Genomic DNA, 72,089 nt, shown 5'->3' on the forward strand with positions numbered 1-72,089 from the left:
GCGGGGTATTCAAAATATTCACAAACATTCGAGAATGACACCCGCGGTTTGGTCCAGTTTTTGCAATGTCATTCTGAGATGACACCCGCGGTTAAAGGGTTAAGGAGACGGCCTGTAGCCACTCTGAGGGTTCCATGGAGACGGCCTGTAGCAGCTCCCGCCTTAGTCAGGAGATGGCCTGTAGCCGTCCACCTCTCTTTAAGGAGACGGCCTGTAGCCACTCTGAGGGTAATCAGGAGACGGCCTGTAGCCGCTCCTGCCTTCGTCAGGAGACAGCCTGTAGCCACTCCAAAGGTATTCTTCCTGAGACGGCCTGTAGCTGCTCAAACCCCCTCCTGAAGGAGATGGCCTGTAGCCGCTCCAAAGGTGTTCTCCCTGAGACGGCCTGTAGCCGCTCACCCCTCCTGAAGGAGACAGCCTGTAACCAGTCTGAGGGTAACGAGGAGATGGCCTGTAGCAGCTCCCACCTTCGTCAGGAGACGGCCTGTAGCCGCTCCAAAGGTGTTCCCCCTGAGACTGCCTGTAGCCGCTCAGCACCCCTCCTGATGGAGATGGCCCGTAGCCGCTCCCACCTTCGTCAGGAGGTGGCAGCCACCCACTCTCCCAGGCCATGGCCAGTAGCCGGGCCTTGGCGACGGCCTGTAGCCGCGCCCCCAGGAAGCCACGGCCAGTAGCTGGGCCCCACAGCTGGAGACGGCCTCTAGCCACTCTGCCACCTGGAACTGACACCTGTTCCCCGACCCCTGACACAGAGGGAGTCTCGGGCGTAGAGGAGTATTGGAGAGGCCCTGTAGTCTCCCCCGGCCTCTGCTCCCTACAACTGGCTCTGGAGGAGACCCACCTGATGGACCCTGACGCAGACCGGTGCAGCAGCCCCTTCCTGTCAGCGCCTCCAAGCCCCGGGGGCCGCAGCCCTTGGGAACCCCAGACCGCCCCCAGAACTCCTGGGCGGGAACTCCCCACACCTTGATGGCAGAGGTCCTCATCCTCCGTCAGGAGCCTGAATGACCGTTTCAGGCAATTGTTTGGCCCCAGCCCTGAGGTCCGCACTCATGTCCCCAGCCCTGAGAGTGTGGGACCCTTCGCCAACCACAGCCCCGGATGAGAACGGATGCCCCTGCACGTGATCCCCTGGCCTTTAAGTACAGGGGCCCCTCGTGGTGCTCAGCCCCATCAGTAGTGGAGATGTGCCGCCCCTCCACCCGTGCACCTGACTGCCACGGCGTCAGATTGAACTGGAGTGACAATAATTATGTAATATCAGTGATCAAGCAGTGCAAAGGCAGAATAGTGAATTGACCCTCAAGTAGTAATAATACCAAAGTGGTGGAGAGAAGAATAGATACAGTGAACAGTGTATGTGACCCAGGGGACGGAATAATGAGCCACCCCTCTGACCAGATTCAGTAATAATATCAAAGTGGTGAAGTGAGTGACAGTAACAGTTTAAAAGCAAAATACGAGTCGAGGGTAATAAGGTAAATACACTACCATCAGAAAATATCTCGCAATACTAAGATCGCAATCGGACCCCAGTGCCTTAAACAACACTCCCCAGTGAGAAATAACCTTAACAGCTACACATGCATAGAAACCTGGACTTCCCTGATTAGGGACACTCTGCCACAAGTGCTATTCACTGTGACCCAAAACAGTATCCTGCATGATACTGCTAACCATATTTAGACATAAGAGTTTGTAATCGCCAGTATACTCGTGCCCGTAACATCTGCTTATTTCCCCATTCAACTAAGCAATACATGTGTAAGGTTGTTGCCTGGAGTTTTTGTGTCCTGCCTCTCTCTTATTTGTTTAAGCCCCGGTCTCGAAAGAGAGCCCCGCTATACGCTAGGCGTTTACGGAACGGGAAGCTGAACCTAAAACACCTAGTATTACACTGGTGGACAGCAGTGGTTCTTGATCCGGGCATACGAGAGAGGTAATCGGGAAATACCGGAAAAATGGCAACCAAACAACACGTGCAATTGCCTAAGTTCGACCCCAAACAGTACGATGTTCACACATATCTGGTGATTATTAAACCTATGCTAGATATCGTTTTGAAAATGACCAACAAAAAACTGCAGTTACACTCCCACTGCTGGGCAAAGCGGTAGCTAATATAGCACCTAAAATCGTTCCGGAGCTCACCTGGCAGATTTTCACGAGACTCATGATGCAAGCCATCACCCCATCACTAGGGAAAGTGGTGGCACTATCCCAGCCGGATAGTTTAACCTTTGATGGGAACTTAGACCTTAATCCGGGCAAGACGCCTGGTCACCGCTGTCTACCCGGTGGCAGATGATAAAACCTGGGAACAACAAACCTTTAATATTCTCCTGAGAGTGCTCCCCAGTGTAGTAAAAGAGCACTTTACGATCCATGACCCGACTGGAGACATGGATAAGGATGTCCAACAGATATGGCGCCTCCTGACCGCTCGCCTTGCACCCCAGCAGATCAACATGGTAAGGAAGTTTCCCACCAAAATTCCGGCTCCCCCAGTCAAGCCACGTCCGCCTATGCCCCATACCAGCCCCACCCCAGCACCTAGGCCACCTAGGGCACACCCCACACACCGGCGCCCCACCCACAGGGAGAACCCCAACCTCATCTTAGTGAATCCCTGGGAATTATTGGCGTGCAGTTCCAGGTGCCCACTGCACAATATCCGAGATCAGTTAAAGGCTGCACAGTGGAAAGCTACCACCCCAGGCCAAGGCAAAGTCTTCTTTCTAGAGGATGAACCTGCACCTGTGAAGGAGACTGACCCCGGGGACAGGAGCTGGAGCAAGAAGAAGGAGGCCCCAGACAGCTGGATTTTTAGGTCTGCCCCCACACCCTTCCACGGTGGCAGGGGCCATTTCCCCCAAATATATCCCCCCAGTTTACCACAAGATGAAGCGAACGGGGAGAAAGCCAGATTTCTGGTCAATACGGGAGCGGCCAGATCCTGCCTTTATAACCATTTCTTCTCCCATCACAAATCAGTCTTTGGCCTGCTCAGCCCCACAGCTACTCATCTTGTGGATGCAGGGGATGGCCCCCTACCCATCCGTGGGGAGACACGGGCCCTAAGAGTTGACACCCACCAACTGGTGTCGACCAAATATTCGACTCTTCCTGCTGAAATTACGACGGATACCTGGGGTTGGACCTGTTGCAGAAGTTAGGAGCCACCATAGATTGCCGCAACAGACAGCCCCAGTTCCGTACACTACCCGACCCTCTCGCCTGGGCCATCTGCAACTGCATGCCACGGCCCTGGGCAGAAGACTCTGTCCCTCCTTCCTTCCTCCCCCTCCTCCCCCCTCTTCTCCCCCCCACCCCCCCTCTTTTCCTGCCACCATTTCTGCTGCCATTACCATTCCCCCCCACCATGAAGCTTGGGTGCTCCTCAACCGGCCCTCCGGCCCCTCTGTCCTATTTTCCCCACTCCTGCCACCTGGAACCCTCTTGGCCTGCCTTCTGCCCCCAACTTTCCCTCCACCGCATCACACGGCAGTCCGGATTGCCAACCTCACCTGCTCGCCCCTGTCCCTCCCCAAAGGACTCATAATCGGAGAGATGGAGGAAACCGAGCCCTGCACCTCTTCTCCCTCCCACTCCCCCTCCCCCCTGCCCTCTATCCCCGACCATCTCTGCCCATTAGTCAGACACCTTCTGCTGCCTACTCCTGGATTTCCAGGATCTGTTCGCAGCAGGACCAGCTGACATCAGACACACCACCTACCTGGCTGACGAAATTCATACGACAGACCCGCCTATTCAACAGCCATCTCGATGGAAGAACCCCAAACAGCAGGAAGAGGAAGACCGCCAGGTACAGATGATCGAAGCTGGAGTTGTCTCCCCCTCCACCAGCCCCTGGTCCTCCCCAGTCATCCTCGTAAAAAAAAAGGATGGCACAATGCGGTTCTGCATCGACCACCACTGGCTTAACGACATAACTGCCAAAGATGCCACTCCACTCCCACGCATAGATGATTCACTGGATTCCCTGTATGGAGCCTCCTGGTTCTCTACCCTGGACCTCCAGTCAGGGTATTGGCAGGTCCCCGTGCAACAGGAAGATCGAGGGAAAACTGCTTTCTCGACCAGCAACGGGAAACATTACGAGTTTAATGTCCTGCCGTTCAGCCACTGCAATGCCCCCGCCACCTTCTCCAGATTAATGGAATCTGTCCTCAGTGGTCTCACATGGGAGATCTGCCTCACATACTTGGACGATGTCATTGTTTTCAGCCAGACCTGGGCCGACCACCTGCAGCGCCTCCTCTGGGTTTTTACCAGGATCCAAGAGGCTGGCCTCAAACTCTGGCCCACCAAGTGCATTTTAGCTGCCAGAATCGTTTCGTTCCTGGGGCACGTCATCTCCCAGGCATGCATATCTCCCGACCCTGACAAATTCCGCGCCATTGCGGACATATCCCAACCACAGGACGTTCACGGGATCAGAGCCTTCCTCGGCTTGACATCCTATTACCGTCGCTTCGTGAAAAAGTTTGCCCACATCGCCAAACCACTCCACGACCTCACCCGTAAGGGGGAACCGTTCCTCTGGATGGACAAGAGACGAGCTGCCTTCCAACAGCTTAAAGACAAACTTGTTTCCGCCCCCATCGTGGCCTTTCCCGACTATGCCCTTCCGTTCTGCCTCTATACCGTCGTTTCCCTCCTTGCCATCGGTGCTGTGTTAGCACAAGTCCAAGAGGTCCACAAACACATCATGGCCTGTGCCAGCTGTACCCTAAATCAGGTGGAGAAAGATTATGCCACCATCAAGCAGGAGTGCTTGGGCATTATCTGGGTGCTTGAGCACTTCTGGGCATATTTATCCAGGACCCAAGTCACCATCATTATGGACCACCAGTCCCTCCAGTGGTTACGACAGTCTGACACCCACAACGCCCAGCTCATCCGATGGTGCAAAACCCTGGAGGAATTCAATTACAAAATTTCATACCGCCCTGGCAAACTCCATACCAACACAGATGCCCTCTCTATGCTCCCCATCCACACCGCCCAACCAGAGCCAGACCTCCTCCAACAGTGGCATTGCAAGGAACGGCCCCCTTGGACCCCCCGGCACCTTTTCAAAAAACTGTATTGCCAGGGCGACCACCTCCTAACCCCATCAGGTCATATCCTCCTAGCCCCCGACACCTCCCTCAACGCCCTGCAACACTTGCACACCCACAACGGCATTCACCTGGGTACAAAAAAATTGCTGCAAGTTTTCAATGACACCTACTGGGCGCCAACCCTTCCACCCTTACCAAGGAAATTATCCAAACCTGCCGCGCCTGCGCCCTTGGTAAAGACATCACCTGCACCGCAGGACCATTGGGCCATATCACTGCCCACATACCCTGGCAGCTGTTAGCAATTGATGTGGTAGGACTGTTACCTCCAAAATCAGGCTATAGATGCGTTATCACTTTCATCGACACATATTCCAAATTCATTGTGTCCTGCCCCATGAAGGAACACCATACTGTTGCAGTACATAAGAACATAAGAAGAGAGGATAACTGCAGTAGGCCGGTTGGCCCATGCTAGGCAGCTCCTAGAAGAGTAACTGAACTACTAGAATGAGATAAGGATAGCAAAGAAGAAGGCTCTCCCCCGCCCTCCAAACCCTCCAGCTGAAGCCGGCAGGAAAAAGTCAGAAAGAACACCACGCCGTATAGAAAAACTGGCGTGGACATTTTACAGGAAAGTGTGAAAGGAGAATAGAGACTATCATAGTGTAACCTGAAAAGAAAATTTATTTTTGAATTAGTATTGGTTATAATATTTTCTATATTCTATATCCACCCCTTATTTGTCATATGCTTATCTAGCCTATGCTTGAAACTCTCAATGGAAGAGGCAGCAACTACTTTACTAGGTAGCTTATTCCATTCGTCTACTACTCTATTACCAAACCAATTTCTACCGATTTCCTTTCTGAAACGGAATTTTTCTAGTTTGAAACCATTATTTCTAGTTCTATCCTGTATGCTCACTTTAAGTACCTTGCTAATATCTCCCTTATTTATACCATTCATCCACTTAAACACCTCAATTAAGTCTCCCCTTACTCTACGCCTCTCTAGCGAATGCAGACTTAGTCTTTTCAGTCTGTCTTCATATGACAGGTTCCGGACGTCATGTATCATTTTAGTCATTCTTCTCTGTACATTTTCTAACGAATTAATATCCATTCTATAGTAAGGACACCAAAATTGTACTGCGTAGTCTAAATGTGGCCTTACTAATGCTAGATAAAGTTTCAGTATTACTTTAGATGATCTATTGCTCACGCTTCTCGAAATAAATCCTAGGACCCTATTTGCTTTATTTCTCGCATTAATACACTGTTGCCTTGGTTTAAGGTCGTTACTAATCATAACTCCTAGATCTCTCTCGCATTCCGATTTGCTAATTTCTTTGTTATCTAAGCTGTATTTAGTATCTCCAATGGTCTTGCCTACGTTAAGTACTTTACATTTTTCAACGTTAAATTCCATTTGCCAAGTTTTAGACCATTTGGACAATGTATCGAGGTCTTTTTGTAAGTAATGGCAATCGTCAGTCGAGTTAATGATACGCCCTATTTTTGTATCGTCGGCAAATTTGCTGATTCTGCTATAGACTCCTAAGTCTAGATCATTTATATATATGATAAATAATAAGGGACCGAGTACTGAACCCTGTGGTACACCGCTAGTTACTAATCCCCAGTCCGACTTAGTTCCATTTATTAATACTCTCTGCTTTCGTCCTTTCAGCCAGGATTTTATCCATTTTAAGATATCGCCGTCTATACCGTGTGCTCGAACCTTTCTAACTAACCTTTCGTGTGGGACTCTATCAAAAGCTTTACTAAAGTCCAGATAAATAACATCGTAAGCTTTATCGCTATCTACTGCCTCATAGACCTCCGAGTAGAATGACAACAAATTTGTGAGGCAGGATCGTCCTTGCCTGAATCCGTGCTGACTTTCGTTTATAAGATTAAATCTTTCTAAGTGTTCTCTAATCTTATTTGCCAAAATTGACTCTAACATTTTTCCTACTATTGACGTTAGACTTATCGGACGATAATTCGACGCAGCTGATTTATCACCCTTTTTAAATATGGGCACTACGTTTGCAGTTTTCCACGCCTCTGGAACTTCTCCTGAACTTAAAGAGTCATTAAATAACGTTAAAAGTGGCTGACATAATTCTTCTTTGGTTTCCTTTATAATTTTTGCATATATATCGTCCGGACCTGGCGATTTTTGAGGTTTTAACTTGTTAATTTCTTTCAATACGTCCTCCTTACTAATGGTTATTTTACTAAGAATATTTTCCGTATTCTCATGGTAAATATTTGCTGCTTGAGGGACCAGGCTTAGATTTTCCTTGGTGAATACTGATATGAAATAATTATTTAGGATGGAGCACATTTCTTTATCTTCACTGGTAATGTCACCTGATTCTGTTCTGAGTGGTCCTATCCTATCTTTATTTTTCGTTCGGTACATTTGATAAAAACCCTTGGGGTTTTCTTTTGATTCACTGGCAACCTTAATTTCATAACTTCTCTTTGCTTTTCTTATCTCCCTCTTTACTTCTCTATTTAAAATTGTGTACCGGTTACGTAAGTGTTCCTCTCCACGTTTTATTTTTCTATATATTCCTTTCCTTTGGCCTATGAGAGATTTTAATCTGTTGTTTAACCATCATGGTTCTGAATTGTTAGTTCTAAACGGTTTTGAAGGAATATATCTATCTTGGCCTCCGTGTATTATATTTATTAACTCGTTATACTTCTCACTGGTCGAACGTCTGTTTGGTACTGGAGCTGAGTTAATTTCCGTCACCTGGACTACATTCCTATCTACCACCTCCCCCCTCACAGACACCTGACGGACGTCCCCACGTGCTTCCTGAGCCTGACCTATGACCTGGGGATCCCCACTAACCTGACATTCCCTCAAATAGCTAATCTCCCTGTGGAATACCGTTCGAAAATAAGCTCTTAAGCCATCGAAATCTCCTAGACGAAAATTAGGAACGGTGGAGGTATTTTCAGTGGAACAGACATCCCAAATAAATTTGAACTTAATTTCTTCATGATCGCTATTACCAAGTCGTCCACCAACCTCTATATCGCTAATGATATTTACTTTATTAGCTAAAACCAAATCTAGTATATTATTACCTCTGGTGGGCTCCCTGATATACTGATAAAGGAAATTATCCTGTACTACCTCTAGAAATTCCTCTGACTCTGCATCTCCTGTCTGATTTCTCCAATCTATCCTTGGCAGATTAAGGTCCCCAACAATTATTACTAAGCTGGACTGTGATGCTTTCCTAATTTCCTCCCAGAGGTATTTACTATCAGCTCTACTTAATTTTGGAGATCTGTAAATTGCTCCTAAGACTAATTTCTCCCTATTGTTACTAATTTCAACCCAGACACTTTCTGTGTCCCTATTTACTTTAATGTCTGCTTTATTGTAACAGTTTAATGACTCCTTTACATAAATAGCTACCCCTCCCCCCTTTCTTCCCTGTCGGTTTGACACAAAAATATTATAGCCTTTTATCTGATATTCTGCTAAAAATTCTCGAGTGTCCGTATTCATCCAAGTTTCACTAATAACGGCAATGTCTATTTTCTCTGTACAAATTAAAGCCCTCAGTTCATCCATTTTATTACGTAAACTCCGGCTGTTTGTGTAGTACACTTTCAGATTATTACGAGTAGTTATGCCTTTACCTTGGCATTTACTGTTATTTATTTTATTACTAACTGGGAAACTCTTTACTTTACTAATATAACAATTTTTTGTACTATCGCTTATCGCCCTTCTATCATCGCTTGTTCTATCATCTATCATCGCCTGCTCAATTTGAGGTGCCTGAGTGGATGTATCTACACTATTGGTTGAACTTTTGTTCTTAATTTTGCAAGTATCGATGCATCTATCCAAACATGGTAATAATGATTTCTGACTGTAGTTGCTGCATCTTCCTGTACACCTACTTCTCCAATCTCGAAAAAATCCCTCCAACTCCCTATCTATCATTCCAGCTAAAACAGTAACTCCTTGCCTGCTAAGATGAGTCCCATCCCAACTATACAAGGCACTTCGTCCATAAAACCGGTCCCAGCTGTCTATGAAAGGTATTGCATTATCTTTGCAATACCTTTCAAGGCAATTAAACCCTATTGCCCCTGCTCAACCATTCCCTTCCAACCCGCCACCTTGGTAAAACACCAAGCACTACAGGGGTTCCTCCCCTCTCCTAACCTTTTCTAACATCAACTTGTACCTTTTCCACAGTACCTCACTCTTACGGCTACTAATATCATTGCCTCCTACACTGAGGCACACAGTGGGTTTGTCACCACTTTCCTTTACGATATTTGAAATTTTATCTACCACATTAGCCACCCTGGCCCCTGGAAGACACACATGTTTAGCGAGTGGAGTATACATGGCCCTGTTCAGATATCTCACCTGGGAGTCTCCAACAACAACAACATTTTTCTTACCTTTCTTGTTCTGTTTATACTTACCTGTACTGGAAGTTCTCTCACCGTCCTTCTCCTCTACTTCCCTCTCTGCCTTCCCTTCACATTCGTCCCGTAGTGTGTCGAATGTATTAGTTGTCTTAATTTCCGTTTGCTTTTTAAGAGTGAACTTCGTTGCACCCTTGTTAACAAGTGTCCAACCTTCAGCCTTTTCTCTTTCTCCTCCAACATCTCCTCCAACAATTCCCTCATTTGTGCCTTCTCCTGCCTGAGAATTTGTACCTCCCGCTTCAGTTCGAGAAGTTCCTCCTTTAATTCAAGGTAGTCCTTTTCAGTACCTGCAGTGGGGACACAGCTCTCTGCCGAGGAAGCCATTACGCACTAGTTCACACAAGGTAGCACACACTATCACGGGTCACTACGGGTCACCACAACACACACACTCACGGATCACTAGCACAGCACTATCGCTGATCACTACAACACACTAACACAACCACTATCACAGATCACTAAAGCACACTAGCACAACACTACCACAGGTCTCTAGCACGTCTGAGCTGACTGGCCTCCTCCGGCATGTATTCCCCTACTTTGGCATTCCCCAAGCGATCCACTCAGACAACGCACCAAAATTCACTTGTAAGATCTGAGAGAAGCTGGCCCATATCTTCGGGTACAACATCTCCCACTCCTCCCCCAACTGTCCACAAGGAAATGCAGTATGCGAGCGCAGCCATCGTACACTGATGAATCAGCTCCGCACCCATATAGAAGCCACTAAGAACAATGACAGGCCCGCCCATGTAAGAATCGTAAAATGGAGCATCAACTCCTGCTCCTGAGAGGACGGAGTTTCGCCATATGAGCAAGTGTTTGGGGAAACACCCCTCCTTCTGCCCCTTTGGCAGCATCTACAACCCCCCACCTCCGCTCCCATGACAGACCCACTACACCACCTCAAAGGCTGCTTGACCCACCTCCAACACAACCTGGACCTCACCCCCAACACTGCCTCCAACCCCAACAAGCCAGGTGGCACAGTCATGATAGCCCAGCTCCCTATCCACCACAAGCTCGAAACCCTCTTCACGGGACCCCACACCATCACCCGCATCCCTAACCCCTATCAGGTCACCGTCTACTACCATGGCACTCCTTGCACCCTCCGAAACTGGCATGTGCGTCCCTTCTGCACTCCTGCCCCCACCGCCCCAACCCTGCACCCCATCCCACCCTCTACTCCCGCACCACCCCCTCCTACTACCTATGACTGCTACATCTCCTCCTCCCCTTCCCCCTCTCCCTCCCCCTCCCCAGCCACTTCCGCCTCACCGGCCGTCACACTGCATCACACCTCACCTGACAACCCACCGACACCACAAACACCCCACCACTCCCCCACCTCTTCCCTACCTGCCACCCCCTCCCCCGCACCCAGCACCACGCGTTCTGCCCCCACCCCCACACCCCCACCCCAGCCATCACCCACCACCGCCTCCACACCCTCCAGCCCACCGCCCACACACACCCCCACCACAAGCTCCCCACACCCTCCAGCCCACCACCCCCACACACCCCTACCACAAGCTCCCCACGCCCTGCCCCAACCACCCCACGCCCGCCTGTACGTGTCCCACGCACCTCATGCCCACGCCAACCCCGCACACCCACATCACCACCCACACCTACCCTCAAAACAACCACCATACGCTCTGGATGCCTCTCACGCCCACCCGCCTGATACACCCACTCTCCTACCCTACCCGCCTCACCGTAGAATCACAGTCTTACCCCTACCCTAAACCATCTCACACTCATGATACATCAAGCACAAATCCCAGCCACCTACCCTTCCCAGAGATGCTATGCCACATTACCCCAGCATAAAACCCGACACTCACCATCCATCTCAAGCATTCAACACCACACCACACCACAGGAAACATCTACCACCATGAAAATACGGCAACCTGTATGGGCACCGTCACTCGGCCGTAACCAGTGAGTCCGAGGACCACACCACTTTCTCCAACTTCTCTGCTCCTCCACCACCACATCCTCCCTCTTCCTCACCTGTGATAAGGAACAAGACGAGAACACCGCCACCACAGCCTGGCACGCCCTCCTCCGACACCTGCAGCCAGTCTACGTCACCTATGATACAAAAGTCTACCACCTCCAGTCATGGGGACGTGACTTTTTCCCAGCAGTTGGTGGTAAAATGCAGTATAGTGCCCCCGAGAATACCCAGACACCCCCACAAGGAGCCCACGGAGGAGCAACGACAGCACGCAGGGACTCGGAGTGACAACAGCACAAGTCAGCCCAGGCCGTGCGCTCCTATGACACGGAGCTTGCCCACCGCCACCATAGCAGGAATTTCAGACTACCTTGTGGGCGAGCCTTCACCAATCAGCTAAGGGGTGGAGCTGCCTATCCAGCTTCTGCCAGCACCTTAGAGACGGCCTGTAGCCGCTCACCCCTCTTTAAGGAGATAGCCTGTAGCCGCTCTGAGGGTTCCAAGGAGACGGCCTGTAGCTGCTCCTGCCTTAATCAGGAGACGGCCTGTAGCCGCTCTGAGGGTAATCAGGAGACAGCCTGTAGCTGCTCCCGTCTTCGTCAGGAGACAGCCTGTAGCTGCTCCCGTCTTCGTCAGGAGACAGCCTGTAGCTGCTCCCGTCTTCGTCAGGAGACAGCCCGTAGCTGCTGCGAAGGTGTTCTTCCTGAGATGGCCTGTAGCCACTCAAACCCCTTTCTGAAGGAGATGGCCTGTAGCTGCTCCCGCCTTCGTCAGATGGCCTGTAGCCGCTCCAAAGGTGTTCCCCCTGATACGGCCTATAGCCGCTCATCCTTCCTGAAGGAGACGGCCTGTAGCTGCTCTGAGGGTAACGAGGAGATGGCCTGTAGCCGCTCACACCTTTGTCAGGAGATGGTCTGTATCCACTCCAAAGGTGTTCCCCCTGAGACGGCCTGTAGCCGCTTAACACCCCTCCTGAAGGAGACGGCCTGTAGCTGCTCTGAGGGTAATGAGGAGATGGCCTGTAGCCGCTCCCACCTTCATCACAAGACGGCCTGTATCCACTCCAAAGGTGTTCCGCTTGAGATGGCCTATAGCTGTTTAACACCCCTCTTGAAGGAGATGGCCTGTAACTGCTCCCACCTTCGTCAGACAGCCTGTAACCACTCCGAAGGTGTTCCCCCTGAGATGGCGTGTAGCCGCTCACCCCTCCTGAAGGATACGGCCTGTAGCCGCTCTGAGGGTAACGAGGAGATGGCCTGTAGCTGCTCCCGCCTTCGTCAGGAGACAGCCTGTAGCCGCTCCGAAGGTGTTCCCCCTGAGACGGCGTTTAGCTGCTCAACACCCCTCCTTAAGGAGATGGCCCGTAGCCATTCCCACCTTCGTCAGGAGACGGCCTGTAGCCGCTCCGAAGGTGCCCTTGGGTCTGCTGGCAGCCACCCACTCTCCCAGGCCACGGCCAGTAGCTGGGCCTTGGCGACAGCCTGTAGCCACGCCCCCAGGAAACTATGGCCAGTAGCTAGGCTCTACGGCAGGAGACAGCCTGTAGCCGCTCCGCCGCCTGGAACTGATGGCTGTTCCCCGACCCCTGACACAGAGGGAGTCTTGGGCGTAGAGGAGTGTTGGAGAGGCCCTGTAGTCTCCCCCGGCCTCTGCTCCCTACAACTGGCTCTGGAGACCCACCTGACGGACCCTGACGCAGATTGGTGCCGCAGCCCCTTCCTGTCAGCGCCGCTAAGCCCCGGGGACTGCAGCCCTCGGGAACCCCAGACCGCCCCCAGAACTCCCGGGCGGGAACTCCCCTCACCTCAATGGTAGAGGTCCCCATCCCCCATCAATAGCCTGAACGACCGTTTCAGGCAATTGTTCAGCCCCAGCCCTGAGGGCCGCACTCCTGTCTGCAGCCTTGAGAGCATGGAACCCTTCGCCACCCACAGCCCCGGATGAGAACAGACACCCCTGTGAGTGATCCTGTGGCCTCTAAGTACAGAGGACCCCAGTGGTGCCCAGCTCCATCAGTAGCGGAGCTGTGCCACCCCTCCACCCGCGCACCTGACCGGCACGATGCCAGATTCAACCGGAGTGACAATAATTGTGTAATGTCAGTGATCAAGCAGTGCAAAGGCAGAATAGTGAATTGACCCTCGAGTGGATGTCAGTGATAATACCAAAGTGGTGGAGATACAGTGAACAGTGTATGTGACCCAGCGGATGGAATAGTGAGCCACCCCTCTGACCAGATTCAATAATAATATCAAAGTGGTGGAGTGAGTGACAGTAACAGTTTAAAAGCAAAATACGAGTCGAGGGTAATGAGGTAAATACGCTACCATCAGATAATATCTCGTAATGCTAAGAACACAATCGGACCCCAGTGCCTTAAACAACACTCCCCAGTGAGAAATAACCTCAGGAGGAGAGTACAAGGGGGTGACACCCACCCCATGGGGAGATGACAGGGAGGTTGTTTTCCCAGACACGCCATCCAGGCAAAAGCGACATATCTCCCCCGTGACCTGACGCCCTTCTTCCCCGCAGCCAGACCACCCGGCAGTGTACAGTCAAAGTACACCGCACATCAGAGGTGGGAACACTTGCCAGAATCGGGATGGGACTTGCAGTGGCAAGATCCCAAACAAACCCTTGGACGCCGAGTCCACTGGATCGGCCTCCAATAAAACAGAGGACTCAGGAGGAGCCTCGAGGTTTGTTACACCCCAAGGGAGCAGCGACACAGTAGAACCCACCGGGTATACTGTGGGTGGAGTGACCACCGGTTCTTCACCCTCTGCCACCCACCTTCAGGAGCCGGCACGTTGGCACGTCCACCAGACGACCTTTACCAGTACTCCCCAAGAGGGAGGCGGGCCCCGGGGTACACTCCACAGGAGGTACCACTCGGGACTGACCACTGGTCGTCCCCCAGGGCTGCCCCAACCCTGACAGAGGGAGGACAGACTCCACCAGAGTTGCAGCTTAGGCTGGGAGTGCCCACCGGGTCTCTTCCTCTCGACGTCCCCAGGACAGGTGTCCCAGGCCCTACAGCAGGAGTGCAGTCTCCACTGGAGCTGTGGCTATTGCCAGGAGAGCCCATCGGGTGCCTTCTAGCCACCAGAGTCTGTGGTGCCAGGAGGAGTCCCTCAGACTCCTCCTCCACCCCTGTCCTCTGTGGGAGCACAGGCAATGCCCAACGGGGCTGCCTGGCAGAGGGAGCATCCCCTGGACCCCCCACACACCCTGGACCGGAGTTTCAGCAGCGCCTACCAAGCCCGCCAAGTAGGAGAGCCAGCCCTCAGCTGCCCTCCCTCGCGAGTCTCAGAACTCCTACAGAGGGTAGCTCCTCATGCTCTGCCTGCTCCTCCTGTGGCAGAGTGAGGCACCCCTCTCCCCCCCCCTTCTCTCCGAGAGGGTAGGGTCTTCTCCCCTGCATGTACCCCGTCAAGGACCAAACTGGGCGAGACATCCACGAGGCCAGGTGTCCTGTCCCTGCGCCCCGTCCTCCCCAGGTGTTGCTGAACTCTGCTGGAGCGAGAGGCTGCAGTCCAGCCCCGACGGCCTCCTCTCATAGAAGAAACCGCAGCCCCAGGAGCCAGCAGGCTTCCCCTGATGCCTGCTGCAGCTGCCAGACCTCCCCTGGTGGAGGTGGCCGCAGTTCTTCCCTGACGGCCACCCTTGCCGGACGTGACAGTGGCCCAGCCAGGGTGCCATCCTCCCCGCAGCCAGCCCTAAGCCCAGGCCTCCCCAGGTCCGCCCCCAGGACCTCGACGATGCCTAGGGGCCAGCGCCAAGTGGAAAGCCTCTTGGCTAGCTTTGGCCCTAGCCCAGAGAGCCCCACCTCTTGCCAGGCCTCTACAGCAAGGTAGTTGCCCACCACACCAGATCCTCCAGGACTCGTGGCGACCCCACAGGTGACCTATCCCTGTACTACACTCCGGACAGCCCACCCCCGATGCTCGGCCACCACCTGAGGCTCCCGGCATAGGGCCTCCAGCTGCCCGTGACCCATGCCCTCCTTTCCGCCAGTGCCTTGAGTAAGAGACTCTAAGGTTGTGTGTTCCCCCCTCCCAGTGTTTGTGAGTACCACCCCAGTGGACCAGCCCACTTTTCCCTCTACCTCAGTGTACCCTCCTGTTTTGCTCCCCCACTGCTGTCCCCCCCCCTCCATGTGCAATTGTGAACTCTTGTATCCATAACCTTACATGCTGAGTGTGTGGCACCAGACCACGGGTTTGCCCCAAGTGTGACTCCCCCCCCCCCAGTGTTACATACGGACTGATAACACCAGTGACCCCTTCCCCCCCTTGTGTTGCCCTGCCGCCCCAAGCCCCCAGTGCTATATCCCCAGTCACCTGCCCCGTCGGAAATCCAATATTACCTCTTCCCCCTCACGCGCGGATAGATCCTATATTCTCTCGTCCTCTGTAACGCGCACGTAGCATAAGGAGAGCTACTGTAGGGTATCGTCCATGTCACGCGGATGCTTATAATTACCGTAGGAAACTGTCTATGTTATGTGACCATATATATATATATACCTGTATATATATATATATATATATATATATATATATATATATGGAGCCTCTGTGGTACAGCGGTAGAGTGTGCGTTTCGCACGCTGGTGAGGGTTCGCCTCCCGCCAGAGTTGTAAAAACTTTGGGAAGCGTTCACCAAGCCAATTGCTACCTTGGGGGACACAAGGGGTGCTGTGGTTGAACAAGTGTTGCATACTAGTATGCTTGCACCCAGTTGGCTTAAGGCGGGCCGATTACACTTGGTTCGCAGACTACACATACATCCAAAGCCACTACAACACTACAGTCACACTCACAAGCACTTCTCACCCTACATACAGTCGCGACCAGACAGCCTAAGCCACTGGGTAGAGATACATTGGCTGTATCGTCCCTGCTTCGGTAGGGATAGGCCGGTCCTGCAGTGGACCTCAGTGGCTGATGATGATGATATATATATAGATATATATATAAATATATATATATATATATATATATATATATATATATATCTAGATAGATAGATTTGAGTATACACTACCGTCTATGTCACGTGTCTGGGTATATTGAGATATACTTGACTGTCTTTGTCATATACTTGAGACCTAGTGCATTTGGTGTATCGTGTGAACCATACCTGTGACACTGGGGGAAGTTACTTTATGTTAGGAAAGGTAGAATACTGTGTAAAGGTCAAGCTAGCTGAACTAAGTGGAAGGATTTATTGTAAGAGCTAGCCTTTTGAGATTATTTGGTTATTGTATATTCCACAGTTTTGCTCATAGATTGTGTGTGTATAATTGTCTATTGTTATTATATAAGTGTGCCTTTTGACCAGTGGTATTTGGACTTTCCTCCTTTATCTGTGACTGACTCGGTCGAGAACAAAGAACCCAAGGTTGCACCGTACCTGTGCCCGAGAAGTCGGGACTCAGAATACGCTGCATAACAGAGGGGTATAAATAAGAGAGATATTAGCAAGGTACTTTAAGTGACCATACAGGGTAGAACTAGAAGTAATGGTTTCAAACTAGAAAAATTCCTCTTCGGTAAGGAAATAGGTAGAAATTGGTTTGGTAATTGAGTAGTAGACGAATGGAATAAGCAACCTAGTAAAGTAGTTGCTCCCTCGTCCATTGAGAGTTTGAAGCATAGGCTAGATAAGCATACGACAAATAAAGGGTGGGTATATAATTAAAAAAAAAAAAAAAAAAAAACTAATAACCAATACTAATTCATTCTTCTTCCTTTTCAGGTTACACTATGATAGTCTTTTTTTTCTTTTTTCACACTTTCCCATAAAATGTCCACGCCAGTTTTTCTGTACTGCTTGGTGTTCTTTCTGACTTTTTCCTGCCGGCTACGGCTGGAGGGTTTGGAGGGCGGGGAAGAGCCTTCTTCTTTGCTATCCTTATATCATTCTAGTAGTTCAGTTACTCTTCTAGGAGCTGCCTAGCATGGGCCAACCGGCCTACTGCAGGTGTCCTTGCTTCTTTTGTTCTTATGTTTAGAGACTTGTTTCGCGACACCTCAAGCCCCCCCCTCTCTCTCTCTCTCTCTCTCTCACCAGAAAGCATTTGATAGAATTCTGCATGAAAGACATTCTTGTGAAACTTACTTCACACACACACACAGCAGCTACCACGGAGAACAGACGTGGGTCGACAGTGCTCCATACCGAGTCAGCACGGCCAGTGGCATTACCTAAATTAGTATCTTTATATGAGTCAAGCTCTGTACCAGGTTAGACTATATGGTTTTTTATTATTAAAAAAAAAAATAAGAAGAAGTTTAAACAAGACTTGTTCAAACAGAAAAGAGAACCGAGTAGCGAAAGAATGGGCCCAGTCAGCTGATTGTTTAGACTACAACTGCCCCAGGGAATGTAAGTACTCTGTGCTTTTAGTATTGCAAAATGGCCATATACTTTAGTAAAGCAAACTTGGAAAAGAAAAGGGATAAAGGTAGAAAGCAAGATGATGATTTCTACCAAGAACTGGTTGAAATGGAGACTCACAATAGACTGCTTGAACGTGTAGGCTACACAAACTGGAGATGGCTTTCCAGAATGAAATTGATGAAATAAAGAAGCAGATGCACTTGCAAAAGGAAGAAATAGAAAAACTAGGAAGGGAGGTCAACAAGAAAGACACAACCATATGTAAACAGTGGAATTGAGTACACTTAGGAGGAAAATCAGTGAAATGGCAAGTACAGTAGTCAACCACGAGAGTATTATGGAAGAGTTAAAAAATGATACAGAGACAATTAGGCAAGTAAGCAGTCTGATAGACCAGAGCAGTGATATTGAGAAGAAGATAACACAGGTGAATGAAGCTGTGCAAAGCTACAAAAATGATGTGGAAACCACGTATGCTGAAATGGTGAAAGTAAAGAAAGACTTAGAAACAAGGATGGAAGAAAAAAGCATTAAAAAGGCAGTGAAAAGAATAATCCAAAACAATCCAAAGTTAGTCAGAGATTCAGTAGATATAAACAAATCTATAGTAATCACTGGTATAGAAGAGGACGAAGTAAAAAACAAGATCTCAAGAGACAAAAAGGAGATGGCAAATGTAATGAGCTTATTGAAAGAAGTATCAGAGGAAATATGTAGTAAAGACATAGAGGAACACAAAAGGTTAGGGAAATACGAGAAAAGCAAGGCAAGACCTCTAAACGTAACTTTCCAGAGTGTAAACACCGTGGAGGAGATACTAAAAAATGCAAAGAATCTTATGGAAAAAGAGGAGTTCAAAAATGTATGGATAAAAAGATGCCTAACACAAGAGGAACTGGAATTACTGAAAGAGGGAGGAAGCAAAAACAAAAAATGAGGGAAGATCAGAAGAGAACACATTTTTTTTTTTTTTTTACAAAGTAATAGGATTGCAGGTACGAAAGTGGTACATGAACAGGAGGGAATAAAAAGGAGGAAGGTAGTAGAACCATGTCATGACAAGTATATAAATAAGATGATAAAGTTGATGTACTCAAATGTGGATGGAATGGTATCTAAATTATTAGAGATGAATGATTATGTCAGAGAAAATGAACCACATATACAGTAATATGCCTAACTGAAACAACACCAAAGATATCCAATGACATACTAAACTTAGAGGAATACAATATATGGAGAAGAGATAGAAACTTAAAAAAAGGAGGAGGAATTATAATATTAACTAAGAAAAATCCAAAAGTCAATGAAATAAAACTAGATATACCCTCACAAGTAGAACTGATTGCAGTAGAGATCAATACATCTGAAGGGAAAGTAATTGTAGCCAATTTGTACATGCCACCCAGATCAAACACATGGGAAAGAAACGAATATGAGGACCTGGCAGAGAGTACAATTCAGAGTTTAAGAGCATTACTACATAATATGGAAGAGAAATCGGAAAGAATTATACTAACTGGAGATTTTAATACATATATAAATTGGAATACTCTAGATATAATTAGCCAAGAAAACTGTTGGGACCAAAAGCTCCTGGATCTCGTGCAAGAGTTTTTTCCTAACGCAACATGTGAGGGAAACCACCAGAAAAAGAGGACTCGATGTACCTTCAATGCTAGATCTCATATTTACTAGGCAAGAAAATGATACTGACTGTTTAATATATCACCCTCCACTCGGCAAAAGCGATCATGCAGTACTAAATTGCAACTCCAGGATAGCATATGACATAGTTAACAGCAATGAAAGTTACAAAAAGATCCTAAACTATAAAAAGGGAAATTATCAAGACCTAAAGAAGTATTTCTTAGAAGTGGATTGGGAAAATGAGCTTAGAGGACAAGATTTAAATGCTGTATATAAAAAATTCTGTGAATTTTATGAAATAGGAGTCCAGAAGTACATCCCACTGCACAAAGAAGCAGATAAGAAAATACAGAAATGGTTCAGTACAGAATGTAAAAAATCAAAAGAAAGAAGAGATTTGTTGTGGAATAGATACAGAAGACACAACAGTGAAAGGGCATTTAATAATTACAAACAGGCAAGAAACGATTACACAAGAATAAGAAGGGAAGCCCAAAAACAGTTTGATGAGGATATAATAAATAAAAGTAGTGATTAACCGAAGCTATTTTACAGCTACATCAGAAGCGAAACCAAAGTAAAAGATATAATACAATCCATTACGGACGAGGGAATCACCTATACACAAGAGAAAGATATTTGTGAAGCACTAAATAAGAATTCCCAATCAGTTTTTACAGAAGAAAAAAATTTTGAGAGGGACTGTGTGGAACTTGCATGTCCACACATACTACCAGATATACAAATATCAGAAAAAGTAATACAGGAGGAGTTAAGTAAATTAGACAGAGGAAAAGCAAATGGTCCTAATGAAATTTCATGTTGGGTGCTACGAGAATGTGCAAAGGAGTTAAGTAAACCATTATTTTTAATTTTCAAGAAATCCTTGAGTCAAGGTAAACTACCTGATATTTGGAAGAAAACAAATATTGTCCCCTTATTCAAGAATGGGAACAGACAAAATCCACTCAACTACCGACCAGTATCACTGACCAGTGTTGTAAGCAAGGTATCAGAAAAGCTTATAAGAAAAGCTTAGGTAAATCATCTAGAAGAACACAATATGATAACAGAAAGACAGTTTGGTTTCAAAAAAGGAAAATTACTAATCTGTTGAGCTACTATGACAGAGTAACAGACACAATACAGGAAAGAGAAGGATGGGTGGACAGTATCTATTTAGATTTCAAGAAAGCATTTGACACAGTACCACACCAAAGACTTTTATGGAAACTGTACCATCAAGGAGGAATTCGAGGCAAACTGTTTTTTTGGATGCAAGATTTTCTCATAAAAAGAGAAATGAGAACAGTACTAAGGGGAAACTACTCATCATGGAAAGAAGTGACTAGTGGAGTACCACAGGGTTCAGTGCTGGCACCAATCATGTTTTTAGTGTATATAAATGATATAAACAGCAACACTGGAAATGAAAGCTATCTAAATATGTTTGCAGATGATGCAAAAATACAAAGGAGAATTACTAACACAGACTCTTGTAAAGAGCTACAAGAAGAATTAAATAAACTTCATGAATGGAATAATACTTGGCAAATGGAATTCAATGTGGACAAGTGTCATGTAATCAAGTTTGGTAAAAGTGGAAAAAGACCTGATTGGGATTATACTTTAGGAAATAAAACCCTACACACATCAGAAAGAGAGAAAGACCTAGGTGTGATTATCAATAACAGACTATCTCCGGCTGACCACATCAGCGAGAAGGTACGGAACATGTATACACTGCTTGCAAGTATGAGAATAGCATTCACATACATAAATGAAGACATGCTAAGAAGGATAATAACATCATTCATCAGACCAACCCTGGAGTATGCATCAGTAGTCTGGAGTCCTCATCTCAAGAAACACATAGACAAGATTGAAAATGTTTAAAGGGCCGCTACAAGATGGGTACCAAGCTTAAGGGATCTAAGCTACGAAGAAAGACTAAATAAACTGAATCTACCAACACTACAGGAGAGAAGGAAAAGAGGTGACATGATAATGCTATATAAATGCATATCAGGGAAGGAGAAAATAGACATAAATGATTACTTAACATATGGAGAAGCATCAGCAAGAGGACACTGCAAAAAACTGCATAAGAAGAGAGGTGATAAAGACGTAAGGAAATTCAGTTTCCCAAACAGAGCAATTGATCAATGGAATGCACTACCGAATGAAATAGTGTGTGCCAAAACAATTCACAAATTTAAGGATATGTACGATAAATATGGTTTAAGACACGGAACAGTACGAGCTTGACTCATTCCTGTAAAGATACAATTAGGTACGAACACACACACACACACACACACACACACACACACATATATATATATATATATATATATATATATATATATATATATATATATATGTGTGTGTGTGTGTGTGTGTGTGTGTGTGTAGCATCGTGCTGGCCTCCTATGCTTGTCAGATATGGCTCGAGATTTCTGACAGCATGTTGTAATTGTCGATATGAAAGTGCCATTACCACAGTGATAGCCTCCGTGAAAAAATAGTGCAGCGTTAACTGGAGTGTGATTTACTTAGGATCAAATAAATTGCAGCAAATATTGATGGATGCATCAACATGTAATAAATTGAGAGAGAGAGAGAGAGAGAGAGAGAGAGAGAGAGAGAGAGAGGACGGGAGGTGTCGTGAGACAAGTCTTTGGAGACTTCAAAGGACAAATTTTGAGTTTTTCCTCTACCAGTCTCACAGCCACTATCAAGTGTGCTCTCTTTGCCTGCTCTAAGTCCAGTTTTAGTAACATAAACTCTCTACATCGTTCAGAGAACATCATCTACTCAAATGCCAGAACTTATTCCAGACACGAAAAAATAGCACAGAGATCGTACTACTGTTCCAAATATAGCCCATAGGGGGCCTACCTCCCGCCGGAAATTCTAAAAATTTTATAACGGATAATAAGTAGGAATGATTACCAACATATTGATAAATGTGTTAAAATACGCCCGCAAATACATAAATCTCATTTTAAAGCAGTACTTTTGCAAAACAGAAGTCTGCCAAAACGAGTTGGCGAGATGAAGGTGAAACACTTCCACTAACTTTAGCACGGTTGCACTCTAAATCTTGATTTTTTAAATTAATAGTTAAGTGAAACACAAACTTTTGACCGGATTTCCAATAATTAGATGTTCTTACCTAATTGTTCTTACCTAATTGTATCTTTACAGGAATGAGTCAAGCTCGTACTGTCCCGTGTCTTAAACCATATTTATCGTACATATCCTTAAATTTGTGAATTGGTTTGGCACACACTATTTCATTCGGTAGTGCATTCCATTGATCAATTGCTCTGTTTGGGAAACTGAATTTCCTTACGTCTTTATCACCTCTCTTCTTATGCAGTTTTTTGCAGTGTCCTCTTGCTGATGCTTCTCCACAGTGCCGGTCCTAGCTTTTCTGAGGCCCTACGCTGGATCTTTGGAGGCCCCCCCCCCCAAACTCTTTGTTTGCATTTCTCCCCCTACCCTACATATACATCCCCCAAGTTATATCCCTATCCCGAGCAATGTAAAGTAAAAAACTTGTACTGCATAATCTTTTATTCTCTGAATAAAAATAAAATAATGATATCTTGAGTGAAACTATAATTTACATATAATCATTATTCAGATATATAAAAACAGAAATTGTCATTGCCAAATAACTCCATAGTGACAAAAAGGCTACGATTTTTTTTTTTTTTTTTTGTAATATTATGAATTAGGCTACTCCTATTAGAAAAGGAAAAAATTATAGCTAAAATGCCGAATAGTAACATATATGTTGGAACAAAAACACTGAAACAAAAACGTGTAACATCAGTAAAAATACCATTATAATCGGTAATAATTCTGAATTTTACACCAAAACTCTGTAGGCTCTCAAATATAAGTAATCATTATCCACAGAAAGTTTTAATATTCTAATGTTATACTATAAATAGCGATAATGAATATCATCATTATTAAACAAGGACGTTCTCCCTACGTTTAAGTGGGGTTGGTGGAGGATTAGTGCCCCTCCCTGTAAAACAATTAACTCTAAGCCCTTGGCCACCCCGTTTGGGATACATGGCGTCTGGCAATGAATGAATGAATGAATGAATATTAGCAATTAATTTACACTTTCACCCTCATGCACTTTCTTGAGGCGAAGTCGTCTATTACTGTACATCATCATAGCTGAGATGCTTCCCAAGCTCTCTGTTGATGCTAATGACAGCAAGTCCACTCAGGCGTTCTTGACTCATCGTTGAACGCAAGTAGGTCTTGATTAGCTTCAATTTGGAGAAACCTCTTTCCGCGGAGGCTACAGTAACTGGAAGTGTCACAGCTACCCTAAGTGCTATCCACAGGTTGGGGTACATTCTTCCAGTTGTTTTTCGTGGATTAAAGACAGCATCTCCAGTGCTGTTGTCTGGAGTGGTACTGAAAGAAGGTTCTGAATTTCTTGTGCCAGTTCAAGTCTATTTATATCTGATTCACCATTGCAGCTCAAAGTCGTCTCTACTTTTGCACACTGACTTTTCAGTGATTCATGAGAAATTTTCTCTATATTATTGAACTTCAGCAGCACTCCAAATTTCTCCTGCACCTCATTGAGGGAATGGAATCTCACTTCTAATGAACCTAAAGCCGAGTCCACTACCACATTAACCCGCCCAGTCCCGGCCACTTTTTGACCACTGGTACCCCCCAATCCCGGGCAATTTTTGACCTTTTTTTTTTTTTGCTAAAACTTTCGCTTTTGGTGAGAAACATCGAAAATTCATAGAGAAATCGCTCACCTGAGGTTTAAAATACTCATTACAGGTAGGAGAGCCTCCTTACCTTACTGGGTTTTCTATCAGGCTGGCGCCAAAGAAAACGAGTTCTATGGGAGGATAACTATTTCACACCACTCATAAACGGTATTTATTTATCTACTGTTACGAATTTATATGTAGTACAAAAGTATATTGGTTTTCAAGCAGTAATATAGGCATTATAAGCATTGTTTCACTTGCTAATACCTGACCTTTTTTTGCCACATTACCTGATCATCATTTCTAACTGTTTCTTCCTCTAAAGCTATGTAAAGTTTGTCCTCCACATTGTCATTGATTGGGGAATCACTGGCCCTCAATTACGTACCGTGGCATGACATGGCTATACTGGCCAGGTCACTGATAACAGGTGAATTGCTGAGAAAAGGGCATGCAGGGGGGGGGAGGAGGTCATGCTGGGTAAGGCATTGTCTCTGCCTGGCATCTTGTTGAGGCAGGTGTCCCGTGTATACGTACCAAAAATGACTCGCGAAAATTGAAAATTGTGGAAATTATGAACCTTGCAATTGCAGGACGTTGAAGTACGTCCTCGGGATTAGCTGTGACAAAACGTGAGGACGTGGAAGTACGTCCTCGGGACGGCACGGGTTAAAAAATGAAATCTCAAGATTCTTGAGAGCATCGCCAACTGGCTCATCTGCACCTTCATAAGCAAAATGCCTTTTTGTGCTCCTGATCAGTTTTTGTTTCAGTTGTGGCTCAACATTCATATCTTCACACAACTCTTTGGCAGTGGTTTGTGCTCCAGCAAAACCAGATTCTCTGTAGAGTGCAAGGGAGGTCTTGGCTTTATTTATCAGATCAATTGCAACATCTAATTGCATGGAAGCTGACTGAAGCAGTTTGTTGACCTGGTTGACAATAGTTAAAATATCACACCAGACAACAGAACAAATCAAGAAGCGGTAGGATCCAACCTCCTCTGCTAAAGCCTGGGCTTCCACTTTGGCAACAGGATCAGACACATTCTCTCGAGCCTCTACAAGGGCATCTCTGATCCGAGTTGCCTGGTGTCTGACTGCATGGATGCTTTGCAATCTACTCTCCCATCTGGTGTCACTCCGAGACTTTACTATGAGATGTACATGTTTTCTGAGAACAGTCCATCTTTGTGTGGCAGCTGAAAAGAAAGTAAACAATTTCTGGAGATGCCCAAAAAATCCAATAGCATCCCTTGATACTTTTGCTGCATCTGCAATTACCAAGTTCAGTGTATGTGCCCCACATGGAACATACACTGCCCTGGGTTTTTTCTGAAGAAGTCGAGCTTGAACACCTTGTCTTTTCCCCTTCATATTTGCTCCATTATCGTAAGCTTGACCCCTGCAATCTTGAAAGGGTATATCAAGCTCCTTCAGTTTTTCCAGTATCACAGTAGACAAGTTTAATCCGGTTGTCTCCTCCACTACCACAAACCCAAGGAAATGCTCCTGGATTTCTGGCGTGTTCTCCAGATTCAAAGTCCTAACAATGATGGACATTTGCTCCTGGTGGCTAATATCTGGGTTGCAATCGAGTATGAGGGTGAAATATTTTGACTGGCGGATTTTTATAACAATGTCCTCCATCAATTTGTTGCTTATCTGGATCAGCTCGTTCTGGATATGCTTGCCTAGATAATGTGTGTGCTGTTATTTGTAATTCTTGCTAGATGTTGATCCATGACTGGGTCAAATTTGGCTAACAGTTCCATTTCTTTGAGGAAATTCCCGTTATTTGGCTCATACAGCTTGTCAGAGGATCCTCTAAAACCTAGATTTTTCTCTGCAAGTGACTGAATGATGCACACTAAGCGTGTGAGCAATATTCCGCCACCTCTTTCTTTCTACCTCCATCATTGACATCTCTTGCTTGCCCAATTTCAACCTCAGTTGCAGCTCTTTCCAGATCACCATGGATTTTAAGTGGTCTGGACTGCACTCATGACTGAGAATCAGTGCATTAATGTTTGACCAGTCATTTACACCTCCTTCTATGAATTTCATATTTTTAGTCTGAAACAACTTGCAGCAAAAACAAAATACGGAATTTGTATATTCTGAATTCATGAGCCAGCTTCTTGGAATTTTCTCACCATTAGGCATTTTTCTTAATAACAGACCATCGTGAAATGCTCTTCCACCTTTATTTTTTGGATATTTGTAATTTTCTCTTAGCAATAAATGGTCCTCTGCGTACCATCTCAGTCCTGAAGCTGTCTGTAATGGGAGATAGCCAAAATCCTGGATCAGTTGGTGGTGCTGTCTTCTCTGCTGATACTGCCGGAGAGGCAATGCAAATTGTTGAAACTGAGGGTGCTGTAGAAATGGTGGCTGTGGTCGAGTGAACTGCAGTAGTGCTGGATGGGGTCAAGGGAACTGCAGTAGTACTGGCTGGGGTCGAGGAAGCTGCAATAGTGCTGGTTGGGGTCGAGGGGGCTGCACAGGTGGTGGCGGGGTCAAGGGAACTGCAGAAGTGCTGGCTGGGGTCGAGGGTGTTGCAGTAGTGTTGGCTGGGGTCGAGGGTGTTGCAGAAGTGCTGGCTGGGGTCGAGGGTGTTGCAGTAGTGTTGGCTGGGGTCGAGGGTGTTGCAGTAGTGTTGGCTGGGGTCGAGGGTGTTGCAGTAGTGTTGGCTGGGGTCGAGGGTGTTGCAGTAGTGTTGGCTGGGGTCGAGGGTGTTGCAGTAGTGTTGGCTGGGGTCGAGGGTGTTGCAGTAGTGTTGGCTAGGGTCGAGGGTGTTGCAGTAGTGTTGGCTGGGGTCGAGGGTGTTGCAGTAGTGTTGGCTGGGGTCGAGGGTGTTGCAGTAGTGTTGGCTGGGGTCGAGGGTGTTGCAGTAGTGTTGGCTGGGGTCGAGGGTGTTGCAGTAGTGTTGGCTGGGGTCGAGGGTGTTGCAGTAGTGTTGGCTGGGGTCGAGGGTGTTGCAGTAGTGTTGGCTGGGGTCGAGGGTGTTGCAGCAGTGTTGGCTAGGGTCGAGGGTGTTGCAGTAGTGTTGGCTGGGGTCGAGGGTGTTGCAGTAGTGCTAACTGGGGTCGAGGGTGTTGCAGTAGTGCTAACTGGGGTCGAGGGTGTTGCAGTAGTGCTAACTGGGGTCGAGGGTGTTGCAGTAGTGCTAACTGGGGTCGAGGGTGTTGCAGTAGTGCTAACTGGGGTCGAGGGTGTTGCAGTAGTGCTAACTGGGGTCGAGGGTGTTGCAGTAGTGCTAACTGGGGTCGAGGGTGTTGCAGTAGTGCTAACTGGGGTCGAGGGTGTTGCAGTAGTGCTAACTGGGGTCGAGGGTGTTGCAGTAGTGCTAACTGGGGTCGAGGGTGTTGCAGTAGTGCTAACTGGGGTCGAGGGTGTTGCAGTAGTGCTAACTGGGGTCGAGGGTGTTGCAGTAGTGCTGGCTGGGGTCGAGGGTGTTGCAGTAGTGTTGGCTGGGGTCGAGGGTGTTGCAGTAGTGCTAACTGGGGTCGAGGGTGTTGCAGTAGTGTTGGCTGGGGTCGAGGGTGTTGCAGTAGTGCTAACTGGGGTCGAGGGTGTTGCAGTAGTGCTAACTGGGGTCGAGGGTGTTGCAGTAGTGCTAGCTGGGGTCGAGGGAGCTGCAAAAGTGCTGGTTGGGGTCGAAGGGGCTGCAGTAGGGCTGCCTGGGGTCAAAAAGTCTGTTTCGGGAGTAGCTGCTTCCGTCTGGTTGGTACGAAGAAATTTCAGTAATGACCCTGGGCGAAATGAAACACTGATAACCCCTGGCGTGGCTCTTCAGAAGTTCAGTACACGATTTTATTTTTGAAGCAGTGCAGAATATAAATTGGATATATAAGCCTAAAAGTAAGCCAGTTTTAAATTTATATGCATAATACCACATTTCTCAATGTACTATCAAAGTATGGGAAGTATAGTGCACAACACATTTTGAAGTTTTCGTTTACACTAATTTTGATAATTAATACACTTTATTAAAATAATGGATTTATTTTCACTTGAGTAATATCCTCATAATAGAATATTAGTTTTCACCTAATGCTTCAAACTATACAAAAATACTTTTTGTTGTGAAATACTGAGGTCAATACACTTGCCACACCATAAACACATGTATAAGTGAATTAACGAATTTTTAAGTAATATATAGTTTCGCATGAAGAGGGGACAGCCACGGGAGCGTTGAATGGCATCGCTTTGTCTGGAAGAGAGGAGGCGAGGGATGAGGGAGGCCAAAGGGGTGACTAGGCTACATGTGATGCAATTAGTGACTTGGATATAGCAGTAATTTCTTAAACATATAATTTGTAACGTTGCGTTCTTACTATTGTAAATGGATGAGTATCGTTACCCACCGAAAACTTTAAATTACCCCCGACAGAGTGATTTACCCAATTGCCGATCCCTATGCGGTGCCACTAAGGCCTATGAAAAAAAAACTTAACGCCATAATGGACGAAAGTGAGCATCTGACGTTCCCGTTTTCGTACCATAATAAATTTGCTGTTCACGCCAGGCGATCGTCACCTGTTTATGGTGTAAAATAGTATAGTACTGGAATGTGACAGTAGGATAAACACAACCGGAGACCTCCCCCTCCCTTTCGTGTAACAAATTTAAATATTCATAACTACGATAACGGTTTTTCCATTTAAAAACAGTGAATAATTCCAGAAGAAAATTTTCTTTAGCAGGCTAAAATATATTAGAAATACAAGGCTGTTCATAAAATTTTACAAGACTAAACGTTTCCGTTAACGAATACGAGTAAACAAGAACTTCCAAGGTGGCATCGTGGCGAGTAAAATTGGAGTTAAGACATTAAATTATGCTTCCTAGTTTATTTCAGACTACCTGTGTACCTTCTTAGTAGATTTTGAAACGGCAACTGTTTGAAAGTTTGTGTGTTAGCCAGCTCAGTGCTGTTGTTAGCACATTTGAGGGCAAGCCAGTAAGCTTCTCCCTCTAACCCAACAACATCCTTGTTACAATTCTTGCCTATGAAAAATCATGAAATAAATGACGTGTATGAAGTTTATATATAATATTATATTACAAGGCAGATATAACACATCAGAGTTGCGTCACTGTTGGTAAATGGTTAGGTTTGTATTTTTCACTAGCTTTAGTGTTTGCTTTTACAATTGTTACAGAAACTGGTGATAAAACAGAAAATTTTTTCGTCAGTGCCAACAAGTATGTGCAGTCACTGAAGTTCTTTATTGAAAAATGTGCTTCGTTTTTGCACCAAAATAAATTGATAAGCTGATGTTGTTAGCCTAAAATAAGGTTACCAGAAATGAGTGAATTGGTTGATTAGGATGCTGGCTGAGATATTTACCTGTTTCAGTCAAGCACTCGGATTTGAGCACAGGTGTGTTGGCCTTAAAGCAAAATTTGCTGGTAAATGCAGATTATTTCATGAGAAAAAAAAAAAAACATCCTTAGGCATCTTTCCATCCCAAGAGCTTTTCTTGTAGATAACTACAGGCCTAAGGAAATGGCCTGTACCATGAATATATAATATAAAAGGTACTTAATTAGATAGAAATGGCAGTTACTGTAATGGAGAAGTAGATGGGTGTAGGAAAGACACAGAATACTGGTTAGGGTGGAACGGTTATACAAAAGCATGAAAGGTGCAGTTAAGCAATGACTGAAACAGGAAGCAATGAGATAAATATTTAGTGAGGAGACAAACATCAAGCATATGACCAGTTTAGGAGAAACCTAAGAAAACAGAACAGTAAACATTCTGAAAATGTATAAAACAGAACTGGAAGAAATTACTATAGAGGTGGAATGATTTATGGGAAAAGAGGAAAGCTTATCTAGAAGACTGGGACAGAAAAAGAAATGCTGTACCATATAACTTAGGAAATCATTGCATACTGCTTGAAGGGAAAGGTAATAATGAATGTGAATATCAGAGTAGCTAGTCTAATTACTGAGCTAAACAGGATATTTTATGGCAATTGCTGAAACAGGGAAGGTGACAATAATATAGCCTAGGGGAAAAAGAATATAGCTAGATATATAGACACTGAATGAACAACTGTTCTAGTACACACATCTGATAACCTATGTTTTCCAATATGGTCTGTTGGTCATGGCTGGATGACAGGTGTGGAAAGAAACTGCTGAAAAAAATGGAGGAGGTGTTACTGCATCCCTCTTGTGCAGGTGCTGCAATGACTGTGACCATTCAACCAGCTTTGTAAAAAGTAAATTAGTGTCCATGCTAAATATAAAGTCTCCAATAACTGTATTTACATCTTGCAATATAAATTTAGGAACACATGATCTAGTCTACTGCTGCATGAGTAGAGGTGCACATAGCCTGGATAAACTGCTGTATAATTCATGACTGGTGAGCTGGCCGGAAACAATATGCAAGTATACGAGGTATGCAATAATACATTCTCTTTGCTCATATGAATTCACACCTGGATAATCTCAGTAATTATTTCATGCAGATAACTGCAAAACGAGGCTAAATCATCATTCCTGCCTGATCTATACAGTACATTGTATTTTGCTTGTAAATGCATGGTCTTTATGCATTCTGCCATCATTTGTTATCAATTCTAGCGCAAATATACTTATTTCCTACATAAAAATAACAGTTTAGAATGGGTTAGGGAAGTGTTTCGTTTATTAAACAGAAGAAACATTAAAATATTGTGTTCTTTTAGTGCTCATGCAGCACACTCCCTCCTAATCTAGCATCTGTCGTGGCATTCAAATACCAGAACTGGGTTTTGCCAAGACTGACGGTCCAGATTTTTTATAGTAAGTATGACTGATGCTCAGGAACGTCTGACAACTGAACGTCGCCTTTGGACCACCTGAACTCTGGGTTTTTATATTATGGCCCATCTGTGACCTGTCAGGAACATTAACAATAAAGTTTAGCCAGTTTCGTCACTTACGATATTCTAAAAACAGTAGCCTACAATCGCATGATGAGTGGCAACGTAACATAAATTACTGACCTTTACTGTTAGCATGAGCTTCCTCTTGTAGTCTTTTCTTTGTTCGTTTTTGTGAACCTGAGAGATGTTTACGTTTGGACGTCATGTTGCTGACTGAGGGCAACAGTCGGCAACAGCGACTCAGCTGATTTCCTGCAGTGCAGCACTAGGTATTGCCATCAGAATTTAATGTTAAATCCCACTAAACAAATTTGTAGTTACCACTGTTTTTTGTTACTCTAAAAAACTAATGTAGCCCAGTTTTTGCCTGCAATTATTCAGTTATTATTGTTTATACAATGTCCATGCACGTGGAATCAATTAGTCGATATAAGCAGCATTCTCGACGTACTTTTATTTTTTAATTTTTTGTCTGAATTTTTTTTTTAAATACACTTCCTGAGGACGGGAGGCCCCACCAGTGATCGGAGGCCCTACGCACTGAGCGTAGTGAACGTATAGGAAGGACCGGCCCTGCTTCTCCATATGTTAAGTAATCATTTATGTCTATTTTCTCCTTTCCTGATATGCACTTATATAGCATTATCATGTCACCTCTTTTCCTTCTCTCCTGTAGTGTTGGTAGATTCAGTTTATTTAGTCTTTCTTCGTAGCTTAGGTCCCTTAAGCTTGGTATCCATCTTGTAGCCGCCCTTTGAACTTTTTCAATCTTGTCCATGTGCTTTTTGAGATGAGGACTCCAGACTACTGATGCATATTCCAGGGTTGGTCTAATGAATGATGTTATTATCCTTCTTAGCATGTCTTCATTTATGTATGTGAATGCTATTCTCATATTTGCAAGCAGTGTATACATGTTCCGTACCTTCTCGCTGATGTGGTCAGCCGGAGATAGTCTGTTATTGATAATCACACCTAGGTCTTTCTCTCTTTCTGATGTATATAGGGTTTTATTTCCTAACTTATAATCCCAATCAGGTCTTTTTCCACTTTTACTAAACTTGATTACATGACACTTGTCCACATTGAATTCCATTTGCCATGTACTACTCCATTCATGAAGTTTATTTAATTCTTCTTGTAGCTCCCTACAAAAGTCTGTGTTAGTAATTCTTCTTTGTATTTTGCATCATCTGTATGAACCTATGTGGTCATAAAAATGATAATCTATCAATCTATAACCCGACGCCCTAATCCCGCGAAGGGTGGCCACAGACAAAACGCCTTCAAGTCGCTCGGTCACCCATCATTTGACTACCCTCCCCCCAACTCACTCCCCCCTCCCTCATATACCTCTCAACTCCATCCCTCCACCTCATCCTCGGTCTCCCCCTCCCTCTACATCACCTACATACACCCTTTTAGTCAGACTTTCATTCTCCATTCTCTCCACATTTTTTATTTAGAAGTGCCGACTCGGTGCCGATTCAGTAAATGGCCGCCGATTCGGTATTTCGTCGCACCCGAGGATGGGCTTAAGGACAGCTATAAGACAGGTGATGTAGGGCAGGAATATGGTAGGACTGATGCAAGGCACATACGATAAAACAGAACACAGTGGTATAGGATACGAACATTATTTGATGCTTGTGGACTCGTTAGTTGTGAATGTACATCCCATAAAAAAAAAAAAAAAATCAGTTCCGGTCAGAAGACTACTCGAGCCCATTACAGATCGCCCTCCAAACATAAGGCCAGTACCCTACCGACGTGGCCACCCTTGGAGTCTGAGAAGGAGGAGGAAGGAGGATGTGAAGTGTGAGATGGAGGGGTAAGGGGTGAAGTGTGAGATGGTGAGGGACGGGTAAGGGGTGAAGTGTGAGATGGTGAGGGACGGGTAAGGGGTGAAGTGTGAGATGGAGGGGTAAGGGGTGAAGTGTGAGATGGTGAGGGAGGGGTAAGGGGTGAAGTGTGAGATGGTGGGGGAGGAGTAAGCGGTGAAATGTGAGATGGTGGGGGAGCGGTAAGGGGTGAAGTGTGGGAGATAAAATTATGGGGAGGGATGAAGTGTGGGAGGAGGGAAAGGAGTGATGTGTGGGAGGGAGGGAAAAGTGTGGGAGATAGGGGAAGGGGTGAAGTGTGAGATGGAGGGGAAGGGGTGAAGCGTGGGACGGAGGGGGAGGGGTGAAGTGTGGGAGGGAAAGGGAGGGGTGAAGTGTTGAAGGGAGGGGGAGGGGCGAAGTGTGGGAGGGAGGGGGAGGGGATAGTGTTAAGCCCATGACCCCTTTCAAGGCCATCTACCTCACCCCTCACCCCACATTCACCCCACACCCCACACTCACTTCATCGCACAGTACCAAAACACCACACCAGGATGAGGCAGAAAAATAGGAGAGGAGGGAGGAAAGAGATGAAAATAAATCGTTCAGTTGTTTTAATTTCTTGTATTTCTAAAGTCCCTAAGTCTATCCTAGTCAAGAAAACTTTAAATCACCTTTCTTCCACGAGCGATTTTCTTGAGATTCTGTAAGATTCCTGTTCATCCTCTTTTCGGGATATCGCTGGAACGTTTAACCATTGTGTTAGAAATTTACGGTCCCAGAATCTGACACAAATCTTTAATTTCAAGCTGCTACCCTAGAGTTTCTGTTCCTCTTCCCTTGCCTTCGCTTCAGTTTCCTCACCCATCGTTCTGTATCTACCGTTTCAGACTGATATTGTTCTTCTAGTTTCATTAGTGCCTTTTCTGTCCTGTAACCAACACCCTTCTTTCTGCTCATCAGTTATCTTTTGAGCTGTGCAATCAGACCTATGCGTTTTTAGACCAATGGATCCTCTCACTGATTTTCCACCAGCTTGCTACAGCGTCCATCACAAGTCACTACAACAATCACGTAAGGAAGCTTTGATACCTTTTTACCTCTGATTTCATTCTCTCTTTCTCTCTCTCCCTCTCTCTCTCTCTCTCTCTCCCCCTCTCTCTCTCTCTCTCTCTCTCTCTCTCTCTCTCTCTCTCTCTCTCTCTCGTGTGTGTGTGTGTGTGTGTGTGTGTGTGTGTGTGTGTGTGTGTGTGTGTGTGTACAAATGAGTCCTTTTTTAATTAGTAAGAATCCACACGTGTGTGTGTGTGTGTGTGTGTGTGTGTGTGTGTGTGTGTGTGTGTGTGTGTGTGTGTGTGTGTGTGTGTGTGTGTGTGTGTGTGTGTGTGTGTGTATAAATGAGTCTTTTTTATTAACAAGAATCCACCAGCGTGTGTGTGTGTGTGTGTATGTGTGTGTGTGTGTGTGTGTGTGTGTGTGTGTGTGTGTGTGTGTGTGTGTGTGTGTGTAAATGAGTCTTTTTTTTTTATTAGCAAGAATCCACCAGCGTGTGTGTGTGTGTGTGTGTGTGTGTGTGTGTGTGTATGTACAAATGAGTCCTTTTATTATTAGTAAGAATCCACAAGTGTATGTGCGTGTGTACAAATGAGTCCTTTTTTTATTAGTAAGAATCCACTAGTGTATGTGTGTGTGTGTGTGTGTGTGTGTGTGTGTGTGTGTGTGTGTGTGTGTGTGTAACCTCTTTATACCTGTGAAAGCAGACTGACCATGCGTACTAACCACACACTTCATCAATGACCATCAAGAATTAGAAACATGCATTTTACGTCGTGATTTGAGGCTTAAACACACGACTCTCACTGCCACATCCAGCATTGAATTTAAAAGTAACATTATTACACACGACATAGTACTCTTCATGTCAGGAGTGTGGTTTTTGTAAGCGTTTGCGAGTTTTTTGGGGAGAGAGTTAAATGCGTGTAATTATTGAGTGAAGTGGTTTGTGAAACACCTGTGGCACATTGGAACATACTAAACTTCCCCTCACTGGAATCTATACTCAGTCAGATACAGAGGTGACCACGATTGTGCTGTGTACATATCGCCAGCACAACAGTTTTTATACCAGTGTATAGAGCATTTATTATCAGTGGTAAATGACGGATAAAGAGTAATGTGGTGCTGTGCGGTATTAGTGTGGTGAGATGTGGTTTAAATAGTTTGGTACGATGTTGTTTAGTGGAAAGTAGCGAAGGGAAGTGGGGAGTTTTGTGGTGTAGTGTGTTGTGGTGTGAAGTGTGGTGTAGCCTGTTCTTTGTGCAGTTCAGTATGTTGAGGTGTAGTGTAGTGTGGTAAAGTGGTGGAGTGTAGCAGTGTAATGCAGTGTGGTGTAGTGTATTATAGTTCACTTCCACATTTGTCTGTCTGTTTCTCCACTCAACACAACATACTCGTACTTCTTTCAAATAACCCATTTCCACTCCTCTCACTTTTCCCGTGTCCTTCCACCAGAGGACATGTATTACTGTATATTAAAGTGAAAAGCATATGAAAAACAAAACTTTGTCTACTAATAATCACTTTTCATAAAGACTTGTTTTTTCTGTGACTTAAACTCATTTCACCCTAACTTGACTTATTTTATTTCAGGTAGCTCAGTGGCAAAAAAGACAATGCTGCGGCTCCATATTCTTTCCATAGCACTTCTTCGTTACTAGCACCACATTCCAGTTTTAATCTCTTGTTACACCTCAGCGTTCAAGATGGAGAGACGGCAAATTTAGGCCAAGTTAAAGTCAATAGAGTAATTCATGGGTCTTTATAAATTATAAACTAGAGACACGAGCAATTGGCAACTATGGTAACCTCACATTGCATACGCTCAGTCGAACCCTTGAACCCAGCCACCGCTCTCTCTCTCTCTCTCTGATATTTCCAGATGATTACTTTCTGTTTACGAGAGGTATTTTGCAATGGAGAAGTTTGATACAGCATCCATTAACTTCTTCATTAATATGGCACTCTTCTAAGCTAAATAAATAGGATACACAATTAAATAAGGTAAGTAAATATAAAAACTTAATAAAGACAATAGATGAAACTAATAAAACACAAATAAGTAAAATAAAGCAAATAGGCTAAAAATAAGTAAATAAGCTAAATATGAATAATACAGCATTAAAAGACTTCCCCGAATTCAAACAGCCAAAACACATTAAACTCTGTGATTAAATCAATGAAGGGCGAAAGTATACACAATTTGGATTTTCTATATACGGTACTGACGATATTACTGGGCAAAGTGATAACAGTTATGCCTAATATATGCAGAGGTAAGAGAGTCAGATTATCATATTACAGAGTCCTTCAAGGTGCATATAGTTAGAAATTGCAGAGTCCCTCATTAGAGTTCCCACCAGGGTATATAAAGTTACAAATTTACAAGTCCTTCATTCTCGTGGCAGTTTTTACGTTACTGCAGAGATGTATAGAGTTAGATATAAAAGAGTCGTTCATTAGGATTACTGCAAAGATGTACATAGTCAGATGTAACAGAGTCCTTCATTCTGACGGCACCATTCATGTTACTGCCAGGGTGTAGAGCACTTAGATAAAGAAGTCTTTCATTAGGGTTACTGCCCAAATGTACTCATATATAGTTAGATATAACAGAGTCCTTCGTTGGGGTTACTACCCAGATATACTCGTCTATGGTTAGATATTGCAGTGTCCTTCATTCTGACGGCACCATTCGGGCTGGAGGCACTCGGCCTGGACGCCTCGCTGAAGAAGACGCTGGCGGTGGTGGATGAGACGGAACTCGGCGTCTTTCCAACTGGTGGATGGATTGGTCCACAACCGCTCTGCCAGGGCAGCTTCACGTGGCCACACCTACACACGGCATGGATAAATAAAGACTGAAAGTACGACACATACAAAAAATAAAGCATGCTTGTACTCCAGTGCTAAATTTACCAACAGGCACTGGATCATAAGCTACATATTCATATTCACAAAGGCTCTCTTGCAACAGAGACCTTATCTCACCTTTGCATCTAGATTTGCTTCATCCACCTGTTCGCTCCACATTGCTGCTTCTCCTCCTAGGATAAGGTCAGTGTGTGTGGATCCGGTCATACTCTCAGCAATGGCATGGGGGCTGTTGTCATACACCTTATGCCATTCTTTGTACGGACTGCACCAATTGTTTCCCTCGCCCAACACCGCACCAAAACCACAATCTAGATACCAAGCGTCATGGTTGCTAATTATGACTTTGTACTTCTTACTGAGCAGTTCAGCAATGGCAGAATCATTCGCCGTGGTCCAGATTTGGATGATGTACTTGGTGTTGTTGAGGAAACGCTCGACATGTGTTCCTTCCGTCAGCTGGGATGTCCACAGAATCCCAAGAACCTCCTCACCTCCACTGGCCTCAGTGAGGAGGTTCCGTGCCTTTTCTTGGAATGCCCCCCACTGACCATAATACGCATCCGCGTCCACGCCAAAGTTGTTAGACATCATCCATGACCTTATCTCCTCTGTTGTGTTCCAGCAGTTGAGATTCACCTGAGAAGAGGTATACAGTAATTCACAAATAATGCTATTGTCCTATATTAGAGTGGATTAATCTTGAAAGCCTAAGTACCCTCCAGAACTTGGTGTGCTATAATTTCATAAATAACAACAAAGAAGTGTACCGTGCAATGAAATGAATGGATCCAGCACTTCAATGTTCTTGAACTGATACTGCGAAAGACAACACGTACAACTGCTTCCAAACACAGAGCAAATGAATCACGTGGAATTAAAAAAAAAAAAAATGATACAATGACTCACCTCATCCCCACCGTAGTGGAAGAGGTCTACCGGTGCAAAGAGTTTAACCATGTCATTAAAGATTTGTTGTAGGACCGCGTATATGTTGGGGTTGGCCAGGTTGAGTTGTCCACAAGGGGGCCCCGGACAGAACTGCTGCCATGGTTCCTATGGGTGGTTGAATTCTAAATGATGCCGCTCATAAAGTATAATTAGGTAAAGCAATGTTCTGTCAACAGTGTTATAGTTAATTTTCTATCTTGATGAGCCTGGCCAATCTACATGACAAAGATGCCTCTATTTCCATTGATATCTACACGAAAACATGTGTTTGTTATTGTTGTTGATCAGTCCCGGTCTGACTGGCCAGGCAGGCCCATCAACCGCAGGCAATCAACCGTCCCTGCAGGGTCGTCCCGTGCATTCGACAGAAGTTCCCTTGAAGCTGACAGTGCTTCACTGTTGCAAGGCAGGGGGAAAGTGTAGAGGTTTGGTTCCTGGATGGACGCCGCATTTGCATCGCTCCACCCTGTTAACATCGGTACCATAGCAGGCTCCACATCACCCTTTTATCTGCTTATATGGTTACCACTCAGCTTTGGAAATGATTTCCTGGGTTATACGAAACCACCAGGCTTGTCACTCAGTGAAGAGCCTCCTGAAGTGGAAGGAAGCGACAGAGAGTAAAGGGAGAAATAGGAAGAGAAGCGGGCAAACACAGATATAAAACGATAAAGATTAAAGAAGGCGTAGGCAGCACTATATGAAGTGAGTGGATGATGGTCACCATCACCTACCACCACCAAGACTTGTAGTACGAGTATCACTCATAAGCATAAAATTCTAGAGTAGCCATATCTATCAGTAGGCTAAAAAGGAGTTTTGCAGTTAAGGTACAACAGGAAAATGGCAGGTCTGTCATTTCAACAAGTGTTTTTGTCAAAAGTATACTATGGATTGAAGAATAAAATAACTGTACATTGATGCTGAACTGGCTGCTGCGTGGGTGTGAAATGCTTCTTGATTATAGAGCAATAATTTGTATCACACGGCCAATACTCACTCTGTTGTAACAGACAACCAGCTCACCAAGGCCCTGCTGTTGTCCCCACTGCCAGCCGTTGCCCACATGTGCCGGGCCATCCAGCTCCGGCAGGAGTCTGATGCCTCGCACACGGGCGTATTGCACAAGATGCTTGATGTCTTGAGGGTGGTAGACGGCATCGGAGGAGTAAGCACCATAGTAGGCCATATTAGGGAGTGACTCAAGGTTGAGAGGGAAGGACTGTGAGTCTGTGATGTGCCAGTGGAATGTGTTAAGCTTGTTGGCAGCCATGGCATCCAGTGTTCGCTGTATCGCGGCCACACTGTAGAAGTTGCGTGAAGTGTCGAGCAGCAAGCCGCGGTAAGGGAAGGCTGGGGCGTCGTTGACCAAGGCATCCGTGACTATGATAAGGACATCGCGGGTCTCATGGAACGCCACCAGCTGTGCCAGTGTTTCCAGTGCGTGCCGGCCTCCGAAGAAGGTGGCAGCAGTGATGGTGGCAGTGGTTGTGTCAGCAGATGTGCTCACTATCAGCTCATAGCTCTCATCCGTGGACAGTGTCAGCCACGTGTCCGCTTCCCTCACTGTAATCTTGACATGGACCTTGTGACCCGACACGGCAGGGTCCCAGTGCTCCAGCCAGGGGGCACCGCCATCTTGATAGTGAGGATGGTAGCGATCCAAAATATCCAGGAACAAGCTGTACGCCTCATTTATCAGCGGGGACACAGGATTGGGCACAGTGGGCTCAAAGGTGATGCCACTGGGCAGGAACTGAACAGTGGTGCTGGCAAGGGTGGCATTCTCAGGGTGAGGCCACAATGCGCCGGCTGTGCCACACGTCAACTTGCACTCGTTGAGTGTCACCAGCGCCTTCACTCCCGTCTTGGCCTCCTTCACACACTTGTTGCCCTGGCACTCATACCCCCACGGCGACGGCATCCTGAGGGGAAAAGTGGCTGTGATATATGCTCACTTACAAGATGTAATCCATCACATTAACATCACAGCTAGTATTGTACTGTTAGATAATAACTGTACACTGAACTAAAAATGTTCTTTGCCTGGCACTCATACCACCAGGGCGACGGCATGCTGGGGGAAAACTGGTCTTGAAATATGCACGTTTCCAGGGTGCAATCTGTCACACTTTTACACAGCCACTGCTGCAGTACAAAACACTGACCTATACACTGAACTAAAAGGTATCACCGAATGGCACTGGTACCCGCACGGCACAGGTATGCTTGGGGGAGACTAGTTGTGAAATACCGGTATGCCTGCTTGCAGGATGTAATATGCCACATATTCATCACAGTTATATCATGAACTTCATTAAGCATTCTACATTACTGTATAATAAAATATACACTGAACATAGACTTATGTTGTCTTGGCAGTGGCATCGCCAAGGTGATGGCAAGGTACTGGAAAACTAATTGAGAAATATGCACACTTATGGAATGTAATTTGTCAAATATCACCAGAAGTATATTGTGAACTTCAAAATACACTTGTGTCTACAGTGAACAAAATCTAATGTTAAAAATAATGAAGACTGCAAAGTGAAGAGGAGAACCTGGCCACCATCTTGAGAACTTACGAGAATAATCCAAGAGCAGGTGGGGTCACCAGACAAAGCAATGGCAGCACCAACGTCATCACGGTACACGTACACGCCATCGTTACACTGCACGAGGAATAAATGTTGTTATTTGTGCTGTATCCACCATCACACACAACAGTGGTAGCAGCAACAATGTTAATACGGTTCCTGCCAACGTGATACTATACTGTAGGTGGAACAAATATATACTGCATCTGTCATTGTCATACCGTAGATGGAACTACTGGATTTACTTAGTACTGAATCTGCCACCGTCACTTTGTCGAATACTTAGTACTGTTCTTGACATGGTTATACTGTTACTTAATGCTATAACTGGCACTGTTCTACCACATGTGGAATACATGTTATTGAATTACCCTGGTCTGTCCGGTCGGCCAGAACCATCAACCGTAGGCAAGCTTCCGCTCCTGCAGGGCCGTCCCGTCCAGTGAACCGATGTTCCTTGCGGTAGACAGCACCTCGCCACAGCAAGACGCAGGGAAGAGTGTGAAGGTTTTGTTCCCTGATGGATACTGTATCTGCATCCCTCCACCCAGTTAATAGGGGCATCACAGTAGGCTCCACATCACACCGTTATTTGGTTATATGGTTACCGATCAACTTTGTAAATGGTTTCCTGGGTTACAGGAAACTATTAAGCTTGTCACTCAGTGTAGGGCAACCTGAAGTGGAAAGAAGAGTAATATAAAGTGACAGGAAAGATGGGAGAAATAAAAAGAGAGGAGGACAAACACAGAAAAAGAATGATAAAAGTGAAGGAAGTGGTAGGTAGCCACCGCATCAAGTGCATGTGTGATGGTCGCCACCACTTACCACCGTGAAGTAAATGTAGTTACCCGGTGCTGTCCTTCAGTGGAACACAGATGAAGGACGCGGGAAATAATTTAATATAATCTTGGTAACAGCAATGCCAATAACTGCTGAAACCTTATCAAAATTACACAAACCACACCAGAAACCCAGGGATAGAAATATTTTAGGTAAATAAAAAAAAAAGGATGACAGCTTGCAAAAACTGATCTTTATAAAGAAAACTGAACAAAGAAGAATCCAAAATTAAAATCCTTTCATTTCGAGATGTTTGAACACACTGGGTTTAAAAGACTGGAGGTTAAAGACAGTGGGAAAAACAGAATGAGAGCGACAGGTCCAGAGCTGATCATAATACCGGCTTAATCTTGCTTTATAGAGCTGGAGAGAGATGGGGTGAGAATGCGTTGCCGGACGGGTGCTTTGTGTCCGAAGGTACCAAGAAAAAAAAAAATTGTCAGAGTAGGCTACTGAAGGGGTAAATCGACTGACGGGAAATACTTGACACTAGCCAGGTCTCGGGGGTCGGGGGGCAAGGTAGGATCAAGCCTTTTTTTTTTGGGGGGGGGGGAATTGGTACACATTTTCCACGTATAAAGTAATCCGAATTTCAAATGGGGGGCAGTGGGAGGGGCAAGGATCTGTCTGGGGGGAGGTGGTCTCTCGTAGGTCCCCCCGAAGCTACTCCACTACACTTATAGCATCAGCAATTATTAGTCCAGCCTGTAATCATCAACAATTTTGTCTTCTTTGTATACCACTTGAAGCTTATTCACCTTAACATGGCTTAAAATATGCCATATGTCTATCCAGAATGTGAAGTCGTGACAGATTAACTTTAGGCTATTGTGCTAGTCACAAAACAATACTCTGGAAACGATGTAAAGCCGTGGTACTGTCCGTCACTGAGCTACGGGAAGTACGTTGCAAAAGGACGAAAATCTCAGCTAAGTTAGGGTGAACGAACTAAAACCCCTTTTCTAATCTCCGTTTCTGGGAACACGCACTGAGGAACACTACTCGGACACAACCTCACCTCTCCGTGTATGCAGGGTCACTGACAAAGCCCGTATTCTCGTCGGCTGAGGAGGCTCCGTAGAACCTCTTTCTGACCAGTTTAATCAAAATATAGCACATTCGTATTCATTAATATATTATTTATGTCAAGTATGTCGATATTAAAGTGATATGAAATCCACAGAAAAAAAAGTCAAATGTAAAGCAGACAAAACATATCGCTAAGGTCCTATGAAGCCTGCCATCCTACGGGAAAACACTCACCACCTCAGCACCGACGCAGTATATCCAAAGTATCGCTAAAACTGCTCTAAAAGAATCGTTAGAGTGTCGCTAAGTACAAAAAATCCAAATGGTCTCTAGGATAAGTACTAACAACTCAAGGGTATCGTTAAAAATGTAGCAAAAATCCTCAGAATATTGCTAGATTTCTTGTTAGTAGGTGATAGAAACTGTCATTTAATAGATGTAATTCATCTCGCGTAAGAAAGGCGTTGGCCTGGCAGCTTCACACCCCAGGACTATTACAGGGGGATAGAGAAGATGAAGATGGGAGTAAAGGAAAATAAAAGTTCTGATCTGATCTCGGCCAAACTTGGTGGAAGGGTTGAGGACCAGCCAAGGGGTTGATATATTATTTTTGAGGACAATAGATCAAAGGTAAAGGTCATATAGCAAGGTCAGTTTATACAACTTTTATTCAGTTTGCACCAAAGATTGTGGAAATGTTCAAAGAAAGGCAAGGATGAAGGGATTCGCTTTTGAGAACATTTAGTCAAGGGTCAAGGCCAGAGGGAAATGTCAAAAGCCAAGGTTACAGATAAAGTCAACTCAGTTTCGATTTGATTTAGACTAAACTAAGTGGAGGGGTAAAGGGTCGGGCAAAAATGAAGTAATTCAGTTTTTATAGTAATCAATCGAAGGTTAGTGTCACAGGTTGGTGGGTGAGAGTGTTGTGCTCTCCGATTGCTCCTTCCTTTATAAGTTTTGTATACTTTAGTCATGTTGCATTAAGTTAGTCTAGGTTAAGTTAGATTAGGATAGGGGAGGTTAGGCTGCGTTAGGTTAGATTAAGTTAGGTTGATTTAGCTTCATTCGGTTCAGTTTAGTTTCGGTCTGTTTGATTTAGCTTAGTTTTATTTGGTAAGGTATATTTTAGTTAGATCTAGATGGGTTTAGGTGGGCTGGGTTGGGTTTGGTTGGATGAGTCTAGATAATTTTGTTTTGTTTTGTTTAGATTATCTTAAGTTTGTTTTGTTAGTATAGAATAGGATGAGTTTGTTTGGCTTGGTTTGGGCTGTGTGTGTGTGTGTGTGTGTGTGTGTGTGTGTGTGTGTGTGTGTGTGTGTGTGTGTGTGTGTGTGTGTCTTGGAGAAGGTGAGCAACCTGGTCACATCTCAAGGGCAAATCTTCCCTCCCCTCCCCCCCACCTTTCTTCACTAACGTAGCCAGGTTACCAAACGATGGGGAGGGAGGGGCAAGTCCTACTCTGAGGGAGGCCAACTGCTTTACATTGTTCACATGATAGATTTTAAAAATCAAATGAGAAGCCAAATACGACAACGTTACGATATGAAGCCAGTGGTGGGCCAAAGGGTGCGACTGGGTGGCCCGGGTCTAGCAACAACCCCCCCCCCCCACTCGCTCTCTCTCTCAGAATTTCCTTTCATGTTCCTCCGTCACTCCTCTCTCCATGCAGTCTCTCTCCACCCCCTCGGCGCCTGGGGTCGATATCCTGCCATACTACCAAGGATCTATCTATCTATCTATCTATCTATCTATCTATCTATCTATCTATCTATCTATCTATATATATATATATATATATATATATATATATATATATATATATATATATCAGCAATATTACTAACCCATCTTGCCTGGGGATGTCTTCTTCTTCTTGTTCTTCTTCTCTTCCTCTTACTTCTCCTTCTTCATCTTGCTTTTTCTAGATGACTTCATGTAAATATGTCCTACAGTCTTTTCACTCTAATATGACCTAAAATTCTCATCTCTTCATCTTGAATGCCGAGTTGCAACAACAGATTAACACTAAACTGTCCTGCTGGTCACGAAGAAGTGCTACGAAAAGGATGTCGAGCGGTAGCACTATATTTTTCTGCCACTGAACTACGTGAAACTAAGCTACAAGAGGACGAAAATCTGAGCCAAAGGTGAACACAATATACCTGAATTACGATTTTCCTTGGGTCTTATTACTGAAGAGGGTCCGTACCCTCATTGCTTATAATTCTGTAGCACCACTTCCTTAGCGATTTATTGTGCATACTTTTTTTTTTCTCCCAGTTTCTCTTTTGTGCTGTTTATGAGTTTTTGATATAGACACATCATCGTCATCATCATCATCATCATCATCATCATCATCCAGACCTCCTTTCCCACCTAAAGTACGAAAGCCAGGGAAAAAATGATGCAGACGAAAATTGCAGAACACCCCCCCCTCGACACACACACACACACACACACACACACACACACACACACATTAAAAAAACTGAGTAATCAACCATCCAGTCTGGCTGCACCTGGCCATCGACCGAGGTGGGAGCTTAAGGATATTCAACAGATTAGGAAAGAAAGAAAACGCACTATGGACTGTCTGTTAGCATGGATTTCATCATCTTTAACTTTGTGTATCTTACTTTGTGACAGAAATAGCTGTGATGTGGTGATATCTGATGTTTATCTGTCAGTATCTGTTACCTAACGCCGCATCCTGTGAGGAGTTGTTTAAAAAACAGGAACTCCAGGCATTTGTCAGTTTATTCAACAACGACCCCCATCACTACCATACCACAGCATACCATACCACACCATATCATACCATACCATACCATACCATATCATACCACACCATACCCATACCATACTGTACTATACTGTACCATACCACACCACACCACACCACACCACACCACACCACACCATACCATACCCACAACACACCAGATACCACCAGTTGCGTTTTTAGTACAGTGCACTATGTGGATTACCCTATATTACTGCTATTTCCACACTGTTTTACTCGTCTTAGCGGAGCCATCTTGCACTGAAGAGGTTTAAGAGAGTTAAACCTAAACCCAAGACATAAAAAAAATATCCTAACGAGAATAGAAACGTCTGTAGATATATAAATAGCTAAATAAATAAATATGTCCTTGGAGTGAAGTGGTCAAATTCTGAAACTTTATAAATATAGTGGCTTGTCCCACCTCCTCCCCCTCCACCGTCATACTTCCTCCCTCACTCCCCCCTCCCCATCCCCTTCTACTCTCCTTCTCTTCACCGTCTTGCCCCCTCCTCCATTCTTATTCTCGTCCACCCGCCCGCATCCCCCCCACCCCTCCGCACCAGCCTATATTTGGTGCGGACTCTGCCTTAGAGATTCCCAGAACAACCAACTCTGGATTCCGCTACGAGTACAGTAGCACTGTAAGTGGCTTTGGACAGTTCGAAGTACCTGTCCCTTAGCGATGAATTTTACATATATGATGGATTGATATTTCATTTTATTATATTTCTATGTACGTAGGATCAACACGGTTTGCCTCAGTAACAAACACTAGGATATGCAGGTGTAATATGCAAAATAATTCACTGATGAAGAGGTGTTACGAAGTCTCCTATGCTACCTGGGAACCGGGTCCTAATTCGATAAAAGTCTATGGTCTCATCAGGCCAGCACATATAACACATGGCTGTAGTATTATGCAGATATTCAGTATACTGTATGTACCAGTGGAGTCTCACTGCAAGATACATGTTCCACTTACTGCATAACGATAACAAAGGCAATACTAAACAACTGATGTTCTACCTACAGTATGACAATGACAGGTCACGTGATAGCAATGCTGCTGCTGCTACCACTGTTGTGTTTGGTGGTGGATATAATACTAACTAGAAAGCACTCAGAGAGCGCATACCTCCGCCAATGCCATCGTTATTAAAAAAGATCCGGATCCGGATCCGTGGAGATAGAACTCCGATCCGAATTCGGATCTGCCCCTAAATTTAATAAATTCTTTCTTGGCCCATGGCCCACCCTTCCACAGAATTTCATTGAAACTCATCGAGAACTTTTGGAGATATTGTGCGGGATACTCCCGATCCTGATCAGGAACCGCTCCAAAATTTAATCACTTCTTCCTTGGCACGTGGCCCACCCTTCTATAAAATTTCATCGAAATTCATTGAGAACTTTTGGAGACATCGTCTGGACAAAACAGACAAACAGACAAACATAGGTGAATACATAACCTCCTTCAGCTTCGTTGGCGGAGGTAATTACAACATTTATTCTACGTGCAGCGTAACGATTTTGTGCACTGTGATGTCGTTGGTGCTGCCATTGCTGTGTCTGGTGGCTCCATCCGCTCTTGGATTATTCTCGTAAGTTCTCAGGATGGTGGCCAGGGTCTCTTCAACACTTTGCAGTGTTCGTCACTTTTAGCATTACATGTAGTTCACTGTAGAGTCATATAGTGTGCCTAATGAAGTTCATGATGTGGCTCTGGTGATATTTAACAAATTACATTCTGTAAGTGTGCACATTTGACAACGAAAAATAACTTTTAGTTCAGTGTATAGTTTATTATCTACTAGTACAGTAGAGTCTACGGTATTAATGTGACATACTACAGTGCATCCTGCAAGTATGCATATTCACAACTAGTCTTCCGTCAGCTTGCTTTCAAAAAGGGAGTACAAGTGCGCAGATGTTTTTTTAGTTCAGTATACAGTTTACTGTGTAGTAGTATAGTAGTATCTGTGGTGTGAATATGACATATTACACTCTGCAAATGTGTATATTTCTAGGCCAGTTTTCCCCAGCATCTCGTCACCCTGGGGGTAAGAGGGCCAGGCAAGGAAATTTTTTTAGTTCCGTGTACAGTTTACTATCTCGCAGTACAGTACTAGCTGTGGTGTTAATGAGATAGGTTACATCCTGTAAGAGAACATGCGAGTATATCACAGCCACTTCTTCCTCAGCATGCCGTCGCCGTGGGGGTACGAGTGCCAGGGTGACAAGTGTGTGAAGGAGGCCAAGACAGGAGTGAAGGCGCTGGTGACACTCAACGAATGCAAGTTGACGTGTGGTACAGCCGGCGCATTGTGGCTTCGCCTAAGAATTCCACCCTTGTCAGCACCACTGTCCAGTTTCTTCCCATTGGCATCACCTTTGAGCCCACTGTGCCCACTCCTGTGTCCCTGCTGATAAATGATGTGTACAACTTGTTCCTGGACACTTTGGATCGCTACCATCCTCACTACCAAGATGGCGGTGCCCCCTGGCAGGAGCCCTGGGACCCTGCCGTGTCGGGTCACAAGGTCCATGTCAAGATTACAGTGAGGGAAGCGGACACGTGGCTGACACTGTCCACGGATGACAGTTATGAGCTGATAGTGAGCACATCTGCTAACACAACCACTGCCACCATCACTGCTGCCACCTTCTTCGGAGGCCGGCACGCACTGGAGACACTGGCACAGCTGGTGGCGTTCCATGAGACCCGCGATGTCCTTATCATAATCACGGATGCCTTGGTCAACGACGTCCCAGCCTTCCCTTACCGCGGCTTGCTCCTCGACACTTCACGCAACTTCTACAGTGTGGCCGTGATACAACGAACACTGGATGCCATGGCTGCCAACAAGCTTAACACACTCCACTGGCACATGATAGAGTCAGTCCTTCCCTCTCAACCTCGGGTCACTCCCTAATATGGCCTACTATGGTGCTTACTCCTCCGATCCCGTCTACCACCCTCAAGACATCAAGCATCTTGTGCAATACGCCCGCGTGCGAGGTATCTGACTCCTGCCGGAGCTGGATGGCCCGGCACACGTGGGCAACGGCTGGCAGTGGGGACAACAGCGGGGCCTTGGTGAGCTGGTTGTCTGTTACAACAAAGTGAGTACTTTAATGACCGTGTGGTATAACTGTACTCTAAGAAAACAACAATGAGTATCAGTACTGATGTTGAAAAGTCATACATTTTTCCTGAATATCTGATTTTCCGTAGTATAGTTTTGACTTAAACTGTTGCTAGTTAAGGTAGAAATGAGTAATAGCCAATCCATCTCCTTACTAAAAATATAAATTTAAGTTCTGCAACATTGTATAAAGGATAGGATGATATGGAAGCGACTTGTTTGTTGTGCCCCTTATAGAATTAATATGTCTGTTTTAGATAGCATTGCACATATTACTTTTTGATTTGGATGAATGAATCACATCTGAACTTCCCCCACGCTGGTATGTGGGAGAAACATAACTGCTGTTTGTCTGGTGGGTTGACGACAGGCACGAGGTTAGGAGAGTAGAAGAGTTTCATGCCTTACTAATATTTCCTATTCACACATACCAGTATACTCACTCAACGTTCATAATTTACATACATATATGAAATATACATATAGATAATGCAGATGTCCGTAGCACTTCATTAGGCATAGTGGATTAAATCTGAGAATAAGATAAGAGTATCAGAGAAGATTTTAAGTTATATATCTGAGTCGACAAGCTTTAGCTGATTTCGCTAGAATCAGCAGTGGAAATGGATTACCTTGTTTCAGAAACAAATATGTCTCTAAAAGCGAAAGAGAAATGAGGATAAAGCACAGATTAATGAACACTGCTTTACAGATCTTTACATTCTGAACAACATCACTCATAAATGACTCACCTACAGGCACCTTTTCGACAGCACTGCTATCAGCCTCCTTGTGGACAACTCAGCCTGGCCAACCCTAAAATGTACACCGTCCTTGGACAAATCTTTAACGAGTTGGTTAAAATCTTTACAGCTATAGACCTTTTTCATTACGGTGGCGATGAAGTGAGTCTTTGTACTGGTTTGTGAATCTTGAGTCATCCATTTTGCATGTGTTACTAATACTAATACTACTACTACTAATAATAAAAATTAAAATATGCATAGTGCCCCCGTTAACACCCAGACACCCCCACAAGGAGCCCACAGAGGAGCAACAGCAGCGCGCCGGAACTCGGTGCGACAACGGCCTAAGTCAGCCCGGGCCGCGTGCCCCTATGACCCAGAGCCCGCCCGCCGTCACCATAGCAGGAATACCAGACTATCTTCTGGGCGAGCCTTCACCAACCAGCTAAGGGGTGGAGCTGCCTATCCAGCTCCTGCCAGCACCCCAGAGACGGCCTGTAGCCACTCTGAGGGTTCTAAAGAGACGGCCTGTAGCCACTCCCACCTTCATCAGGAGACAGCCTGCAGCCGCTCGCCCCTCGCTAAGGAGATGGCCTGTAGCCGCTCTGAGGGTAACCAGGAATCGGCCTGTAGCCACTCTGAAGGTGTTCTTTCTGAGATGGCCTGTAGCCGCTCTGAGGGTAACGAGGAGATGGCTTGTAGCCGCTCTCGCCTTCATCGGATGGCCTGTAGCCGCTCCAAAGGTGTTCCCCCTGAGACGGCCTGTAGCCACTCAACACCCCTCCTGCAGGAGATGGCCTGTAGCCGCTCCTGCCTTTGTCAGATAGCCTGTAGCCGCTCTGAAGATGTCCCTGGGTTTGCTGGCAGCCACCCACTCTCTCAGGCCATGGCCAGTAGCCAGGCCTTGGCGCCGGCCTGTAGCCATGCCCCTAGGAAGCCACGGCCAGTAGCCAAACCTTATGGCAGGAGACGGCCTGTAGCTGCTCCGCCACCTGGAGCTGACGCCTGTTCCCCAACCCCTGACACAGAGGGAGACTCGGGCATAGAGGAGTATTGGAGAGGCCCTATAATCTCACCTGGCCTCTGCTCCCTACAACTGGTACTGGAGGAGACCCACCTGATGGACCCTGACGCAGACCGGTGCTGCAGCCCCTTCCTGTCGGCGCCGCCAAACCCGGGGACTGCACCCCTCGGGAACCCCAGACCACCCCTAGAACTCCCGGGCGGGAACTCCCCACACCTCGACGGTGGAGGTCCTCATCCTCCATCAGGAGCCTGAACGACTGTTTCAGGCACCTGTTGGACCCCAGTCCTGAGGGCCACACTCCTGTCCCCAGCCCTAAGAGCGCTGGCCCTTTCGCCACCCATGGCCCTTTCGCCACCCACAGCCCTGGACGAGGATGGACGTCCCTGCGTGTGGTCCCGTGCCCTCTGAGTACAAAGGCCCCTGCTAGTGCCCAGCCCTGTCAGTAGCGGAGCGGTGCCGCCCCTGCACCCGCACCCCTGGTGCCAGACACAGACCGGAGTGACCCTAACTGAAATATCAGTGATCGAACAGTGCCTAGGCAGAACAGTGAATTGACCTTGTCACAGGAATCAGCGACAATACCCAGTGTTGGAGAGAATAATAGAAACAGTGAACAGTGTACAGAATAATACAGTGACATGATCAAAGTGGTAAAGCAAGTGATAATAATTAGTCAAAAGCAGAATACGAGTGGAGGGTAATAAAGTAAACACGCTACCATCAGAAATTATCTCATACTACCATAATCAAAATCAGACTCCAGTGCCTTACACCACCCTCCCCAGTGTGAATTAACCTTAGCAACTCCACACGTACAGAAACCCTGGACTTCCCTAATTGAGAACGCTCTGCCTTAAGTGCTATTCCTTGTGACTCAGAACAGTATCCTGCAAGATACTGCTAACCATATCTAGATATAAGAGTTTATAATCGCCCAGTATACTTGTGTCTGTAACATCTACGTATTCCCCTGTCTAAGCAATACACGTGTAAGGTTGTTGCCTGGAGTTTTTGTGTCCTGCCTCTCTCTTATTTGTTTAAGCCCCGGTCTCGAAAGAGAACCCCGCTATACGCTAGGCGTTTACGGAACAGGAAGCCGAGCCAAAAACACTCAGCATTACAATAATAAGAAAGCACTCTAAGAGCATATACCTCTGGCAATGCCATTGCCATTGAAAAGGATCCAGATCCGGATCCGTATCTGCCCCAAATTCTACTGAATTCTTTCTTGGTCCATGATCCACCTTTCCACAAAATTTCATTGAAATTCATTGAGAACTTTTGGAGATATTGTGCGGGGTACTCCGGATCTGGATCCGGATCCTCCCCAAAATTTCAAATTTTCTTCCTTGGCCCATGGACCACAAAATTTCATCAAAATCTGTTCATAACTTTTTGAGTAGCCCTGCTAACAAACTGATACACAGACAAACAAATAAACCAAAGCAGGGTAAAACATAACCTCCTTGGCGGGGGTAGTAATAATAATGACAGGAACGAGTTGTATAAATAGACTCTTACAGTATCAGTTCATGAGCAGTGGGGTGCTAAATCCACCAATATTATTTGCACAGTACCTCAGTGTTATTTATATCCAGTAGAGAAGAGCGATCGAATCTCGGAGAATGCTTAGCCTCTCTGGGTGAATTAAGTCTATCAAGGTACAGTAAAATCATCTGAGAATTATTATGTATTTTTTTAAAATTTTCCTCAACTGCTGAAACACAGCAGAGGAGATAAGGTCGTGGATGATGTCTAACAACTTTGGTGTGGACGCGGATGTGTATTGTGGTCAGTGAGGGGCATTCCAAGAAAAGGCACGGAACCTCCTCACTGAGGCCAGTGGAGGTGAGGAGGTTCTTGGGATTCTGGGTACAACCCAGCTGACGGAAGGAACACATGTCGAGCGTTTCCTCAACAACACCATCCAAATCTGGACCACGGCGAATGATTCTGTCATTGCTGAACTGCTCAGTTAAGAAGTACAACATGTATTTAGCAACCATGACGCTTGGTATCTAGATTGTGGTTTTGGTGTGGTGCTGAGCGACGTTCGCGCTGAGTGGAAAATCTGCCAGACACCACCAGAAACTATGCCTCATTTTCATTTTGTCGGGTTAAGGGGGTCTTCGTTAAACTTCTGTGTTCTTTTTCTGATCGATATTTACGATATTGATCAAGCAAATACCTTTAAAAATAGAAGTAAATTACTCTTACTTGTGCTATTTCACCCAAAATATCGCCGAAAAATTCGTATATTTATATATTCTTCCCTAAGAAGGTTAGAACAGTATCTTCCAATAAGACTGTTTTTAGATTGTAAGAAGCAAGAAAGGCGTATGAATAATGACATCCGTGTATAATCTGACATGTACAAAAAATGGCAAATATGGTCTATCCATAGTTCAATATTTATTAGACTCTAAAATGTTACGGCGTATCGAAGCCTATACTCGGTTCTACGGAGTCTGACGCACTGATTTTGCCAGCTGAGGACAGGTGGATCTGGTAACACTGCGCGACGTACTCGGGCGGTAATTGGTGGATTTCCGTTGTGTTTGAATGTGCACCAAAGTGACTTTGTATTTCAACCAAAGCCCTCATTGATTTGTAAGATACCGGAATATACAGATACAAATTAAAGCAATGATATCTTTAATGATAAATATGTGCCTTTTAAATTACTAGAGATAAACCTGAACGACAATGATAACAAAAAGTAAATAAAGTCGCGACGGGACGCATGCGGACAAGTCAGCGACTATGGCGGGAATTTAGACGTTCATAGCAAGGTGGTCCCGAGGTCCTGTGTAGGCACGAATGTTTTTCCCACCACTGCTACACAATGTCAGTCTACAGTCTACACCATGCCCTTCATTACCTCATCTACCACTATACTGTACAACCTTACCCTAGATATGCTTAGCTTAGCTTCTAATAATTATGATTTGTGTAAGCACACACACACACACACACACACACACACACACACACACACACACCTCACTGGGGCCAATACATGTTATTCTATTCTCAATACATACAGTGTACATACATATTTTCAATACCTTCATAGGTAACAGTAGCTTTAAAAATCTGCATTTGTTTGTATTCATAGTCAGATTCAGTAGAATTATTTCTTACATGAATAAGTTTGGTTTTTGATTTTCCCTGACATTTTTGTATCATAAGAGACAGACGTACAGACGGACACCCTATCCCTGGTCACAATGCATCCTCAAGCATATATCTCTGGCCCCTCGACAAAGAGCCAGGAAAGTAATGGATTACATCATTACAGAATGAAACGAAATTTTTGTTAATGGTGGATGAAAGGAAAGTAAGATAAAAGCAAATTCCATGAGAAAATATTAGTTGAAATATGCTGCTATAATAAAACCGCGTGCAGTATAAACAAAATCAGAGATATTGAAATGAATTTAAATCAGTCGCTGACTTGTCCGCATGCGTCCCGTCGATACTTTATTTACTTTTTGTTATCACTGTCGTTCAGGTTTATTTCTAGTAATTTAAAAGACACATATTTATCATTAAAGATATCATTGCTTTAATTTATATCTGTATATTCCGGTATCTTACAAATCAATGAGGGCTTTGGTTGAAATACAAAGTCACTTTGGTGCACATTCAAACACAACGGAAATCCACCAATCACCGCCCGAGTACGTCGCGCAGTGTTACCAGATCCACCTGTCCTCGGCTGGCAAAATCAGTGCGTCAGACTCCGTGGAACCGAGTATAGTGCTGCCAGACGTACGAAGCAAGCCATCTGATGGAGTAGATCACAGTGCGAGTAAAGACACAGCTGTTTTGGTTTGCTTGGAAAACTTGTTGTACCGGAGGCAGCAACTAAATATCGACATGCTTTCTTGAAATGAATTAAGATTTATTTTTACACTCAGGGAGATTAATGTGTTAGTATGAATTATAACTAACTATTATTATTGGTTAAAGATATACATATTTATTTCTATGCATGCATAAACCAAGCTGCAACTGCTGTGAAATAGTTTTTATATTACTATATTTTTTCATGTTGCATTGACAAAGCACTGTTACACAGAGAAGAAATAGAATATTTACATATTTTTACAATATATAAGATGCATGAAAAGGCCATTCAATCATTGTCCGACATGCGATTTTTTTCCATCTGAAAAATTAAAATATCGGTGATATCTGGCATTTCTCTAGTCGTGCGAACACTCTCATTGGTGCAGTCCGTACAAGGAATGGCAGAAGGTGTATGTCAACAGCCCCAATGCCATTGCTGAGAATATGACCGGATCCACACACACTGACCTTATCCTAGGAGGAGAAGCAGCAATGTGGAGCGGAAAGGTGGATGAAGCAACTCTAGATGCAAAGGTGAGATAGGGTCTATTGCAAGAGAGCCTTTGTGAATATGTAGCTTATGATCCAGTGCCTGTTGGTAAATTTAGCACTGGAGTACAAGCATGCTTTATTTTTGTATGTGTTGTACCCTCAGTCTTTATTCATCCATTCTGTGTGTAGGTGTGGCCACGCAAAACTGCCCTGGCAGAGCGGTTGTGGACCAATCCACCCACCAGCTGCAAAGACGCCGAGTTCCGCCTCATCCACCACCGCCAGCGTCTTCTTTAGCGAGGTGTTCAGGCTAAGTGCCTCCAGCCCGAATGGTGCTATCAGAATGAGGGCTTTGCTATATATAACCATATACGAGTACATCTGGGCAGTAACCCTAATGAAGGACTCCGCATTATCTAAATGCTCTACACCCTGGCAGTAACATAAATGGTGCCGTCAGAATGAAAGACTCTGTTATATCTAACTATATACATCTTGGCAGTAACCCTAATGAAGGACTCTGTTATATCTAACTATATACTGTACATCTTGGCAGTAACCCTAATGAAGGACTCTGTTATATCTAACTATATACGTCTTGGCAGTAACCCTAATGAAGGATTCTGTTGTATCTAACTATGCACATCTTAGCAGTAACCCTAATGAAAGACTCTGTTGTATGTAACTGTATACATCTCTGCAGTAACCCTAATGAAGAACTCTGTTGTATCTAACTGTGTACATCTTAGCAGTGATATGAAAATTGCCATCAGAATGAAGGACTTGTAAATACAGTATGTAACTTTATGCACCTTGGCAGGAACCTTAATGGAGGACTCTGCTATGTTTAACTATATACTGTTGAGAAGCGGGATTTGCTTGATAGGAAGTACTGGCAGGTTCTCAGTATTACTCTTCTCAGTATTTCTGGTATTTTTCAGTTGCCTGTCAGAGTTGTCAGTTAGCCTGCTATTGTGAGCAGGGTTATTTTGTAAGCTGTACATTAATTTTTGTACTCTTTTTCACAACAATGATTTACTTATGTGAGTATTTGTTAAACTGTCAGTTTTACTGTATCTCACTTTGTATGCTAAATAATTTAGAGTGTTATGCACTGTAAGAAAACTCTGGCATGATTTGGATGTCTCTGATTTGGTAACAGTAGGTGCTTGGGTAAACTAGAAGCTTTGAGTGTAATGCAAGGCTATATGAGGAGGAGGAAGAGCCTGGGGGAGTCAGTTTCTTTTCAGTTCAGTTTGAGCGTAGTTCAGTGTCAATTCAGTATTAGTGCAGTTTGTGAAGATTGTATAGCCCCAGTACTTGTAAAATCAGTGAAGTGAAGTTGGCAAGCATTAAGTGTAATTATCTGGAAAATAAAGACAGTGAACTTAAGAAGCCAATGTTTATCTAGCACGCCTGAGCCAATCTTGTTGTTGTACACTGAAAGGCTGACCACAGAAAGAACAACTCACTGGGCAACGTCCTTCCTATATTGAACTACTGCTGTTGGAGTCTGTGGCAGTGTGAGACGGGGACAAAGCAGTGGTGTCAGGAATGTGGATCATTAGAAAAGTGCTGCAGTGAGTCAAACCTTCAACATGGAGCAGAAGGTGTACAGACAAGAGGCCATGCGAGGAAAGAGGAGGCATCACTGGCTGCAATTATGATGCTATTACAAGCATAAAGTGTACAACTATGAGCACAGAATGAAAGACAGAAAGAACTCAAAGAATAATTACAGGCACAAAATGAAGAACAGATAGAACGATAAGAACAGCTTCAAGAAACATTACAGGAGCAACAGAGAGAATTACAGTTGAGGATGCAAGGAGGTAGATGCTTTCATGGGGGAAATAAAAGAAGAACAGCACCAGTTTAACCCGCCCCATCCTGTCGACGTATGGGTACATTGCAATGATTTGCATTTGCCAGTCCTGGCGACGTACCGGTACGTCGTGCAATTGCAAGGTCCCTAATTTGCACAATTTTCAATTTTCGCACATGATTTTTTGTATGTATACACGGGACACCTTCCTCTATTCCTCTACAAGATGCCAAGCAGGGACAATGCCTTACACTGCATAACCTCCCCCCTCCCCCCCTCACGCTATTGTCTCGGCAATTCACCTGTTACCAGTGACCTGGCCAGTAAAGATATTCAGGGCCAGAGTGATTCCCCAATCGATGACAATGTGGAGGACAATGTTTACATAGCATTAGAAGAAGAAACAGTCAGAATAATGATCAGGTAATGTGGCAAAAAAAGGTCAGGTATGGTGATTAGTTAGTGAGTGAAACAATGCTTATAATGCCTTTATTACTGCTTGAAAACCAATATACTCTCATACTACATATAAATTCGTACCAAGTAAATAAATAAATACCGTTTATGAGTGGATAAAATAGTTACCCTCCCATAGAACTCTTTTTCTTTGGTGCCAGCATGTTAGAAAACCCAGTCAGGTAAGGAGTAACTCCTACCTGGATTGAGTATTTTAAACCTCAGGTAAGCGATTTCTCTATGAATTTTCGATGTTTCTCACCAAAAGCGAAGATTTTAGCCAAAAATTTTTTTTCTCGAAAATACCTCGGGATTGGGGGATGTCGGAGGTGTGGAAAACCTCGGGACATGACGGGTTAAGGAGGAAGTAGACGCCAAGCCAGAGCAGGGGAAGTGTGAGGTAAGCAATAATGTGCTGGAGTGTAGACAGCATGCAGATGACCAGCTGAAGCATGTGGATGACCTTTTGAAAATAATTTGTGAGAAAATTGAGGCTGTAGAGAAATATTGCACTGCTGAGCCTCCGGTTAATGTAAAGGGAGCATATGAAAAAAATACAGTGTATGGTGGATCTTGACGAATCCCAAGCATCTATAGGAAGAATTACAGGTGTGATTAATCAGAATGCAGAAGTTTTGAGTCTTGGGCTTAATTATGATGCCCCAGTTTTAGGCCCAAAATCAGTGATGTGCATGGCTATAATAGGGGTCCAGTTAAAAAGAAACTTCAGGAATTTGATGGTAGGTTATCTTGGGAAGCTTACCGTGCGCAGTTTGTGTTACTTGCTGCTCAGAATGGTTGGGATGATAGGCAAAGGGCAGTGCACCTTGCTGCTAGCCTCGAGGGTGCCATGATGGAGATTCTTGGGCAGATGTCAGTGAAGGAGAGGAATACTTATCAATCCCTAGTAAAAGTGCTGGAGCACAGATATGCGACCATGTACCAGATTGAGGTTTACAGGGCAAGATTCCAGACCCGTGTATGGGTCCGAGGTGAATCCCTCCAGCAGCTTGCTCATGACCTGGAGAGTATGGTACACAAGGGCATACCCTGGAGCAGCACCTAACCCACTGACTATTCTGAGGGACCAGTTTATCGATGCTCTTGATAGTGCAGAGTTGAAAGTGTAAGTGAGGCAAGCAAAATCAAGAAGCATGCAAGAAGCACTAGCCAGGCTCTGAATTTGAGTCCTATGCCAGGCCCAGTGTGTCCACTTTTTAGGCAGGCCGCGGTGTGGGATTCAAGGCAAGAAAGGGGCAGGTACGTGAAGCAGAAAAATATGAAGGAAGTTGCTGGTACTGTGAAAAGCCAGGACATTAGAAAGAGGGCTGCTACAAGTAGGAGAAGGTCAAAGGAAGTTGCTGGTATTGTGAGAAGCCAGGACATCGGAAAGTGGACTGGAACAAGTGGAAGAGAGAACAGAAGATCAGAGGAGGTTGCTGGTTCTGTGAGAAGCCAGGACACAAGAAGGTGGATTGTTACAAATGGAAGAAGGAGCAAGAACAGAACAGTGCAAGGAAATCTGCAATTGTATCAAACAGGTGTTGGACATGTGGTGAAGTGGGACACTTCAGAAGTAATTGTCCAAATGAGACGGATGGCAAGAAGAAGGCTGCAGAAAACGAGAAGGATGAGGGAAATTAGTAAAGACTGGTGACGAGAGGCAACAGCCACCTAGTTCTACCCAAGAAGCCCCACCACCGGGGAAAAGCAAGAGAACCTTGACTGATAGTGTGCGAGAAGACAGAAAAACAGACGGCATGCAATGCAATAGGAATGGGAATCTTAGCAAGATATGTCATTGTACTGTTGTGACAGTCAGCTGAAGAAGACCTGAAGAGGATGCAGATGAAGGACGCAGATTTACAACCAGTGCTAGAGTGGCTGCAGTGGAGTACAGTGCAACCATCTTGGGAAGAGGTTTCCAGGTTCAGTCCTGCGACTAAAAGCTACCACTGGAGCGTCAGTGGGAGTCACCCGATGGCCTCAGCAAGTATTGGCAACTAGTGGTTCCGAAGAAAATGAGGTCCGAGATCTATCTCTAGTGGGTTTCTGGGTGTGAAGAAAACTCTATGTCGGCTGCGACAGAGGTTCTACTGGACTGGCATGTGTCAGGATGTTGAAGAGTGGTGTCGGGCCTGTGGTGAATGTTGTGCTAAGTAAGGACACAAGAAACGTGGTTGCGCCCCTCTCCAGCTGTACCAAGTGGGTGCACTGATGGAAAGAGTCACGGTGGACATTGCTGGACCTCCGCCACTCACTGAAAGAGGAAACTGGTACACTTCTGGACAGAAATTCGTAATACACGATAATCTACCACTAGAGGTCAGGTTAATTGCACACGTCTAACCCCCCCTAACTCCCCCTTCTTACCCCCACCAAAACACTGATCTGTTAGGCGGATGGATCGGAGATATGAAGCTTAGTTGACTTTCACGTCTTGCCGCATGTAATGTTATTTTCATTTATCTTACTATTAGGTGTATTATCAAGTGCATAGATCCATCTTCAGTTCCATGAGAAGTGATTATATCTAAGTTTTAGCAGATTTCAATACAATGACTTTAATGTATGGAGTCTGATTTCCAAATAGTTATCCTACGTGTTCTAAGTGATAGACTTAAATCCATGTAACAGTTAAAAGTTATATGGCCAGTTAAGTCCCTCTCTTGCCTTGTCATGTGGACAGCCACATATTGTATACACTCACCTACTTATCCACCTACCCACTCAACCCATCCAACACAACCCACCGACCTCATCCCTGCCACCCACCCAGCCCATCGATCCCTTCTATCCACTCTGCTAACCCACGAATGCCACACACGAGGTTCACCCAACAATGCCACTCAACTCATTTACTCATTCATTCACCCTGAACCCATCCAGCCACCCAACCCAACAACCCACTTACTGTAGATCATCCCGACCACGCAGTCATGTCAGCCACCCTGGCGACCAACTGTGCCCACTCACCCTGGCGACTCACTTTGCCCACACATCCCGACAATCTATCTTGCCCACCGACCCCTACCACCCACCCTCACCACGCACAAATTCCACCCACCCTTCCCACTCACGAATTCCACCCACCCTGGCCACCCAACAATGCCATCCATCTCATCCACCCACACAACCCTCCCACCTCTCCCTGAACACTCCCCACCCACCTCACCCTGCCCATCCACCCATCCTGTCCACCCACTCCTCCGACCGACCCACCCGCCCATCCACCCTTCTTACCCAACCCCATTCACTCCGCCACCCCAGTCACCCATTTGAACCCGACTTATCCAGCAAACTCATCTTATTCAAACCTAACTTACCGACCCCTCCCCTACCATCCACATATCCAGCCACCTACTCACCCAGCCCACCAAAAGCATCCACTCACTAACCCAACTACCCCTACAACCCACACAAAACTACACACACCACACCCAACAACTCTCCCCCCCACCCTCCACCATTACCATTGTCCACCCTGCCTGGCGATGCACCGAACTACCACACCCACCGACTCAACCTCATCAACACCGCCCACTCAACCAACTGACTCACACACACACACACACACACACACACACACACACACATAAGCAAAACACGCATAAACATATAGACAGACAGACAGACAGAAACACACACACACACACACACACACACACAGTGTCCTCTTGCTGATGCTTCTCCATATGTTAAGTAATCATTTATGTCTATTTTCTCCTTCCCTGATATGCACTTATATAGCATTATCATGTCACCTCTTTTCCTTCTCTCCTGTAGTGTTGGTAGATTCAGTTTATTTTAGTCTTTCTTCGTAGCTTAGGTTCCTTTAAGCTTGGTATCCATCTTGTAGCGGCCCTTTGAACTTTTTCAATCTTGTCTATGTGTTTTTTGAGATGAAGACTCCAGACTACTGATGCATATTCCAGGGTTGGTCTAATGAATGATGTTATTATCCTTCTTAGCATGTCTTCATTTATGTATGTGAATGCTATTCTCATATTTGCAAGCAGTGTATACATGTTCCGTACCTTCTCGCTGATGTGTTCAGCCGGAGATAGTCTGTTATTGATAATCACACCTAGGTCCTTCTCTCTTTCTGATGTGTATAGGGTTTTATTTCCTAACTTATAATCCCAATCAGGTCTTTTTCCACTTTTACCAAACTTGATTACATGACACTTGTCCACATTGAATTCCATTTGCCATGTATTACTCCATTCATGAAGTTTATTTAATTCTTCTTGTAGCTCTTTACAAGAGTCTGTGTTAGTAATTTTCCTTTGTATTTTTGCATTATCTACAAACATATTCAGATAGCTCTCATTTCCAGTGTTACCGTTTATATCATTTATATACACTAAAAACATGATTGGTGCCAGCACTGAACCCTGTGGTACTCCACTAGTCACTTCTTTCCAAGATGAGTAGTTTCCTCTTAGTACTGTTCTCATTTCTCTTTTTATGAGAAAATCTTGCATCCAATAAAACAGTTTGCCTCGAATTCCTCCTTGATGGCACAGTTTCCATAAAAGTCTTTGGTGTGGTACTGTGTCAAAAGCTTTCTTGAAATCTAAATAGATACTGTCCACCCATCCTTCTCTTCCCTGTATTGTGTTTGTTACTCTGTCATAGTAGCTCAACAGATTAGTTACACATGACTTTCCTTTTCTGAAACCAAACTGTCTTTCTGTTATCATACTGTGTTCTAGATGATTTACCCAAGCTTTTCTTATAAGCTTTTCTAATACCTTGCTTACAACACTGGTCAGTGATACTGGTCGGTAGTTGAGTAGATTTTGTCAATTTCCTTTCTTGAATAAGGGGACAATATTTGCTTTTTTCCAAATATCAGGTAGTTTACCTTGACTCAAGGATTTCTTGAAAATTAAAAATAATGGTTTATTTAACTCCTTTGCACATTCTCGTAGTACCCAACATGAAATTTCATCAGGACCATTTGCTTTTCCTCTGTCTAATTTACTTAACTCCTCCTGTATTATTTTTTCTGCTATTTGTATATCTGGTAGTATATGTGGACATGCATGTTTCAAATAGTCCCTCTCAAAAATTTTTTCTTCTGTAAAAACTAATTGGAAATTCTTATTTAGTGCTTCACAAATATCTTTCTCTTGTGTATAAGTGATTCCCTCATCCGTAATGGATTGTATTATATCTTTTACTTTGGTTTTGCTTCTGATATAGCTGTAAAACAGCTTTCGTTGATCACTGCTTTTATTTATTATATCCTCCTCAAACTGTTTTTAGGTTTCCCTCCTTATTCTTGTATAATCGTTTCTTGCCTGTTTGTAATTATTATACGCCCTTTCACTATTGTGTCTTCTGTATCTATTCCACAACAAATCTCTTCTTTCTTTTGATTTTTTACATTCTGTATTGAACCATTTCTGTATTTTCTTATCTGCTTCTTTGTGCTGTGGGATGTACTTCTGAACTCCTATTTCATAAAATTCACAGAATTTTTTTACATACAGCTTTTAAATCTTGTCCTCTAAGCTCATTTTCCCAATCCACTTCTAAGAAATACTTCTTTAGGTCTTAATAATTTCCCTTTTTATAGTTTAGGCTCTTTTTGTAACTTTCATTGCTGTTAACTATGTCATATGCTATCCTGAAGTTGTAATTTAGTACTGCATGATCGCTTTTGCCGAGTGGAGGGTGATATATTAACCCACCCCGTCCCGTCGACATATGGGTACATTGCAATGATTTGCATTTGCCAGTCCCGGCGATGTACCGGTACGTCGTGCAATTGCAAGGTCCCTAATTTGCACAATTTTCAATTTTCGCACATGATTTTTTGTATGTATACACGGGACACCTTCCTCTATTCCTCTACAAGATGCCAAACAGGGACAATGCCTTACATCACATAACCTCCCCCCTCCCCCCCTCATACCATTGTCTCGGCAATTCACCTGTTACCAGTGACCTGGCCAGTAAAGATATTCAGGGCCAGAGTGATTCCCCAATCGATGACAATGTGGAGGACAATGTTTACATAGCATTAGAAGAAGAAACAGTCAGAAATAATGATCAGGTAATGTGGCAAAAAAAGGTCAGGTATGGTGATTAGTTAATGAGTGAAACAATGCTTATAATGCCTATATTACTGTTTGAAAACCAATATACTCTCATACTACATATAAATTCGTACCAAGTAAATAAATAAATACCGTTTATGAGTGGATAAAATAGTTACCCTCCCATAGAACTCGTTTTCTTTGGTGCCAGCATGTTAGAAAACCCAGTCAGGTAAGGAGGAACTCCTACCTGGATTGAGTATTTTAAACCTCAGGTGAGCGATTCCTCTATGAATTTTCGATGTTTCTCACCAAAAGTGAAGGTTTTAGCCAAAAAAAAAAATTTCGAAAATACCTCGGGATTGGGGGTTGTCGGAGGTGCGGAAAACCTTGGGACGCGACGGGTTAAACTGTCAATATCATTTTCTTGCCTAGTAAATATTAGATCTAGCACTGAAGGTACATCGAGTCCTATTTTTCTGGTGGTTTCCCTCACATGTTGCGTTAGGAAAAACTCTTGCACGAGATCCAGGAGCTTTTGGTCGCAACAGCTTTCTTGGCTAATTATATCTAGAATATTCCAATTTATATTTGTATTAAAATCTCGAGTTAGTATAATTATTTCCGATTTCTCTTCCATTTTATGTAGTAATGATCTTAAACTCTGAATTGTACTCTCTGCCAGGTCCTCATATACGTCTCTTTCCCATGTGTTTGATCCGGGTGGCATGTACAAATTGGCTACAATTACTTTACCTTCAGATGTGTTGATCTCTACTGCAATCAGTTCTACTTGTGATGGTATATCTAGTTTTATTTCATTGACTTTTAGATTTTTCTTAGTTAATATTATAATTCCTCCTCCTTTTTTTAAATTTCTGTCTCTTCTCCATATATTGTATTCCTCTAAGTTTAGTATGTCATTGGATATCCTTGGTGTTAATTTTGTTTCAGTTAGGCATATTATTTGTGGTTCATTTTCTCTGACATAATCATTCATCTCTAGTAATTTAGATACCATTCCATCCACATTTGAGTACATCAACTTTATCATCTTGTTTATATACTTGTCATGACATGGTTTTACTATCTTCCTCCTTTTTATTCCATCCTGTTTGTGTACCACTTTCGTACCTGCAATTCTATTACTTTGTAAAAAAAATGTGTTCTTCTCCTCTTCTGATCTTCCCTCATTTTTTTTTTTTTTTTTGTTCCTCCCTTTTCTCTTTCAGTAATTCCAGTTCCTCTTGTGTTAGGCATCTTTTTATCCATAAATTTTTGAACTCCTCTTTTTCCATAAGATTCTTTGCATTTTTTAGTATCTCCTCCACAGTGTTTACACTCTGGAAAGTCACCTTTAGAGGTCTTGTCCTGCTTTTCTCGTATTTCCCTAACCTTTTGTGTTCCTCTATGTCTTTACTACAGATTTCCTCTGATACTTCTTTCAGTAAGCTCATTACATTTGCCATCTCCTTTTTGTCTCTTGTGATCTTGTTTTTTTTACTTCTTCCTCTTCTATACCAGTGATTACTATAGATTTGTTTATATCTACTGAATCTCTGACTAACTTTGGATTGTTTTGGATTATTCTTTTCACTTCCTGTTTAATGCTTTTTTCCTCCACCCTTGTTTCTAAGTCTTTCTTTACTTTCATAATTTCAGCATATGTGGTTTCCACATCAGTTTTGTAGCTTTGCACAGCTTCATTCACCTGTGTTATCTTCTCCTCAATATCACTGCTCTGGTCTATCAGACTGCTTACTTGCCTAATTGTCTCTGTGTCATTTTTGAACTCTTCCATAACATTCTCGTGATTGACTACTGTACTTGCCATTTCACTCATTTTCTTCCTAAGTGTACTCAATTCCACTGTTAGTTCACTGATGGTTGTGTCTTTCTTGTTGGCCTCCCTTCCTAGTTTTTCTATTTCTTCCTTTTGCAAGTGCATCTGCTTCTTTATTTCATTAATTTCATTTTTGAAAGCCATTTCTAGTTTGTGTACACGTTCAACCAGTCTGTTGTGAGTCTCCACTTCAACCAGTTCTTGGTAGAAATCATCATTTTGCTTTCTACCTTTATCCCTTTTCTTTTCCAAATTTGTTTTACTGAAGTATGTATCCATTTTGCAATACTAAAAGTACAGAGTATGTACTTACATTCCCCGTGCAGCTGTAAACAAACCTCAGCTGACTGAGCGCATTTTTTCGTCTTGGTTCTCGTTTCTGTTTGAACAAGTCTTGTTTAACCTTCTTATTATTTTTTTTCTTTTAATAATGAAAAATCATTTAGTCTAACCTGGTACAGAGCTTGACTCATACAAAGATACTAATTTTGGTAATGCCAATGGCCGTGTTGGTTCGGTACGGAGCGCCGATGTCGCACGTCTGCCTCCTTTGCCTCTGTGCAATGGAATGCACTACCGAATGAAATAGTGTGTGCCAAAACAATTCACAAATTTAAGGATATGTACGATAAATATGGTTTAAGACACGAGACAGTACGAGCTTGACTCATTCCTGTAAAGATACAATTAGGTAAGAACACACACACACACAGAAACAAAACACGCATAAACAGATAGACAGACAGACAGACAGAAACACACACACACACACACACACTCGCTGGTGCAGTGGTAACGTTCTCGCTTGCCATCTGGTAGACGGGAGTTCGCGCCTCGCTCAGGTTGCGAAAAGTTTCACTGACGAAGTGGGTGATTACTGTCCCCCTTGAGCAAGGGGACGGGTGTGTGCGTTTATGAAGGTCACAGCCTTGCCCTTAGATCGGACTATATGAGCTCTCAGCTCCCTTCCGGGAGGGTAAAAGCTGACGATCACGACCATCAGGTGATCCTGACCGACCCGGTGAATTAAAAAATTACAGAGAGAGAGAGAGAGAGAGAAACGAAGCACGCATAAACAGATAGACAGACAGACAAATACATCCACCCACCCACTGACGCATACAGAGAGAGAGAGAGAGAGAGAGAGAGACTGATTCAGTAAGACACAAACAAAACACACACACACACACACTCTGGTGCATACAGAGAGAGAGAGAGAGAGAGACTGGCACAGTAAGACACAAACAAAACACGCATAAACACACACACACACACACACACACACACACATATTGTTCCCCTATTCAAGAAAGAAAATAGAATCCACTCAACTATAGACCAGTATCTCTGACCAGTGTTGTATGCAAGGTACTAGAAAAACTAATGAGAAAAAATTTAGGGAAACCAACTGCAATAATACAATATGATAACAGAACGACAGTTCGGTTTTAGAAAAAGGAAAATCATTTGTTAGAAATCTATTAAGCTACTATGATAGAGTTGTAGAAACACTACGGAAAAGAGAAGGATGGGTGGACGGTATATATTTTGATAATAAGGAAGTATTTGACAGAGTACCGCACCAAAGACTTCTATGGAAGCTGTACCGTCAAGGAGGAATCCAAGGTAATCTGTTCTGATGGCTGCAGGATTTTCTCAGAAAAGGGAAATGAGAACAGTACTAAGGAGTACTTACTCATCATCGAGGGAAGTGAATAGCAGAGTTCCACAGGGCTCAGTGATGGCACCAATTATGTTTTAGTATATATCAATGATATAGGCTAGATAGGAACATTTGAATGGACTGTTATCTAAATATGTTTGCTGATGATGCAAAAATGCAAAGGGGAATTACAGACTCTTGCAGAGAGCTACAAGAAGAATTAAACAAGCTTCATAAATGGAGCAATAGATGGCAAATGGAAGTCAATGTGGACAAATGCCATGTAATTAAGTTTGGTAAAAGTGGAAAACGACCAGATCGGGATTATAAGATAAGAAGTTCAACCCTACACATATCAGAAAAGAAAAAGGACCTAAGAGTGATTATCAATAGTTGACTTTTTCTCCGGCACACCACATAAGTGAGAAGGTACGAAACATGCACACACTGCTTGCTAATATGAGAATAGCATTCACATATATAAACGAAGGCATGCCGAAAAAGATAATAACCTCATTCATCAGACCAACCCTAGAATTGGCATCAGAGGTCTGGAATCCTTATCTAAAAAAAACACATAGATAAGACTGAAAAAGTACAATGGGCTGCTACAAGATGGGTACCAAGCTTAAAGGATCTAAGCTATGAAGAAAGATAGAAAAACTGAACCGACCAATACTACAAGAGAGAAGGAAGAGGAAACATGATGACGCTATATAAATACATCTCAGGGAAAGAAAGAATTGACATCAAAGAATATATAACCTATGGGGAAGCATCAGCAAGAGGACACTGAAAAAAAAAATGCATAAAAGAGAGGTGAGAAAGACGTAAGGAAATTCAGTTTCCCAAATAGGGCAACTGATCAGTGGAATGCGCTACCGAATGAAATAAAGCGTGCCAAAATTATTCATAATTATGAATATGTATGATAAAAATGGTTTAATACACGGCACAGTACAAGCTTGAATAATTTCTGTAAAGATACAATAAGGTAAGAACAGTGAGTTAAGAGCAGATATATGCGCACACACACACACACACACACATACACACACACATTCCACTCATCAGAAATGAGAACAGTACTGAGAGGAAACTACTCATCATGGAAAGAAGTGACTAGTGGAGTACCACAGGATTCAGTGCTGGCACCAATCATGTTTTTAGTGTATATAAATGATATAAACAGTAACACTGGAAATGAGAGCTATCTGAATATGTTTGCAGATGATGCAAAAATACAAAGGAAAATTACTAACACAGACTCTTGTAAAGAGCTACAAGAAGAATTAAATAAACTTCATGAATGGAGTAGTACATGGCAAATGGAATTCATTGTGGACAAGTGTCATGTAATCAAGTTTGGTAAAAGTGGAAAAAGACCTGATTGGGATTATAAGTTAGGAAATAAAACCCTATACACATCAGAAAGAGAGAAAGACCTAGGTGTGATTATCAATAACAGACTATCTCCGGCTGACCACATCAGCGAGAAGGTACGGAACATGTATACACTGCTTGCAAATATGAGAATAGCATTCACATACATAAATGAAGACATGCTAAGAAAGATAATAACATCATTCATTAGACCAACCCTGGAATATGGATCAATAGTCTGGAGTCCTCATCTCAAAATGCATATAGACAAGATTGAAAAAGTTCAAAGGGCTGCTACAAGATGGATACCAAGCTTAAGGGACCTAAGCTACGAAGAAAGACTAAATAAACTGAATCTACCAACACTACAGGAGAGAAGGAAAAGAGGTGACATGATAATGCTATATAAGTGCACATCAGGGAAGGAGAAAATAGACATAAATGATTACTTAACATATGAAGAAGCATCAGCAAGAGGACACTGCAAAAAACTGCATAAGAAGAGAGGTGATAAAGACGTAAGGAAATTCAGTTTCCCAAACAGAGCAATTGATCAATGGAATGCACTACCGAATGAAATAGTGTGTGCCAAAACAATTCACAAATTTAAGGATATGTACGATAAATATGGTTTAAGACACGGGACAGTACGAGCTTGACTCATTCCTGTAAAGATACAATTAGGTAAGAACAATTAGGTAAGGTAAGAACACACACACACAGATGCGGAAGGGTGGGAAAGGAGGGAGGGAGGATTTGGGGACGGTGAAGAGGACTGATGAGATGTGGAAGTGTCTAGTACTGTTCTAATAGCAGCTTGCACAGTACATTGACTCGTATCTCCGACATACACCCTTTAATTCAACTGTATTATGGATGTATATCCATTAGGATTCCATGATATGCTATCCAATTGGCAACAGTTTTAATGAGCGAATACTTTGGTAAAATATTAAGCATCATAACTATACTAGTTTCAATATTACATGCTGTTCATACTGTTCAATGATTATACATTCAGCCATCAAACAGTAATTCGTAAGACGTGGGGCCAATCTTCCTCGGGGATAAACAACCACTGAGGATGATTAGTGAGTGAAGTTGTTTTGAACTACTCTCTCCCTGTGTGTGTGTGTGTGTGTGTGTGTGTGTGTGTGTGTGTGTGTGTGTGTGTTTTGTTTCTTTTAGGGCGAGTCCACACGTGCTCTCGAACATATATTGGCAACACGGCAGGCTACATGTTCGGGAACATGTTTGCAGCAGTATTTGGACAGATGTATGCAATCATGTTTCAGTGCAGCTTCGAACACTTGCAGGAGAGGTGATGGGATAAGTTTATCCATACCAGGTAGTTGAGACTTCATCATGATGTCAACATGATCTGGAAGCTGCTGTTCCCAACATGTTTGCAGCGTGGTCGTTACTGTGTTGCTTACATGTTGCCAGCACTTGCTCGAGCACACGTGTGAATGCGCCCTTACTGTGTCAGTCTCTCTCTCTCTCTCTCTCTTTCTCTCACACGCACACAGAGTCAGTTGGTTGGGTGGGTGGAGTTGATGAGATTGAGTCGGTGGGTGTGGTAGTTCGGTGCATTGCCAGGATGGGTGGACAGTGATAATGGTGGAGAAGGGGGGGAGGGGACAGTTATTGGGTGTGGTGTAAGGAGTGGTTTTGTGTGGGTTGTAGGTGTAATTGGGTTAGTGAGTGGATGCTTTTGGTGGGCTGGGTGAGTAGGTGGCTGGATATGTGGATGGTAGGGGAGGGGTCGGTAAGTTAGGTTTGGATAAGATGAGTTTGATGGATAAGACGGGTTCAAATGGGTGACTGGGGTGGCGGAGTGAATGGGGTTGGGTAAGAAGGGTGGATGGGCGGGTGGGTCGGTCGGAGGAGTGGGTGGACAGGATGGGTGGATGGGCAGGGTGAGGTGGGTGGGGAGTGTTCAGGGAGAGGTGGGAGGGTTGTGTGGGTGGATGAGATGGATGGCATTGTTGGGTAACCAGGGTGGGTGGAATTCGTGAGTGGGAAGGGTGGGTGGAATTTGTGAGTGGTGAGGGTGGGTGGTAGGGGTCGGTGGGCAAGATAGATTGTCGGGATGTGTGGGCAAAGTGAGTCGCCAGGGTGAGTGGGCACTTTTGGTCGCCAGGGTGGCTGACACGATTGCGTGGTCGGGATGATCTACAGTAAGTGGGCTGTTGGGTTGGGTGGCTGGATGGGTTCAGGGTGAAGTAAATGAGTAAATGAGTTGAGTGACATTGTTGGGTGAACCTCGTGTGTGGCATTCGTGGGTTAGCAGAGTGGATAGAAGGGATCGATGGGCTGGGTGGGTGGCAGGGGTGCGGTCGGTCGGTTGTGTTGGATGGGTTGAGTGGGTAGGTGGATAAGTAGGTGAGTGTATACAGTATGTGGCTGTCCACATGACAAGGCAAGAGAGGGACTTAACTGGCCATATAACTTTTAACTGTTACGTGGATTTAAGTCTATCACTTAGAACCCGTTGGATAACTATTTGGAAATCAGACTCCATACATTAAGGTCATTGTATTGAAATCTGCTAAAACTTAGATATAATCACTTCTCATGGAACTGAAGATGGATCTATGCACTTGATAATACACCTAATAGTAAGATAAATGAAAATAACATTACATGCGGCAAGACGTGAAAGTGAGCGAAGCTTCATATCTCCGATCCATCCACCTAACAGATCAGTGTTTTGGTGGGGGTAAGAAGGGGGAGTTAGGGGGGGTAGATGTGTGTGATTAACGTGACCTCTGGTGGTAGATTATCGTGTATCACGAATTTCTGTCCGGAGGTGTACATATGTGTTTGTTATGCTCAGTGTTTTTAGGTCGACTTCTCGTCCTAAAAGCACTAGCAACTGAGCGGGGTCCTCTTTCCGGACCAGAAGTAAAGCACCCACAAAGGAACAGGACATAAAAACCAGGCAGTATACCTTAACACATCTATTGCCTTAATTCTACACCGTTACAATACAACACAGAGTAATATTTGATATACAGAAGACAGAGACACAGAGTTAGCCTTTGACACCACAATGCACAGTCACACTTAACACACGATATAATGCATGTACACCCGCGAACCAAAGTTTCGGTACCCCCCTCGATGGAAGGAAGTGGAAGTCAGGGTTAGAGAGAGGGCAGGTGAACGGACAACAGTGAGTGGTACTTTGGAACTGAGCTACGAGGCGAATAGTGAGAAACCTAATGACCCTGGATTCGAAACATTTCCATGCTATTCACCTGCAAAACATTATGCGTTCGTAACATACATACTGTAACATATAACATAGACTACTGTGTTATCAGGGTGTCCTGTGATACTGACCCATCTGTTTCGGATCCTCATCACACAAATAAAGCACCGAGCCAGTTGTATATAAGCTGCAACTTGTCATTATAACTGCAGTCATAATTTTTGTGAATGTTATCCCTGGATTGTCTATAGCTATAATAAAGAATGATTGTGAATTTAATGTTGATTTTCACGGTAGTTGTGCGGATGGTTATAAATGTGGCAATTATTTTATGTGGACGACTAAACCACATTGTGATGGGCAGCGGAGAGCATTCGCCAATAATTTACTATAACCAGATGAAATTAGATGCAAACAACACAAAATATTATGAGACAACGAAGACACAGCTGTGGTATCCTGCTTCGCCTTGTTATCAAGGCCTTAACAGGGGCTTCACCTCATACGTGCATTATTTTCCTTCAGTCTCTGCCTCTTTTATTACTCTTACTTCCCGGTATCCTCTTACTGCGAGTCGTCATATTCCTTGGAGGGTTTCTTGCCGTCCGGTCCTATAACCCCTACTGTATTACATTATTCCTCGCATCATCACTCCCAAACAAACAACGTTAGCACAAGACCGCTGAATCTGTTAATACCATTATTGCCACTGCCACTACTACTGTAATCCCCCTTTTCCTATTGTGTCTAATTTCCCTCACAGTACTACTACTGCTGCTCCTATTACTACTCCACTATAAATCTGTATAATAATAAATATGATTGTCTTCATGCCTGTGTATCTGTTAATCATAATTATTGTCCCTGTCCCACCGTCGACAACTCGTCACTGACCCGGCACCGCTACTCCAGTTCCCACCCACCATGGATTCTACTCCTCCCCCACTCCGACACCACATTACCCTTCACCTCATCCTTGGGCCAGAAGGCCTGTTGTTCCCCCTTTACCGGTGAATATACGTGGCATGCATTAATGATAAAAAAGAAGGCATTTGAGAGCTAAACGGTAATCGCCCTCTAAAATATTCTGTTTGCCAAGTCCAAACTTTAGGCCATATTTTGATACCATGAAGGTTTTATGTTGATAGCTCAAGCCATTCATGAGA

The 72,089-nt window shown here is 44.3% G+C and overlaps 2 protein-coding genes and 1 pseudogene across 2 annotated transcripts; 1 reads left to right on the plus strand and 2 right to left on the minus strand.

The window, feature by feature from the left end:
- Positions 1 to 23,973: 23,973 nt before the first annotated feature.
- On the minus strand, positions 23,974 to 31,470 carry LOC145410427 (zinc finger MYM-type protein 1-like). Its single transcript, XM_080280580.1, has 4 exons — positions 31,386 to 31,470; positions 26,633 to 26,712; positions 25,084 to 26,082; positions 23,974 to 24,216 (listed from the first exon to the last, which is right to left on the minus strand). Exons 1-4 carry the CDS (start codon positions 31,468 to 31,470, stop codon positions 23,974 to 23,976), a joined length of 1,407 nt encoding a protein of 468 aa, XP_080136706.1.
- Positions 31,471 to 36,799: 5,329 nt separating this feature from the next.
- Positions 36,800 to 39,890, minus strand: LOC145410355 (chitooligosaccharidolytic beta-N-acetylglucosaminidase-like). Its single transcript, XM_080280500.1, has 4 exons — positions 38,967 to 39,890; positions 37,925 to 38,071; positions 37,133 to 37,654; positions 36,800 to 36,976 (listed from the first exon to the last, which is right to left on the minus strand). Exons 1-4 carry the CDS (start codon positions 39,888 to 39,890, stop codon positions 36,800 to 36,802), a joined length of 1,770 nt encoding a protein of 589 aa, XP_080136626.1.
- A 7,499-nt stretch (positions 39,891 to 47,389) lies between these two features.
- On the plus strand, positions 47,390 to 57,833 carry LOC145410428 (chitooligosaccharidolytic beta-N-acetylglucosaminidase-like; annotated as a pseudogene).
- Positions 57,834 to 72,089: the final 14,256 nt, after the last annotated feature.

The sequence above is a fragment of the Coenobita brevimanus genome, chromosome 85 (genome assembly GCF_032717465.1).
Source record: "Coenobita brevimanus isolate Jiangsu-jjx chromosome 85, ASM3271746v2, whole genome shotgun sequence".
Lineage (NCBI taxonomy): Eukaryota > Metazoa > Arthropoda > Malacostraca > Decapoda > Coenobitidae > Coenobita > Coenobita brevimanus.

What these genes read in the sequence shown, in the direction of transcription:
- LOC145410427 (XM_080280580.1), bottom strand. Translation starts at nt 31,470, where the DNA reads ATGACGTCCAAACGTAAACATCTCTCAGGTTCACAAAAACGAACAAAG. An exon ending in AGCTCATGCTAACAGTAAAG is followed by an intron (nt 26,713 to 31,385) that starts GTCAGTAATTTA and finishes CCTCTCCGGCAG; the next exon opens with TATCAGCAGAGAAGACAGCA. An exon ending in ATGAAGGTGCAGATGAGCCA is followed by an intron (nt 24,217 to 25,083) that starts GTTGGCGATGCT and finishes AATGAGGTGCAG; the next exon opens with GAGAAATTTGGAGTGCTGCT.
- LOC145410355 (XM_080280500.1), bottom strand. Translation starts at nt 39,890, where the DNA reads ATGCCGTCGCCGTGGGGGTATGAGTGCCAGGGCAACAAGTGTGTGAAG. An exon ending in TGGTTGTCTGTTACAACAGA is followed by an intron (nt 38,072 to 38,966) that starts GTGAGTATTGGC and finishes AACCACCCATAG; the next exon opens with GAACCATGGCAGCAGTTCTG. An exon ending in AAGCAAATCTAGATGCAAAG is followed by an intron (nt 36,977 to 37,132) that starts GTGAGATAAGGT and finishes TGCCGTGTGTAG; the next exon opens with GTGTGGCCACGTGAAGCTGC.